The 72,089-nt window shown below is 35.3% G+C and overlaps 1 protein-coding gene across 1 annotated transcript; it reads left to right on the top strand.

Annotated features, from left to right (window-relative positions):
- The first annotated feature begins 13,824 nt into the window (after positions 1-13,824).
- On the top strand, positions 13,825-71,002 carry LIPI (lipase I). Its single transcript, XM_079922281.1, has 9 exons — positions 13,825-14,439; positions 16,659-16,767; positions 18,612-18,713; positions 29,227-29,316; positions 30,269-30,436; positions 32,125-32,229; positions 38,228-38,339; positions 48,751-48,927; positions 70,907-71,002. The coding sequence occupies exons 1-9, from the start codon at positions 14,128-14,130 to the stop codon at positions 70,992-70,994; spliced, it is 1,263 nt and encodes a 420-aa protein (XP_079778407.1). The 5' UTR covers positions 13,825-14,127; the 3' UTR covers positions 70,995-71,002.
- The last annotated feature ends 1,087 nt before the right edge of the window (positions 71,003-72,089 follow it).

The following is a 72,089-nucleotide window of genomic DNA, read 5'->3' as shown; positions in this document are numbered from 1 at the left end:
CTACATAAAATTCCAACAGATCAAACAGGCCAAAATAATGATGACATCTCATCAGCGGTTACATTTTTCATGATTTTTAACTGAGTACCTCATTTTGTTTGTGGTTCCTCTGAAACACCTCCCCAGACCTCAGCATAGTTTCTACGGATTGATGTAAATTAAACAGGTCTGTTCTTAAAATATCTTTGGAAATTTACAGAGATTTGAATTTCCAAAATGCAAGTTTAGTTTTTGAACTTATAAGGCATGTACATAGAGAATAGCAATTCTGTATTTTGCTTGCCTACTAAAGTCCATTTCTAAGAAGGAAAATAAGGGAAAAATTAAGTAAACATGTGAAAAGAAATCCTGTAATACTTTTTAAATGTTTGTTATATTGAAAACAGAAATTTTTTTTTAAAATTGCAAATAGTAGATCTCAAGAGACAGGCTAGCATTTTGAATTTTAAAATAGCCACTGAGTTTGGGTTGCAAAATGACACAAATATAAAAGGGCCATATTTTATACTTGGCAGCTTGGTGGATATGGATTTTATTATTGATTTTATGGTGGATAAAGACAACTTAGTTTGTAATCAAAATGCACATAAACCACAACTTTTTCTGACTCTTTTCATTTCTAGCATTTTCTAACATTACATTTGCTTTAGGCTTTCAAGAAACATATTCTTCCCAACCACTTCTGAAATCCTGAGGCTTAGAGGAATAAAGAAAGATATTTTTAGCTTTTTCTTTCCCTTAAATTCAACTTGTGTAGTTGAATGTTTGTGACTTATTACAGTCTTTAACTTAAAAATCCTTCTCACAAGTACAAGCTAAATTGGAGAAAACAAACTGCCTCACCTTTTCAACAAACAGGGAGGAGCAAAGGCCAGGGGTATTTTACGTTAAAACCTACCAGACTGTGACAGTCCTACCAGAGAAACCTTAATGAATTTCAGAATTTCTTTTTCGGTGAACCTGAGTGCTTCTTTTACTTTTATCAGATTCCAAATGAGAGTATACATTTTTCTCTGTTTGATGTGCTGGGCAAGATCTGGTAAGAACTAATGCTTTGATTTATCTTTAAAAATTATGTATAAAATAATCAGTATGGTCTGTATTCTGGAATAAAGAATGATATGACATTATGGTATAAAAATATACTATGATTATGGGTACTAATTATATCAAACAGATTATTATGAAGAAAGTTCGTGTGTGTGTGTGTGTGTGTGTGTGTGTGTGTGTGTGTGCATGTATGTGAGCTTGGTAAATTGTATGTTCTGTATTTTATTTTACTTTCTAGATAATTAGTAACTAGACAATCTTTTACAAGGAGCTATAAATAGAGAACAAATACAAGTATTCAAGAGAAATTTAGAATAATTTAGTAATAGAGAAATTAATTCAGTATTTGGAAATCATGACTTAATAAACATCTTGTTTCAATTTCATTTGTTCAAATAACCCTGACTTTGAGGAAAATTTTTACATGGGTAAATTGTCAATTATAAAAGAAACAGTATAAACATACTCTACAACTTTTTTTTTGTCCTATTACACTAAACCAAAACAAGTTTACAGTAATAAAGTAGAACTTTATTGTCCTGGTTTACTGGCTTATGGTAATAAAGTTTACTAATTTTAGTAATATCATTTACTACTTTATGGTAATAAAGTAGAACTACTTGTTCTACTTTATGATAATAAGAAAAGTAGCAAATTTACAATTCACAATGAATAGTTTTTTTGTAGAGATTTTGCAAAAGCAGGCCATTTCCTTCATTTTAAATTTCTTTTAAAAAAATTCTTGAATGCGTACTAGAATAACCTTAAAATGTCAGCTAGAAATTCAAATTATTCCTTATTTCTTTTCAATTAAATTGTAATTTTCAATTGTATATTGAGCTAGAAGTACATTCTGGAAATATTTCAGTTTTACATTCAAATACAGAATCTAAATAGTAATAATATACAGTTTATTATTTATATTTTACTCACTTGGAATTCTCCTGATAGGCATGTTATGTTTTTGTAATGAATAGTAGTGGTGGCTAGTTCTGGTGGCTTGTTCTCCTAGGCCAAATCACTTAACCTCCTTGAACCTCAGTTCACTCATTTTTAAATGTAAGTAAAATTTATAATACTATCTCAGTGCATTGTAAAGCTCGAAAGAGATGACATAAATGAGTGATTTGGTCAATTGTAAAGCAATATAAATTAGGTTAGAATAATCCACTGTGTTTTCTTCCACATGCATTTTCTCTGTATTTCTCTCAGAGTAATTTCCAGGTGTAGGGCTTCACACTGTATCTACCTGTGTACAGTTATGTTAGACCTGTATGTATATCAGAATTCCCTGAGTTATGCATTTAAAAGTGTAGGTGTACCTACCAGATCAGAATCTCTGGGGATGGCCCGGAAAACTAACAATACATTTGAATAAACTTTCCCGGTCAGTTTTTACACCCATTTTTAAACCCATGCTTGGGAATTTCTGGTCTAAAGACTTATCAGTCACCTACTTTATTTTGCTTGTGTAGTCAGCTGCATTTTCAACAGCTTTCCAAACATTTGCATAGTTGAAAAAGTTACTGATTGAATATCTTGATTTCTTGTGACATGTTAAATAAATGTATGTTTTCAAAATGTGCTTTGATTGCTTCAGAATCAGAAAATTAAACGTACTGGATCACTTTCTGTCACAAGCGTTCAGGGATTTTAAACTTCTACCTACAGTTTTTTGTCTCAACTGGCTCTATGGCCATGCAAACCTCTGTCTTCAATTCAGTTAATTGTCTTATAGTATCAAATCGGTCAGCCGTTTGTTATCTGGAATTCTGCTGGCCCCAGAAGGTCTTCATTCTTCTTATTACACATGAATAAATAATCGAGTTAGTGAACTTCTGATAGAGTCTTATTTATGTTGCTCAACTGTTTGCATAATAACTTGTGCCATAAATAAACTCATGCTTTTCAGATCTCACCCACAAATGTTCTGTTGCTTCTGTGTGACCTTCCACAGGTCATTTAACTTTATCTATTTATTTAATTTATTTATTTTTGGCTGCATTGGGTGTTTGTTACTGCGCGTGGGCTTTCTCTAGTTGTGCTGAGCGGGGGCTACTCTGCATTGTGGTGCGTGGGCTTCTCATTGTGGTGGCTTCTCTTATTGCGGAGCCCGGGCTCTAGGCACGTGGGCTTCAGTAGTTGTGGCTTGTGGGCTCTAGAGCACAGGCTCAGTAGTTGTGGCACACGGGCTTAGTTGCTCCGCGGCATCTGGGATCTTCCCAGAACCAGGGCTTGAACCCGTGTCCCAAGCATTATCAGGCGGATTCTTAACCACTGCGCCACCAGGGAAACCCCATTTAATCTTTTTAAATTTCACTTTCTTCATACATAAAATGAGGGAAAGGATAGCAAATATAAAACAGTACAGTTCCTACATGGAGTGATTCCTAAATAAACATAAGCAATTATTAACATTATTGATGTTATTGTTATTGCTGTTAACAAATACATTTCGTTTTCAGAAATGGAGAAAGAGAAGGAGGGAGGTTTTCATGCAGGCTTTTGGGGATAAATGTGGATTTCAGAGGATTTTCAGAGGAAGGAAGAAGGGTTAAATCTTTCCAGGATGTGTTAGGATTGGTAAATTTTTATGACTGGGTTTTGAGGCCCCTCTGTTATTCATTTGGTCAATGCTGAAAGTTGCAAGACAGACTAACTTGTCTCAGCAGCTAACCGAGTGTACAAATGGGTTTGAAATCAAAGAATATTAGAATAACACAAGTCATAGGGGACCATTTGTTTCAACTCCTTCCATTTAAAGAAACTGAGGCTCAGAAGTAAGAGGAGAAAAAAATTTGCTCAGAGTCACAAGGGAGGTTTGAGAGAAGCTAGAGTCACCTGGGTCTCAGCTGCCCACGTCCAAGGTGCTGTCCACACCTCTGGACTCTGTCCATTTGATCACCTTGTCTTCCTCTTCACAGCCATTGCAACTATAATGGAAATATATTTCAGAGATAGAGCTGAACAACCTAGAATCATTGTTCCTAACTTCATATGTCTTTGATATTTTAAAAAATTTTACTGCTTCTATAATTTGAAACCTAAGAAGATTTTCAGAATTCTTTCTGTGTACTGCTCTGTTGAGATTACTGCTAGAGTCATCATCTTTCTACATATTTGGCAATGAAATCCAATACTGTGCCCCTGCTACTAAATTTCTAATCACAGTAGCATTACTTAATCTAGTCCCCAGAACCTCAATTTGTTCAAGTTTCAAACAAAATCAGTGCTTATTTTTCTGTTCTAAGTACCTTTATCTTTTTGCTGGTAACATTACTTGTTATCAGTTTTTAATTAACTGAAGTCTATTTAAACCATATTTCCTCATAACACTAACAAAGAGTATGTCAGATCTAGAATACTCAGAAAAGATTAAAATACAGGAGAGAGAAAACACACAGAAAAATACATAAAAAATTACCATCATCACAAACTACAATTAAGGTATTGGTTTATTTCCTACCAGTTCTATTACAATAAATATGTTTGTACGTGCACAAATGTGCATTTAGAGTGCCCTGTATATACACTATGTATTACAGCTAAAATTAGGACTATATGTGTGTATTTATGGACTATATAGATTTCTTAATTCCTGCATTATCATGGATACATCATAATTTATTTTTATAGACTTGCAATGCCATATATTTAGTTGTTTTCCTAAATAACTACTTTTTTTTTTTTGGATGTTGGGGGTAGGAGTTTTTATTAATTAATTAATTTATTTTTGCTGTGTTGGGTCTTCGTTTCCGTGCGAGGGCTTTCTCTAGTTGTGGCAAGTGGGGGCCACTCTTCACCGCGGTGCACGGGCTTCTCACTATCGTGGCCTCTCTTGTTGCAGAGCACAGGCTCCAGACACGCGGGCTCAGTAGTTGTGGCTCACGGGCCTAGCTGCCCCGCGGCATGTGGGATCCTCCCAGACCAGGGCTCGAACCCGTGTCCCCTGCCTTAGCAGGCAGATTCTCAACCACTGCGCCACCAGGGAAGCCCCCTAAATAACTAGTTTTAAAAATTCTGTGATATACATTGGTGTTAATGGTCATGGGTATAATGGTAAAAATGATATGTCATTATTTTAATTAATTTTTATCAGATTTTAAGAAGATTGAACACATTTTGATACATTTATGAGCTGCTTGAATATTTAATTTTGTAAAATGTATGTTTATATTCTTCACTTGGTGTTCAATTGGGGTGTTCTTTTTCTTCATTAATAGCTCTTTATATATATAAATTCCTTTTCTACTTTACACTGAAAATACTTCCCTAAGTTTTTTTTTTTTGTCATTCGGCTAGTTTATAGTGTTTATGTTACAGAAGTTTTAAATTCATGTGCTGTGAAATCTATTGGTCATACTTTATGGTTGGTTTCTTCCTTGGTTTTTATGCTAAAAAGTCATTCCTCAATCTGAGATCATGTACATATTAACTGTATTCTTCTTCTAGTTCACATAATTTTACTTTTACATGGAATGCTTTTTATATAACTAGAATCAAATAATTATCACAACCATTATTTATTTTAAAATAGGTATCCTTAGGTATCATGGATAATAGAGTGTATTTCTGGGTGTTCCATTCTTTTTCATTAATCTATCTGTCACTTCTTGATTCAGTTTCATAGGCCTCTTTTTACTTGACTTATAATATAAATATAATTTTAATCGTGCCATCTTATTATCTGTAAAGTTCATTCATTTTTCTTGTGCAATTTTCCCCTTCCCCAAGACATCTCCTCAATCAAGATACAAAACATTTCTTGCGTCCAAAAATGTAGCTTCTAGCAGTTAATCTGCTCCCTACCTCTGGCTCCGTACAACCCTGATCTGCTTTCTGACACTCTAGATTAGATATTATCCCTTTTCTAGAATTTTGTATACATGGAATTAAACAACACGTCCTTTTTCTGTTGTTATTTTATTATTTATTTATTTAATTTATTTTTTTTATTGGGGTATAGTTGTTTTACAATGTTGTGTTAGTTTCTACTGTACAGTGAAGTGGAGTCCCCTGTGCTATACAGCAGGTTCTTATTATTTATCTATTTTATACATATTAATGTATATATGTCAATCCCAATCTCCCAATTCATCCCACCCCCCGCCGCCCGCTTTCCCCCCTTGGTGTCCATTTGTTTGTTCTCTACATCTGTGTCTCTATATCTGCCCTGCAAACCAGTTCATTTTTCTAGGTTCCACATATATGCGTTAATATACGATATTTGTTTTTCTCTTTCTGACTTATTTCACTCTGTATGACAGTCTCTAGATTCACTTCACTCTGTATGACAGTCTCTAGATTCATCCATGTCTCTACCAATGACCCAATTTCGTTCTTTTTTATGGCTGAGTAATATTCCATTGTATATACGTACCACATCATCTTTATCCATTCGTCTGTTGATGGGCATTTAGGTTGCTTCCATGTCCTGGCTATTGTAAATAGTGCTGCAGTGAACACTGGGGTGCATGTGTCTTTTTGAATTATGGTTTTCTCTGGGTATATGCCCAGTAGTGGGATTGCTGGGTCATGTGGTAATTCTATTTTTAGTTTTTTAAGGAACCTCCATGCTGTTCTCCATAGTGGCTGTATCAATTTACATTCCCACCAACAGTGCAAGAGGGAATATGTCCTTTTTTGTTTCTGGAGTCTTTTGCTCAGGGTGATGTTTTTGAGATTCATCAAAGTTTTTGCATGTGTAATCAGCTTATTCCTTTTTATTGCTGGGTAGTATTACATCATGTAGATAACCCATAATTTGTTTATCCGGATTCCTCTTGATTGACATGTAGCTTTTTTCCAATTTGGGGTTTTTATGAAAAAAAACTGCTATGAACTTGTTATACACACTGTGGAAAATGTTTTCATTTCTTATGTGTAAACACCTAGAAGTGAATGTTTGGGGTCATGTAAGTGTATATTTAACATTAGAAAAAATCTACCAACTCTTTTCCAAAGTATTGTATCATTTTGTCATTTTCCTCAGCACTGTAGGATGCTTCAAGTTGCTCTGTATCCTTCCAAATAGTTGGTTTTGTCAGTCTTTAAATTGTAGCCATTCTAGTGATTGTGTAGCAGTACATTGTTTTGGTTTAATTTACATTTTCTTGATAACTGATCATGTTGAACATTTTTGAGCCTAGTGGCCATTAGACCATCTCTTGTGAAGTATCTTCAATTCTTTTGTCATTTTTTAAAAATCACATTTTCCTATTTTACATATTTGTGTGTGTATACACACACATACAACATAACACACATATATTCTGGATACAGGTACTTTTTCAGGTGTATATTTTGCAAGCCTGCATATTCGCATTCTTAACAGTGTCCTTTTAGGAGCAGACATCCTTCACTATGACAATTTCCAATTTATCACTTTTATGTTGCGTGCTTACTCTATCGTATCTGAAAAATCTTTGCTTACGTCAAGATTGTTAATATTTTCTCTCAGTATTTCACACACAAGGCCTGTTGCCTGCCAGAGAATGAAGCCAAATCAAAGCAAGCAGAGCTGAGAGAATGAGAAGGAGAGAGACTGGGTCTAAGTTCTCTTTTACTCTAGAACTAGTTTAGCTCCGTTGTAACTAAGTCTGACCCTTCTGGGGTCCCCACTGAATGTCCCTGATGTTCATTAAGGTTTTTCTACTCTGGCTGGTCAGAACTTCAGTGTCTTCTAGCCTGATGTGACCTTTGGAATTGTTCAGCTTACAGCTCTTTGTGGAGTTTCACCCTATGCAGGCATAGGTTTGTTTCCAGCAACAGATTCAAGAGGACTCCTCTACAGGGTTTAGAGCTCTGCCTCTGCATGGCTCCCTCCTTTGTGGCACACTGTGATACAAATCCTAGTTGCTTCAACTTCTTCAAACTCCCGTCTTTCTCCTCAACTTGGCAAAACCGCCATGCTTTGTTGGGTTCAACCTTCCTGCACTGACGTCTGGAAACTGCCTCCAGGTAGAAAGGTATTAGGTATATGGTTTAAATCATTTGTTTACCTTTTTTTAGATATTATAGTCCTGTGGTTCTTGTTGTCCAGTGTCTAAACTTTTTTTTTTCATATATTTTATCGAGTGTTCTAGTTGTTTACAGAAGTAAAGCATGTCTGGAATAGTATCTATAATGACAGGAATTGGATTCTGTAAGATTTTTTGTTTGTTTGTTTTGTTTTAATTGTGGTAAAACATATATTAAAAATGACCATTTTCACCGTTTTTAAGTGTACAGTTCAGTGGCATTAAGTACATTCACACTGTTGTGCAACCATCCCCACCCTCCATCTCCAGAACATCTTCAGCTTCCCAAACTGAAAATCTGTACCCCTTGAACTCCCCATTTTCCACTTTTCCCCAGCCCTTGGCAACCGCTATTCTACATTATGTTTTTATAAATTTGACTTCTTTAGGTACCTCATTTCAGTGGAATCATACAGCATTTGTATTTTTGTGACTGACATTTCGCTTAATATAACATATTCAAAGTTATTCCACGTTGTAACATGTGTAAGAACTTCCTTCCTTTTAAAGGCTGAATAATATTCCATTGGGTGTATATACCAGGTGTTATTTATCCATCCATCCTTTGATGGATATTGGGGTTGCTTCTACCTTTTGGCTATTGTGAATAATGTTGCTATGAACATGCGTGTATAAAAATCTCTTTGAATCTCTGCTTTCAATTCTTTTGGATATATACCCAGAAGTGGAGTTTCTGGATTATGTAGTAATTCTATTTTTAATTGTTTGAGGCACCACCGTAACATTTCCACAGCAGCTGCAACCTTTCAGCAATGCACAAGGGTTCTATTTCTCCACATTCTTGCCAAGAGTTGTTTCCTGGTTTTTTGTTTGTTTGTTTTTAATAGTAGCCATCCTAATGTGTTTGAAGTGAGTGTTATCTCTTTTCTTCATTGTTTTTAATTGATTTTTTGTTCTGACACATTTTGATCTCCATCTCATTTTCTTTTGTGTATATTCTATAGATTATTTTGTTTGTGTTTATCATGGGGATTACATATAACATCTAAAGTTATGACAATTTATCTTAAATTGATACTAACTTAACTCCAATTAAGACAATAAAGACTTCAGTAAAAACTTAACTTTCACATAAAATAGTTGTTTTGCCGAAAGCCTGCTTTCGGTTTTAAGGTTCGTTGGATTCACTGGCAAAATAACCACTCGTTTCTCACAAATAAACAGCTTTAATCAACGATTTAATGAAAGGTGATTTAACTTAATTTTTTTTTTTTTTTTTTTTTGCGGTATGTGGGCCTCTCACTGTTGTGGCCTCTCCTGTTGCAGAGCACCGGCTCCAGACGCGCAGGCTCAGCAGCCATGGCTTACGGGCCCAGCCGCTCCGCGGCATGTGGGATCTTCCCGGACCAGGGCACGAACCCGTGTCCCCTGCATCGGCAGGCGGACTCTCAACCACTGCGCCACCAGGGAAGCCCTCTCTCTCATATTTGAAGAACAGTTTTGCTGGATATAGAATTCTAGGTTGAAAGTTCTCCTCTTTAACCACTCTAAATATATTATCTTACTGCTTCTGGCTTGCAAACTTTCTGCTGAGAAATCCACTGATAATCTTATTGGGGATTCCTGTAAGTGTCTGATGCCTAGAACTTTATTTTTCTTTCTGTTCCTATAATCTACCTGAATTGAGTCAGTTCGATGTTCTTTAAGAGTTTTACAGTACACTAGTTTAACTTTTTTGTATCATTGGAAAAGTTTTGTTTTTATTTTCTTTACCTAATATTAATATTGCTGATGAAATTGATTATATGATGTCACAATAAAGCTAAACAAAACAAAACAAAATAAAAACCCAGATCCTCAGTGGCATTTGAGGTAATGCAGTTATTACTCACATTTATCACATTTATGGAGTCAGGTGGGAATTGGGTCGGCACTGCTTTTCTTTGTTGGGTTTGCTGGCAGGTTTGGCTGTTGACTCGCTGTCAATCAGCTGGGGAGACTAACACAACTTAGTTCTTTTACACCTGTCCTTACTTTTCTAGCAGGCCAGACCTGGGGTATTTTCACGGTGATGGCAGAAGTGTGGGAGGCCCAGCCCTAACGTGCAAGCCCAGTTCAGCGTCTGCTTGCATTACGTCTACCAACGTCCTATTTTCCAGGGCAAGCTCTACTATTTGCACCCACATCAGGAAGCGGGGCAAATCACCCCGCTTATCATGGGAATACCTCAAAGTTACAAGACAAATGGCATGGACTCAGGAAAGAGTGATGAATTGGAGCCATCACTGCAATCTAGTATATCAACCTAGTTTCCTTTTATTTTATTTGTGTAGACTATACCTACCTCTCCATTAAAATTTCCCATGTACTTCTTTAAATAATTTATAGATGTTTCTTTTTTTATGAAAGCTGATTTTATTTTGGTTTTTAATAGGAAGGCTTTATTACAGTTACATAACTTTATATATCATATATATCTTTTTCTCTTGTGTAATTTTATCATTTTGTTTTATGCTTTCTACTTTCATTTTTCATTTTCTTTGTGTCTTGTATATATACACTGTTGCTATACTTATATATTATTTAGTGTGTAGAAATTTATGTGTACTGTTTTATATAGTGTAATGGTTAACAGTTAAGTTTTCAATATGTTTTAAATCCCACACTTATCTATTTATTAAAATTTTTTTAATTGACATATTTTGAATCCCCCAGTTAAGGAATTTTTGTACCACACTTACTTTCTCTATACCCCTTTTAACCTACATTCCCATTTTATTAGCATATTGACTTATACTAAATATTCTTATTAAACATTTGAACAAGAATAACTTCTGATATTGCATATTTTTTTACTCAGTTTTATGCTGTTTACACTTATATTAGTGTCTAACTTGTTTCTGTGCTCACTTTCATTCTTTTTATACTGTGAGTTTTTATCGATCTTGTCTTCAATAAATCTATCATTTATTTAACAGTGATGTCAGGAACTGTACTTAGTCAATTATGGGTGGTATACTTTAGGAAGAATATAAAATTATTAGGCCACAAACTTTTGCACTTATAATCTTCATTTATTATACTTTCATCTGTCTGATGTGTTGTTTTGGAAGACAAATCTGACGTCACCATAACTTCATTCTTCTATTTGTACCTGGATTTTCTGCTTTGATATTTTTAGGATATTTTTTCTTTCATTGAAACCAAAACTGGGTTCTAGGAGGTCTCTTGGTGAGTCTGATGAACTGATTTTCTCTAGGTCATGCTGAGCCTTTTTCAGTTTGCACACCCTGGTATGCAATTATTTCCTTAGTTGTTTTAACCGCTACCCTCTCTCTCCCCAATTCCTCCCCCACCCGCCAGGGGAACATTGATGATTTTTAACTTGATTCATTATTTCCTATCCCATATCTGTGTTTACCTTCATAATTTAAATGTCTTTCTTCCTTCATTTTCTTACTATAAGGTGAGATTTCCAGGTTTTAGCATTTATAAAGTGAATTTTTATTCAGCAGTTGCATTTTTACTTTTCCTGAAGTGGAGTATCTTTTTATTCCATTTTGTCAATTTTTTTTTTTGGCTGCACCACACGCGGGATTTTAGTTCCCTGACCAGGGATCAAACCTGTGACCTCTGCAGCGGAACACAGAGTCCTAACCACTGGACTGCCAGGGAATTTCCTCGTTATTCCATTTTAAATTTAACCTATTGTTTTTCGCCTCAGTAAATTTTCTCTTAGTGGCCTCCTGTTTTTGAGATGTGGTTTTTCTTGCATTCTAATGAGGGTGCTAAAGAGTTTTCTGCTATTACTTCTGGATCCTGGTAATAGGCCATAGACTTTTCTGTTGACTGTTTTAAGGGATTTCTTTCCCTTATTTTATCACAGAGATTCCATTGTTTATTCCTCATTACTCATTCCAGGACCAGGTAAAATCTACCTTGGCTTGGAGTGGACCAGCAGTTTGGATGTATCAGTTGCATTTAGACTTCTCAGAGTTCCAGCTGGTAGGAAGGTGGATAAGCACAATTCCCTACACAATTTGTACTGTGTAGTAAGCACTGATATTGCACTGAGGTTTATTTCTCATCTCCACTTCCTCATTCCTTTGTATTTAGAACAAATGAAGTATCAAAGTTTTTCACTTGTCCAAGTAGCTCTCAGCTGTTAATCTAAGAATTGAATGCAGGTCTTGCTTCTTCTTCACTGTCTTCGTCCTTTATTTTCTTCTAAATGATTGTGACAATGTCACATATATAATTTCCAAACTAGATTGATGGCAACTAGTGCATATTATTATGGATTTACCAAATATATCTACATATAAAATATATATGTGTAGTTTTAAATATATGTTTATATATGTTAAAATAAACATTTAAATGTATATATGTAGTGGCTTAAGCACATCATTATTTCTGGGCATTTAAATCACTTCTATTTCTCCAGTATTAAAATAATGTATATTCATTTTTTACATGTGTTCAGACTATTTTCTTGGGATAAATTCTTAGAAGTGTAATTACTGGCATAAACATTACTAATATTTTTGTGCATTTTTGATATATATTGACAAATTGTTTTCCCAAATCTTCTTACCAAGTTAAATTTCCAGAAGCAGTACGAGCATATGTTCTCATTAAAATTTTTTTTGAGATTATTTGCTTATTTTGGAAAAAAAAATACAATTCTTAAAAACTATGAAAAGAAAATAAAAAGCAGCCATGTTTCACTGCCTAGTAATGACTATTGCTGTTGGTTTGGCTTAGTTATTTCATTTTCTGCTCTACTTTCTAGGATGGATGGATGGATAGATACGTAGGTATGTAGGTAGATAGACAAATAGGATGCACACATTGATGAAATTCTGTATGACGATAATTAAGGCGTTTTAAATTTTTGTGTGATTATGCATAACCCTCTGATTAATGTCTTTATATTTTTTAGAAGTTTTTTTTTGTATTGGAGGATAGTTGATTTAATGTCTTTATATTTAATACAAATTATTTATTTCATTAATGTAAATCCTAGGAAGAAAATCAGGAAGAGTAAATATTTTTAAGATTATGTCTGTGTAGTATACACTTAGACACATATAAAATTTCAAAAGGATGTGTCAACTTATGCTCTCAGCATCCATGTATATGAATATTTGTTACAAATTTACCCTTGTAAGTATTATGTATTTAAAGGATTTTTTCATTTTGTTTAATTTGATAGGAAGAAAATGATATATTTTTTGGTTTTGATTTGTGTTTATTTGATTACTAGGCAGGTAAAATATATTTTTTCTAATGGTTATTATCCATACCTAAATATTCTTCTGTAAATTTATTTTTTAATTTTGGGCTGCAATGGGTCTTCATTGCTGTGCATGGGCTTTCTCTAGTTGCAGCAAGCAGGGGCTACTCTACGTTGCGGTGCGTGCCTTTCTCATTGCAGTGCCTTCTCTTGCTGTGGAGCATGGGCTCTACACACGTGAGCTTCAGTAGTTGTGGCTCGAGGGCTCTAGAGCGCAGGCTCAGTAATTGTGGTGCATGGGCTTAGCTGTTCCCTGGCATGTGGGATCTTCCGAGACCAGGGCTCGAACCCATGTCCCCTGCATTGGCGGGTGGATTCTTAACCACTGCGCCACCAGGGAAGTCCCTGTAAAATTTATGTTAAAGTTCATAGTCAATTTATGGACTTTTATTGGTGTGTATAACAATTTCCTTATTAATGTTAACGATTTTAATCACACGGTTGCTATTTTGTACAGATAAAAATTAATTCTTAATTTTTAGCCAACCACATTTATTTCTATATTTCGTTGTAAATTTTGAGTACATCTAGTTCAAAAAGTCTATTTAAGTAATCAGCGAATTACTTAAAACATTGTAGTTGCTCAGAAAATTATGTTAAAAGGCTAATAAAGTGAAAACCTCCCCACCCTCCAAGTTCAATTTTTTTCTTTGCAACAGCAACAGGAATCGAATCAAATACTATCCCAATACTCAGCTTGACTGACTTCTTTTTTTTATTTCAGAGAGTAAAGGACCATGCCTTACATTCTCTCACCTAAGTTTAAAGGATTCCTTCAGAGATCTGTTTAATCCCAAAATGGAGATATTTTTGATATTGTATACAAGGAACAACCCGAGCTGTGCTGAGTCACTGTTTGAGCAGGATAACTCACTTAATGTTAATTTCAACACAAGAAAGAAAACAGTCTGGCTTATTCATGGATACAGACCAACGGGCTCCACTCCACCATGGCTTCAGAACTTTGTGAGAATTTTGTTGGACCAAGACGATATAAATATAATTGTAGTAGACTGGAACCGAGGTGCTACAACTTTTCTTTACAGTAGAGCGGTTAAAAATACCAGAAAAGTTGCTGTGAGTCTGAGTAGGTACATTCAGAATCTTTTGGTAAGTCTGGAATTTTATGTGTTATATATGTTATACAATATACAGTATGTTATGTAATACTGCAAAGTGGTAATAAAATACCATTTTCCTGTAGCATTTAGAATTACTGCATTGATGCTAATGTATGCAGCCATCTTTTCTTTGTGTAAGGATAATTCTATACCTAGACGTGACCTTAGTTTTTAAAAATTATCTTAAAGACTCAATTATTGTGTTTTATCTTAAAATCTTTTAAGATTTTTGTTTTTTTAACTCTACCTATACTTCAGGATAATGTAGTGATTCTATGTACACAGAGGGGATAAACTATAAAATCATTAGATTTTTTTTAGATATATTTTCTAAGGTACGTCTAAAATGTTTCAAATTAATCAAGTGTGCGTTGGTAAAAGTGAGGGGAAAACAGCTTGAAAAGTAGCATACTTTTGCCAACCGTGGAGGCAGGTCTCAGTTCCATTTACGTTTATCCAGCATTTAGGTCCAGGGTTGGGATGAGTCAAATAAATTCAGGCCAGTTCTAGATCATCTATAGTTTGACTGATCTTTGACTGCTAAGTCAATACATATGAAGATCCATGTCTGTTCTGGAGGGAGGTGGTAGTGATGGCACTCGAGAGAAGGAAGGGTGATATATGATTTGGGGACATTCTTGAGCTTGAAATCGCCTTTGAGTTGTGTTGTGCTAACTTCCAAGCCTCTGCTGAAATCGAGCAAGCGTCAAAGATCCAAGAAGCAGTTGCACACAGTGGTTAGGAGTCAGACTGGAGGGGTTCAAAGACCACCAAATCCATATCATCTGTGTGAGTTGGAGCAATTGCTTAACTATTCTGCCTCATTTCCTTGTCTATACATTTGGGATATCAAAACTTTCTAACAATATTTTATTTAGTATTAAATGAAATTAATTCTTAACCAGCACTTGGCATATAATAACCATTGAATAAAATCAGCTATCATTGTTATTTTTACATCCTCAAATTTGGACAAAACCAAACTATGCCTCTGGAGACAGAAGAAGTAATTGATTCACCTGTTCTTACTGATAGTCTATAAATTGCATAATTGATTTTTCCTTTTAGCGGTGGTCTTTGCTCTAATTCATAAATATGTACCTCAAAGTGTGGAACATGTGAATGTTAAGTAGAGAAATTTAGGAAAATTGTAGTATTAGATTTCTAACAGTGCTTTTGCTTGCAAAGTCTCCGTATTAAGGAGAAGGGATGAAAAGTTCAGTAGCACTGAAGTTGAGAGTGATACTCCCTGGAGGTTCCAGGCATTGGTCTGAGAAATTTGTTGAAGAAAATTATCATTCTGTGCCTGGAAAACCTGAATCTAGTTTCTCATTAGAGTAAATTTTCCACATCTTTCTGTAAGCCATTGGATGTGTCACTGTGTAGAATGGACCATGACCTGCTTCCTGAGAGTGTGGTAGAAGAAATTCTTCCTCATTTAAGTTCCTAATGCCCCCCTCCCCCTCCCCTGGGCTGAGACTCTAGAAGGTGTTCAAAACTTGGGCTTGGAAGATCAGACTCCATTACTCTCCAGATTGTGCTGGGGGAAATCACTTAAAATCTCTGAGTCTCATTTTATCATCTCCAAAGTAAGGATAATTTTTCACACGGTTCAGTCTTCCTAAAGTTTTTGACACAATCTACAGATAAAAAAGGGAGGTAGATTAGTTTATATTTTGGAGTTGAACAGACCTGGATTTCAAGTCTTTTTCCCTTATAGTAATAAGTATATGAGACTTTGGGCAACTCATTATCAAACGGTATTTATTCAGCATTTAATAGATGCTGGGGAAAGTTTTAGGCAATAGGATAAAAATATGTAACTCATAGGACTATTGTGAATATTACATATGAGATTTAAAAAACACATACCAAGGTAGCTAGCACAAAGTTAGTTTTGTTATTATTATTACAAAATGCTTTATTAATTAAATGTATTATTTTGCATATGCTATTCTAGATAAAAATGACAATGTTTTCTAAATTTTTAAATAAAAATTTAATGGTATTAAAACTGTACAGAAAAATCAGATATTTTATGGAAAAAGTTGAACAAAGATATAGTTATTTGAAATTATAAAATCCCATTCCCTGTCTCCCAGAAATGGATTAAACCAGAAAAAATAATGAATTTTAGAATATTGATGCAACAGGCATAATTTGTGATTTTCTGAAATGAAAATTGTAACATTGTATTTTGAATTGCAGGGGCATGGAGCATCTCTTGATAATTTTCATTTCATAGGTGTGAGCTTAGGGGCTCATATTAGTGGATTTGTTGGAAAGATATTTCATGGTCAAGTTGGAAGAATAACAGGTAAAATATTTTTGACAAAATTAATATTTAATATACTTTTAGCATCAGAAGTTATTACTTTATTTAACATTTAACAGGGGCAATATTTAAGGAAAGGAAATGATGCACAAACTTTTTTTTTTCTATATCATATTCAGATGCTGGTCTTTGTTTGGTTAGACTCTTAAGTCTTACTTATTTCTTCACCGAACTTAAATTACCCATATAGAAATGAGAGGAAAATGATTAATTTCTGCAGTCCCATATGAATTTTAAGGACACATTATTGTATCAATCCTAAGGAAAGTTTGGCCCATTAAATGTAAAACTTTTTTCATGTATTAACTAAGAAGATAACCTATTACCATGTACTTAAATTTTAGAAACTTTAATGTATTTTAATTCTTTTAACAATTTTACTTGAACACTAGAAGGGAGGATCAGGAGTTGATATCCATGCCTGAGGGATTCCGGACCCCAGTTCTCCTTGTATTTCCTTAACAAGGTTACTGCATCCACAAAGCTTAGTAACCAAATAATGCTGACATGGATGTTCAGGCTTCCCTTTAGGAATGGTGGTGATTTAAAAACTATCCTTCCCCAGTTAATTTAGCTTTTTAGAATTATTGAGATCTATTCCCAAAGATGATTTGTAATAATTTCAAATGTTAATACTAGAGTCTTAAGTTAACAAAGAGGGAGGGTAGAGGTGAATAACTTGTTTAGATATTTAGGATCTTTACAAACCTTAAGTATACCTTACTTACTTTGATCAGTTTTAACTTGATTCTCATTATATGGATGTGAAAGTTGAGGTTAACTGAATGAATGCAGGAGCGTCAAAAAGTTAGTAACAGCTAAGCCAGGATTTATACAAAGGCCTCTAGCATCCAAAGTCCATTCTCTTTCAACCACCATACTAGCTCAATTTGATCTGCTGGTAATCCTACTTTATTTTAAGGTGTGTTGATTCACATATTAGTCTAGTTTGAATGGTTCCACATGGCAAGCAATCATCAGGGTTTAAAAAGCCAGCAAATGCAGTGATTCTACATCAGAACAATTTATAGGAAGAGAGAAGTTTCTGTCTCATTCAGTCATGTGGGCCAAATAAACTAGGGCTAACAGAAGGTACTGAGATAAAGCAATATTATATTTTACTTCTTAAGATGATTGTTGCCCTATTGCATAGATGTTCTCAAGGCATTGCATTTCATGTCCTCCCCACCTTTTTTGACACACTGCAGTACGTCATGAGCTTCAAATTTTTATTGAGAATTTCAAGTATACCAGAAATAATATCTATATTTTATGAAACTTTTAATATATTTTTCTTATGTGTATGCGGGAAACTTTTGTGAGAAATGAATGATAAGCTAATAATAAATATGTTTTATTCCAAGCTCAAATTGCACTTAACATTTTAGACCTATAGAGAGATCCAGGATGAGCTGGTGCCGAATGAGGCTCAAGACAGGACCAGGATAGTATTTATTATTTCCCCTCCTCAGCAGTAGTAGTAGTTACTTTCTATTACATAGAGATTTACTATCAGTGTATTCCTAATTACTTCTTAAGTAAAAATGCTAAAAAAAACCCACAATATTTTGTCTAGGCATCTGTAGCGTGGCTTAACACTACATCACTGATGAACTCTGAAGACTGGAAACAAGATTATTCAAATAAAGAAGATACTTGCTATTCGTCTAATTTCATTTATTGTTAGATTTGTTTTTGGACAGGTTTAAGCTAAAACTGTATAGGCTCATTATGTTTATAATGTAATAATAATGCAAGCATATGACCTACTGGACTCTGTAGTATGACTTGATTAATAGATTAATAGCTTCTTTCTTGAATTTCAGGTCTTGACCCTGCTGGACCGCAATTCTCTGGAAAACCATCAAATGGCAAATTAGATTACACTGATGCACATATTGTGGATGTCATACACACTGATACCAATGGTAACAACGTAGGATTTATTGCTTCATTATTTGAAAATAGAAAAGGAGATGTAGACACTGGGGAACAGGAAAACTTAATAAGAGAGAGTAGTGGATGAAGTGATAAGACTGTAATTATATAGTGATTATATTTCCCACAAGCAACATTTCTTGGAGTTAGTGAAAACCTGTGGTGTCCAATGGAACTCTTTGCCTTCAGCTTTCCTCCTTCAGGTTTCAAGAAATGTCATGTCATCCTAAAAAAACTGAAATTTGATAAAAAAATATACTTCATCCTTTTCATGTTATTAACATTTTATTGATTTGATTACAACAACATGCTTAATGTTCCTGATGCATTTAGATTACCATTCTCGCTTATCATTTTATCACTTTGTTGTATGTCAACTCAAACTCAGCACAGATCTTCAGGCACAGAGAGAGTACTTTTCCCTAAAGATTTTTAATTATTTTCCTCAAAATGTCTAACCGACTATTGATCGTTTTAACCAGAGTGCGTTGGACAGACACTTTCAGGTAATATTTTAGATGGCCCAGATCCCCTTCCTGAGTTGAAACTGATGGTACTAATATTTATTGAGTACTTCCTATATACGAGGCACTTCAAGTTCTTTATGTGAATTAATTATGGAATTCTCCTAAGTCCCCATGAGTAAGTAAACGTTATCATCCCCCTTTTACAAATGGAGAAGAGGCTCAGGTCAAGGTGACAAGGCCAATAGGAGGCAGAGTCAGAATTTGAAATAGAATCTTCTGATTCCAAAATCTGCACTTCACCAGTATGCTGCTCAAATTAACTGGAAATTTACATGTGTTTGGTTGGGGTGCATGGGGAGGATATAGTGCTAAGGCAGAGACAGGAGGAAGTGACCCAAAGACTGCTCCCAACTCCCTGTTTCCTCAGGTTTATTTTCTCTTTGGTCCAGGTAATTTATTTTCCCCCATATTATTCTGAATTTACCCTGTGGTGATCCATACCAATGATTCTGTGAGATATATAAATACCATTAATGCCATAGATGACAATTTTTCAAATTCTGTGTCTATATGCCCATGGGCTGAGCCTATAATCAGAACAATTATGCTCTTTATTTGGAATCTAAGTTCATCTACATCATACAGAGAGTCAGTGCCTAAAGTCTCATAGTTCTGATACCCTCAACCTTTCACGTTTTCCTTCTCTAGCCCTGTATATCAGCTTAACATTCCCACACACAGCATACCTAGTGCCAATTACTCTGCAATTTTGAACTCTTCTTTTTGAAATTCCAACTTCAATTCTGCTTATGGCCTTTTGAATTGGCTCTTCATACTTTTTATTGTTTTTGTTTGCATTTTTGACTTTTCCTAATAAACTGTTTGGATTGTCTTATATTCTGAATATCTTTTGATGACTCAGCTTATCAAATCTAACTTTCCACTAGATGCCACATAGTTGGCACCTTTAACTGATCTTTTTATGACTATCACAAATGAGGAACACAGATTTTTGATACTGCATATTCACCTGTCTCAAGGAATCTCTGAATGAGATACTGCCCTTTCCTTAAATACTAACCTATGAGTGCATTTTCTACTTGCCAGTAATTCTTGTCCTTTTTCAGTTGTGTATGTTAAGGAAGCTATGTTGCCTTTCATAATTGTTGATTAGGTAATTTGAACAAACATTCCTGCTGGGATATCAGGAAAAAATTACCAGTCTAATATCCAGAAGACAGAAAAATTCCAGGGAGGTGAACTGGTAATTTGGAGTCATTTTTCTCTGGTGTAGAGAATATGGGAAGTGTTTTTGAAACCCTCATATGAGGCTTGTAAAACATCTTATACTACTTTTTGGGACCCCAAAGGGTAGCACTATAGGAATAAATGTAAACTTGAAATAAACCAGCCTTTTTATAATCTCTAGAAAAGCTTTTAATAATCTGAAGTTGCCAGAAAAATCTCATTTATTGTGTTTTGTTTAAGGAGCTCTTGGACTGTTGGATCTGCTAGGTACCTGATAGAAGCCAATAATAGTCCTTTTTTGTAGGAAGATCACATCATCCTTGATCTCAAATTATTTTTATAAATATATATATATATATTTATTATTATTTTTTTTTGCGGTACACGGGCCTCTCACTGTTGTGGCCCCTCCCATTGCGGAGCACAGCCTCCGGACGCGCAGGCTCAGCAGCCATGGCTCATGGGCCCAGCCGCTCTGCGGCATGTAGGATCTTCCTGCACCGGGGCACGAACCCGCGTCCCCTGCATCGGCAGGCAGACTCTCAACCACTGCGCCACCAGGGAAGCCCTATAAATATATTTTTAAATGTCCAGCATCCAAATAAAGATAGCCAGGTACACTTGAAGCAAGAAACGTGTATGAGAACCAACAGAAACAATAATCAGCAGAAACAGACCCATAGGCCTGCAACTATTGGAATTATTATACACTGGCTAAAACGTGCTTAATATTTTCAAAGAGATAAGACCGCAAATATCAGCAGAGAATGACATTTAAATATAAATATGACCTATTATATTTGATAAAAATAAAAAAATGTTTTTAACTTAAAAAATAAAATAATTGACAATTATTGAATGGGTTGAACAGAAATTTTGAATCAGGTAAAAAGAGAAAGCGAGTGACTTGGAAAATAGGTGAGAAGTCTGTTTCTAGAACAAAGTAAAAGGGTACAATACGGAGCAAAAATCAGAGAGCAGACAATACAGAGAGGTAAGAGGTACATAGGATAAATAGTGAGAAGGTCAATCATGTTTCATTCAAATTCAAAATAAAAAGAGAAAAATAGGACAGAAATGATATCTAAAGATAATATCTCAGAATTTCTAAAAACTGAGGAATTAAAATCAATAAAAAAATTGGAATGCAGTTAATTCCAATGTGAATAGACGTCCTCATTGAGACACATGATAGTAAAGTTACAGAAAAGACCACAACCAAGCATACAGCATAAAATTAAATGAATAAAAAATGACCCAAATTATAACTAGTTTCTCAACAGAAACAGTGGAAGCTAGGAAAGAATAGAGTTATATTTCCAATATGGTGAAAGAAAATAAATGCCTAGTATCCCAATCTATTTCAGGAAAAAAAAAAGGAAACTATATAGTTTCAGACAAGTATACACTGAGAGAAATTGTCATCAAAAGAAGGAAAATTATCCTTTGATGGCTATTCAGGAAGGAAGAGTATTGAAAATGGTAAAATACAGTTCAATCTAAATGGCTGTTGATGGCATAAAACACATTGTTCTATGGAATTTGGAATATATAGAGAGAATTAAAATATATTACAAAAATAGCATATTTGGGGGGCTGTTAACTGAAGTTCAAGCATTTTTTGTTCCTTTAATTGTATGGAAGAAAGGTTAAAAGTAATTGTCAACAGTTGGTATTTATAAATCAAGGCTTTCTGTTAAATCTCTAGGTATCCAAAAAGAAAAGAGTAAAAGAGTATATAACTTCCAAAGCAACGGAGGACAAAAGGGAATAATTTTTTTTAAGTCCAAAAGAAGGCAAGAAAGGAGAGAAAGAATCATAAAGATCAGACGAAGTAAATAGAAGTAAATAATATGATGGTAAAATTAAACCCAGCTATACCATTAAATGTAAATAGCCTAAATGAAATTTAGCCTATTAGATTCAATTAAAATATGGTGTCACACTTAGCTAAAAAGACAAAAATTCAATTATGTGTTATTTATTAAAGACATATATAACAGTAAGGAAGCAGAATATGTAAAAGTAGAACATTGATATGCAAATATTATCCACCAAAAGGTGGTGAATCTACATACATTAACTTAGACTAAAATAATTTTATCTCAAAATTAGTAGAAACATAGAAAGGCTTAAAATTATAAAACTTTCAACTCATCAGGAAGATAGTTTGTGTATACCTAATAACATGGCTTAAAATTACATAAAGCAAACTTTACACTATCCCATTGCAGAAAGAAAAGCAACTGCGCAATCATAGTGGGAGATTTTAATTAGAAAAATTGATCTAATGGACATTTATAAAACATTATACCCAACAACTGGAGAATATACATTCTTCTAAAGCACCGTGGATATTTTAGAGAAACATTATACACTGGGCCTTAAAAATATTCTCAAAATTTTCATAGAGGGGGAAGCATAAAAGGTAGTATTCTCTATATTCAAAGCAATTAAACTATAAATAAATAAGAAAAATATAAGTAGAAAATCCATATATTTTTAGAAGAAACATATTTTTAGATAACTAATGAGGGAAGAATAAATAATAATGGAAATATAAAATATTTTGATTCAATAGTATTAAAGTTACTACATATTAAAATTTGTTGGAGTCAGCAAAAGCCATGACTAGAAATAAATGTCCAGTTACAGGTATCTTAAAAGGCTGAAAATCAATAATCTAAGCATCTATCTTGGGAAATTAAGAATTAAACATAAAACATACACATAGATATTAAGAAGTTGATGATAAACGTACAAAAATGGAATAAAAATATCAATTAGAAGTGATATAAAAAGCCAAAAATTTGCACTTTAAAAAGACAACATTAATTATTTAAAACTATGTCATTTTTACTTTCTGTCAATAAAATGAAAGGAACATAGAATGCTTGAACTTTATATATCACCCTCCAGAGTAATAAGTCCTTGGAGAGAAGAAAACAGAAAGGACAAGGAGAGAAAACACAACTAATATCAATAATAATAAAGGAGATAGTGTTACAGATACTATAGGTATTAAAATCATCACAAAGCAATGTAATGAACAATATTTTGCAAATAAATATGAAAATATATGACCATATGGTATGATATATGAAATATAAAAATTCTTATGAAAAGCAAAAGCATTTACCAAACTGACAAATGAAAAGGGAAAGTTTGAAGAGTTTTTTTAACTATTGATAAAATAGAAACTGTAATTTAAAGCCTTCCATCAGAGTAAATTCCCAGGCAAGTTTTTGTTCTCTACCAAACAATTAAGTGATAAATAAGACCACTGTTTCACAAACACCTTCAGATAATAACAAATAAATAGGAAATGGTTTGCAACCTTTTTAGAAAGCCATCACAAACTTAATGTCAAAAGTTGAGAAAGACATTGCAGAAAAGACAGTTTGCTGGACATTCTCTGTAATAATCATAGATGCAAAAATTCTGCATAAAATATAAAATTAGTAAGCCAGCAGCATATAAAATTGGTACTGAATCACATCCATTTGGATTTATTATCAAAAAGCAAATTTAGTTTAACATTCAAAAATCAGTTTCTTAATTCATCTTAGCAAAAGAATAAGGGAGAAAATTCATTTAATAATCTCAATCAAATGAAGAAAAAGCTTTAGGGAGAATTTATGTATGGCAAAAACTGGAAAATTGGGAAAAGAAGTAAAATTCCACAATCTGTTAAAATATATCTATTCAAAAATCTGTAGAAAATGTCACGTTGATGATGGAATTTGGAAGACTTTCTTTTTGAGACTGGGAACTGGAAAAGGATGCCTAGTCTAGTCATTCTGAAGCAACATTTTACTGGATGTCTTAAGTGCAGTAAGGGGAGAAAAGTATTAAAAGATATAAAAATATAAAATCATTTTCAGATGATATGTTTGCATACATAGATAACCCCAAAGAATCTCCAGATAATTAGAATTCACAGGAAAATTTAGCAAGGTTGTTGAATATAAGCTATATATACAAAATTCAATTCTTTCTAGAAACCAGCAATAAGAGTTAGCAAATAAAACTTTAGAATTATACCATTTTAATAAGATAAAATCTAGAAATAACTCTTAAGAAAATTGTGCAAGTGCTCTACGCAGAAAACCACAAAACATTGCAGACCAAAATAAAAAGGAACTAAACCACACATATGAATGTGAGTGTTGTATACATGTCAATTTTTGCAAGTTGACCTACAGATTCAATGCAATCTTTGTCAAAAGCCAATATTTTTTAAATAACCTCACAAGCTAATTATAAAATTAATATGGAAATGCAAAGGGTCAAGTATTGTTATTCTTTTTTTTTTAATTAATTTATTTGTTCATTTTTGGCTGTGTTGGGTCTTTGTTGCTGCGTGCGGGCTTCCTCTACTTGTGGCGAGTGGGGGCTTCTCTTGTTGCGGAGCACGGGCTCTAGGCACACAGGCTTCAGTCGTTGTGGCTAGCGGGCTCTAGAGCGCAGGCTCAGTAGTTCTGGTGCACGGGCTTAGCTGCTCTGCAGCATGTGGGATCTTCCCGGACCAGGGTTCGAACCCATGTCCCCTTCATTGGCAGGTGGATTCTTAACCACTGTGCCACCAGGGAAGCCCCTGTTAAAGTGTTCTTGAAGAAGAAAAAAGTGCAAAGACATGTGCTTCCGGATATCAAGTCTTATGAAATGGTAATAGTGAAGACAGTGTCATTAGTGTAAGGGTGACAAAAAAGTCAGTAAAAAAAAAACCCCAAAACAGGGATTCCCTGGTGGCGCAGTGGTTGAGAGTCCGCCTGCCGATGCAGGGGATGCGGGTTTGTGCCCCGGTCTGGGAGGATCCCACATGCCGCGGAGCGGCTGGGCCCGTGAGCCATGGCCGCTGGGCCTGCGTGTCCGGAGCCTGTGCTCCGCAATGGGAGAGGCCACAGCAGTGACAGGCCAGCGTACCACAAAAAAAAACCAAAAAAACCAGAGTTATGGAACTTATTACATTTATTATGAGTTTGGTACTGCTGGATGGTGTGAAAATGATTTTTTTTTCCTGGGTTTCATTTTTTTAATTGAAGAATAGTTGATTTACAATATTGTGTTAGTTTCAGGTATACAGGATAGTGTTTCTTTTTTTTTTTTTTTACAGATTATATTCCACTATAAGTTATTACAAGATATTGGGTATAATTCCCTGTGCTATACAGTAAACCCTGTTGCTTATCTGTTTGATGTATTAATCCCATACTCCTAATTTGTCCCTCCTCCTGCTCTCTCCCCTTTGGTAACCATAAATTTGTTTTCTATGTCTGTGTGTCTGTTTCTGTTTTGTATATACATTTATTTGTATTATATTTTAGATTCCACTTATAAGTAATATCGTATTTGTTTTTCTTTGTCTGACTTATTTCACTATGCATAATATTCTTTAGATCCATCCACGTTGCTGCAAATGTCAATATTTCATTTTTTATGGCTAAATAATATTCCATTCACATCTTCTTAATCCAGTTGTTGATGGGCACTTGGGTTGCTTCCATGTCATGGCTGTTGTACATAGTACTGCTTTGAACACTGGAGAGCATGTAACTTTTCAAATTGGTGTTTTCATTTATTCCAGATATACACCCAGGAGTGGAATTGCTGGATCATATGGTAGTTCTATTTTTAGTTTTTTAAGGAACCTCCGTACTGTTTTCCATAGTGTCTGCACAAATTTACATTCCCGCCAACAATGTACGAGGGTTCCCTTTTCTTAACATTTGTTATTTGTAGACTTTCTGATAAGTGGTTCTGTGTCAGTCAACTGAAAACTCAAAATGAAATAAAAAGGTCTCTAACTCCCATAAAACACAAAAATTATTTTTCTATGGTGTGTAGAAATGTGAAAGGAAAAGCAATAAACACATTACAAGATATTATTTAAAAAATCTTCATAACATAACATTTTTCTTCAGTGTGCATGAAAAAGCATAAGCCAAATTCAAACATTAAGATGTCTGATTATATTAAAATTGAGAACTTCATTAAAGAAACAGCAAGGCAAAACAGAAAAAGAGATAAGTAAGCACTATACATCAGTAATAAAGAAAAATACAACTTAATTAAAAAAAATCAAGACTTGAACAGACATTTTACAAAAGAGAAGTTCCAACTAGGCAATGGAAAGTTCTTAAAATCTTCAGTGAGCAGAAACATGTAAATTAAAACCCCAGTGAAACAGACATGCCTACCAGAATGACTAAAATTAGAAAGCCTTACAAGACCATTTATTGGAGAGGATGTAGAATAACAGAAATGCTCACATGTTGTTGGTAGGGCGTAAATTGGTACAACCTCTTTGGCAAATTATTTAGGATTATTTATTAAAATTGAAGATATTCATATTCTGTAACACAGCAATTCTACTCCTAGGTATAAAACCAACAGATATTCCTTCACATATGCATTGATGTGTGTGTTCAAGAATGTTCATAGTATTAACACATATTAACCCCAAATTTGAAACAACATATGTCCACCAACAGGAGAATGGATAAATAAGTTGTATTATGTTCATTCAATAAAATACTATATAGCAATGAATGATTACAAATGAATGACTACATTTACACCTGACAATGTGGTTTAATATCACAAATATACTGATAATTGAAAGAAGCCAGATACAAATATGAATACAAATATATTTCCAAAACGAGCTAATCTAAAATATATTGTTTTAGAGGCATCCGTGGAAGGTAAAGAATAGCAATAGCAAAAAAGAAAAAAAAATTAAAAGTAAACATAGTTCTTAGTTTTATAGAAAAGTAAGAAGCTAGTTACTGGGTTAAGGTCACACTGGGAGTTTCTAGGTTCTATTTCCTGACATGAGTGTGGTAGCTAAGTGGCTATTTGCTTTATATTCATTAATTAATCTTTAGTTTTATGTTCTTTTCTGCATGTAGGTTTTATATTTTACAATAAAAAGAAAATTAGAAAGCCATATCTGCTCTCCCCACCCTTCTTGAAATCAAAAGAATGAATGGCCTAAGCAGACCAAGCTGCCCTGCCCCTTCCATCTGATAAAAGGGAAATGACATGCCTGAATCAAGGGCTGCTTGTAATAATAAATATCTTTTGCTTCTTCCTGATTCCTGAGCAGTCTTCTTGGTTTGATTTTACTTCAGAAGCAGATTGGAGAAAATGATGGCTCTAAACCTGAAACACCCTAGTCTTGGAACTCTATGTTGAGTTCAGATAGGAGGAAATTGTAAAGATCTCCAAAATTACTGGACTTTTTTTGGGTTATATTTAGAAGACTGTCCTTCCTTACTAAAATTCCACAAGCTAAGTGGATAATGGAATGTAGAGGAATTGGTTAGCATACATTCACCACTGTCACAATCAAATCATACATATGCTTCCCTGGATTCCAGGGAGTTCTAAGGAAGTCATGTAAGGTGTCCTTTGTCTTTCCTTATATGCTGTATCCCCTCCCCTGTAATGTACCTGCCCAGTGTCCTCATGCCCTGCTAACACCTCACTAGCTGTTATCGTGTTCCGATACATACTAGAACTAAATCAACTAACTGCAACTTAATCCGTACCGTCAGACCCAAGTATTTATCTTCATTGTACTGAATCTATTGCTGATCTCTCTCAAGAATTCATTATGTTGTAGGAAATTTCTTGTACCCCAACCCAAAGCATTGCAATCTTACTTGGCAGCAAGATTTTATATCTAACTGCAGTCCTGAATATTCTGAGCTTGCTAACCTCTTTCCTTCCTATGGCTCCCCTGGGTTATAGACCCCATAGTGGTAATGCACCCAGAACTTGCATCTTCCCTGGTGCCCCAAGGCTCTACAGATACAGTTGGCCGTCCGTATCTGCGGATGTGGAACTCTTGGGCACAGAGGGACGACTGTGATGCGCCATTTTATATATGGGACTTGAGCATCCTCAGATTTTGGTGTCCGTGTGGGAGGGCGGGAGATTGGGGAGGGGGGGAGTCTTGGAACCAATATCCCATGGATATCAATGGACAAGTGTATACAGAAACTCTTAAATCATAGCTACATGTTTCATGTCACTCTGGCACAACTTGTTCCAGCAGAAGCAGCGTTCGATTTTTCCAGTTAGTGAGTCTAGCACCAAATCCTACACATTATTATCCAGAATGAGAGCGAAAGATCACACTCACCTAAAAGATCCTAAATGACTTGGTTTCATTTCCTCCAATGCTCTTTCTCACACAATGCACCAGCTAACCTGGATTCTTTGAATACTCCATGTGCACACAGATACCTTCTTGACTCACTGCGTTGCTCACATCCTTCACATCTCTGCTCAATTCTCACCTCCTCAGTGGGAAATTCCCCAACCAAACTACTTAAAAGTGCAACCTAACACACTCACTAGGCATTCACTGTTCCTTATTCTACTTAATTTTTCTCTACAGCACTTATTATTATCTGACATACTGTATTTTTACTTGTTTATTATGTCTTTCTCCCATTAGGATGTAATTTCCACTATGATAAGGATTTTTGCTCTATTTTCCTTTTTCACTTATATATTCATAGCACAAAGAACTGTGATGGACCCATAATAAACTGATCACATGTAAATGTGTTAAATTAATGAAACATAATTTGCATGAGGAATTAATTGAGGAATTAATACCAGAAAAACTCATCTTTTAAAAAATAGCATTTATCTTATTTTCAATTCAAATTTTGAGTCACTTTCAAAGGATTTTATAGGAGATTTTGTTTTACATAAGTGTTGCTGACCTGATTATATTTACTTTGTGATTCTTGGGTGCTTTTCTTCTCAGGTTTAGGCATTAAAGAACCCTTGGGACATATAGATTTCTATCCAAATGGAGGGAAAAAGCAACCTGGCTGTCCTAAATCAATTTTTTCAGGTATACCAATAGTATTTTAGAATAAATTGTGCATGAGTCAAAATAATGAAAGAAAATCAGTTTACTTTTTTCCCTTATTAATCTGGGGGCAAGATTTTTTTTATCACCATTGCTCATGATTCAGGAGTTATTGGTGGAAAATGGTTTAATGTGATCCTTCTCGGTTCATAAATGTTACCAGTAGACATCCCATTTGGTTATGGGTGAAACCTATTACATTATAGTCTCAACAGTTTATCATTTTAAACATTAGGAGAAGTTATAAGTCAATGAAGAAGCATGCATAGCAAAGTTATATAACACAAGTTTGGGTTCAGGATTTAATTTTTACCATTACCATAGATTTATGAACACAGATTTATGAACTTCTGCACTTGGTTATTCTGTACATAAATAGCTGAGCAACATCTCCAGGTGTGGAATTTGGCTCACTTCAGAGCTATGGCAAAAAAATGTTCTGAGGTCTACAGTGGCAACCAGTCACGTACCACATCATTAAAGGCCACTGCAACTAGAGAAGTTTGGTTAAAGGGATAGGGATGTGAGAAGTTAGGAAAGGGAAGAGACATGATAAAGTTTTAATGTCACCTTGTTTCACATTCATCTACGACACTGAATAGAAATGTTAAGCGTGAGAGTTTAGAAGGGGGATATGTGTACGCTAGTTATTAAATATGGTAGCACTGTGTGTAGAGTTTGTTGAATAATTGAAATTAAACATTATTGCTGTGTTATTACTTTAGAAAAATTTCTAATAAATCTCATGTAAAAGGCATATTACATATAAGTTTTAAATGGTAACATTTGTTTAGGTGCCTGAGATAAAACTGCATTGTAGTCAGCACTTTGATATTCATACAGTGCACAGCATTAGGTAGAACTTAATATTTTTTTTTCAAACTTACTTGAACTTGGCTTAATACATCTAACTGCTTGACTTTGAACACTTAAGGACTTGAATTTATTAAATGCGACCATCAGAGAGCAGTTTACTTATTCATGGCAGCTTTGGAAACAAGCTGCAATTTTATTTCATTTCCTTGTCATTCGTACAAAGATTACAAGACTGGTTCATGTGTGGATTGTGCCGACTTTAAGGAAAAATCGTGTCCTAAACTAGGTAAGAGAGATTATCATACTTACTATACTTCTTTGTGGAAAATGAACATGTAATTTTGTTAGTATTTTCTGCTGGAAGCTTTCATACTTACTTGTGAATATGCTATTAACATTTTATGGAAAAATTTTCTGTGGAACAGAGAAAATAGTTATTTCCTACTAAATATTTTTCAGATTCTTAGTGAGAGGAACTTGGTCAACCTCCTTTCTGTGTTCCATGTTGTGGGCGCATTTGGTCGTCTCATGATGATACTTGTTCTTGATTCACAAAAGGATCTCACTCTTTAGCATCCATCTATATTTCCACTAAAGAAAGAAACTTGTGCATTCTTAGTGGTACTGAGGGTTTTGTTTGTTTGTTAGTTTGTATTTTTAAGGGAATTCTTAACAAGTGAAGAGGTGTGAACCATGGTTAGCTTTTCATTTGCTATTAGCAAGTAGATATGAATCACGCATGGTTCACACCATCTAAATCAATAAACTTAAGAGCAGTTAAGTGTTGCAACTTTTGATAACTAAAGCCTGCCAGTGGGAAATTATAGAGAAAAAAAGAATCCATATAAAAAATAGAATGTTAGAGCTGGAAAGAATCTCAGAGGCTGTTTGTTCAGGGTTTGCCAAAGACAATACCAGACCCCAAGCGTGTCATGGGCATGTAGACATCTGATCAGTATCATGATAGGCTCTACCAGAAATGTTTCCAAAGCCAAGTAACCTCAATGAAATGGGTAGCAATTACAAAGGCTGAATTAAACAGCCTCCTGCGGTTTTCTTTCACAGGAGGTTTATACTAATATACTAGAGAATTGCTAGAAGAGGCAGGCAATATGCAGGCTTTGCATGACTTATTTCCTCATAGACCCCTTCTGTCCACAAAATATCTTGTGGGATTAGTTTTCTTCAGTCCTCATGTTGGGGATTGCTTTTCTGGTCCCGTTGCTTTTCCATATAAATGAGGAAATTGTGACCCCGTGTGAACATATGGATTGCTGAAGGGCACAAGTGAAAACGGGAGTTAAATCTCTGAATTTTCAATTCAGTATTCTTTCTACTGCATTCAAATTTCGAATTCGGAGGTAGCAGTGTGGAAACAGACACATACATGAAGTAGGAAGCATATTAAATATGTGTGTGTGTATATGTTATATATTCTGTATGTACAAATATTGTTTGTATCTGAAATATATATTATACATACAATATGTAGTGTACATAGATGCTATCTATAATATATACATTGTATATATAATGTATACATATGCGTACTGTATCTGTATGAATGTGTATATAGGATAATTGAAGGCTGTGCTCATGGAGCTAAATTCTGTGTTCAGGTTTTATCTAATCAATTTATTCTGCTGAATTAACTGAAAAGAGTTTCAAGTAAAATTCTGCATTTGTAATAGTAAAAACTTATACAAATGGACTTTAACTATATGGCATGTGCAAAGCTCTGATAAGGTTTCCAGGGAGTAGATTTATTTGTGAATCTTGAATTTAAGAGTTGTTACTGTAGTTGAAATAAATAGAATGTGAAATTATTTGAAAAATGATTTTTTAATTATAAAAATTCATAAATTATAATAATTATCATAATACATTGATCCTTTAGTTCTTTTAGTGATTTGATATTTTTGTATGCTATTTGATAAAAGTCCAATTACTAATATTCTATTTCTCAAATCTCAGGTTATCAAACTGAGCTATGGAAAGATGTTTTAAAAGAGAGAATAGAGAAGAGAACTCTCAGGACCACTGTGTTTTTGGATACTGTTGGCACAAATCCATTCTGTAGTAAGTTAACATTTTTAACAAATGAACAATTGATTAGTTTTATATAGTAATTCATATTTTTATTCAAAATTCAAATCTCAAAATGTACTTTCAAGGAACTTTAAATTTTGTTAGAGCCAGTTATACAAATTCAAATAAGGACTTAATTTTTGAATAAAATGAGCATATGCTTTGGGTAATATTCTTCCAAAAAAATCAAGGTCTTTTTTTTTTACCCCCAATTTCCATGATTCTTCTTCCCACATTTAGAGTTATGTCAGCTTACAGAGTTTAAGACATCTGTCTACACTATTACCACCCTTTCAGAAACTGAAACTAAATTATATAAATACAAAAATATGCAAGTAAATAATAATCTTCCCAATATATTTAGACAAGAGGAAAAAATTTGAAGAACAGAAGAGAATCTCAGAAATGTAATAACTAATTAGATTTAAGAGGAGCTATTTAAAAAAGTAAAATTATTCTGTTTGGAGAGCAAGATCTTAAAGTGCTTTATAAATAAAAGCAAATCCTATGATATGAAGAATCTTATGAAATAAGTTTCCAGTCACTGCCATTGATCTTGGTTACTGGGGAATAAATATTTAAAACAGACTCTTATTATTTTAAAATATTTTAGGTCAGTTATTGCAGATGTTTTGCAGTCAAAGTTATTATCAATTTTTAAGATACTCTTTAAACATTTGTGATGTGCCCTGTCATTCAGAATTGGGCTCATCCATTTTTTAATTTAAAATTTTTATTGAATTAAAATTTAGATTCACATGCAGATATAAGAAATAATGCAGAGGGATCCTGTGTACAATTTATTCAGTTTTCTTCAGTGGTAAAATTTTCTAGCACTATAGAATAAATGTAATATCATTACCACATGATACTGATATTGCTAGAATCCATCCATTTTATTTATATTTCCTCACTGGTGTGTGTGTGTGTGTGTGTGTGTGTGTGTGTGTGTGTGTGTGTGTGTGTGTGTGTGTGTTTAGCTCTGTACAACTTAATCATCATATAGGGCTCTGTATCTATCACCATAGTGAAGATATTGGACAGTTCCATCACTACCAGACCCTTTGGGTGGCACTTTTATAGCCATATATACCAGCTTCTTGTCCTGCTGTTTCTAATCCCTGACATCCATTAATACACTCCTAAAATTCTGTCATTTTGAAAATGTTATATAAAGGGAATCGTTCACTATGTGACCTTTTAATTGGCCTTTTTAAAGTCAGCATGATTCTCTGGAGGTTCATCCAGCATGTATCAATAATTCATTCCGTTTTATTGCTGAGTAGTATTCCACAGTACGTACGTACTGAAGTTTGTTTAATCACTCATCTCTTGTAGGACATTAGGCATGTGTTTAGATTTGGCTATTATGATTAAAGTTGCTGTGGATATTTGTATAAAAGTTTTTGTGTGAATTTAGGTTATCATTTCTCTGTTAGAAAGGCCCAGGAATACAAATGCTGGGTCAGAAGTTAATTGTACATTTAACCTTATAAGAAATTGAGAAAGTGTTTTTCAGTGTGGCTGACCATTTTACATTACCTGCAGCAAAGTATGAGTGATATAATGAGTGACTTCTTACTAGCATTTGGTGTTGTCATTATTTAAAAAAATTATCCCTCCTGATAGGTATATAGTGATGCCTTGTTGAGGTATTAATCTTTGTTGCCTTAATGGCTTATGAGATTGTGTATCTTCTCTGTATATCCTCTTTGGTGAAGTGTGTCTTTTGCTCATTTTCCAATTGGAGTTTTTTTAACTATTGAGTTTTGAGGATTCTTTATATATTTTTGATAGTAGTCCTTGTTTCCTTGTTGAAGATTTGGTTTGCAATTATTTTTTCCCAGTCTGAAACTTGACTGTCTTTTCATCTTCTTCACAAGGGCTTTCACAAGGGCAAAAGTGTTTACTTTTGATGAGGTCTAATTTATCATGTTTTCCTTTCATGGACTATGCTTTCAGTATCTAAGAATTCTTTGCTGAGCCCTAGGTCCTGAAGATTTTCACCCCCAATTTTTTTCTAACAGTTTTATAGTTCTGTTTGTTCCTTTAAACACAGACAACCTTGTTTTAAATTTATATTGAAAAGTACATACCCCAGAATATCTAAAATAATCATTGCCAAGAAGAATAAAGAAGAAATAATCAATTTGACCTTTCTTCTGTATCACATCTCTTTTTCTGATTCTCTTCTTCTGTCTTCCTCTTCTACCTTTAAGGGTTTGTGATTACAGTCTTTGGGACTGCATTGGGCCCACTTGGATAATTCAAGATAACCTCTTTATTTTAAGGGCAGCTGATTAGCAATCTTAATTCCATTTGAGATCTTAATTATCCTTTGCCATTTCAGGTAACATATTCACAGGTTCCAGAGATTAGGGCACGGACATATTTGGGGAGGTCTACCACAATTATAATATGCATATGTGATTTTTCACAGTTTACTGGTATCAACATTTACCACGTCAAGTGAAACATGGGAACTTCACTTCCATTTAGGTTATTTTACATTCTCCACTTTTATATATCATTGTCTTGAGTATCGGATCATGTGATAATTTTTACTTCAAGTATCAAATATGATGTATAAATTCACAAGGATAAGGATAATTTATTGTACGTACCCATATTTCTTCTCTTCCCATTATTACCTTTTTGTTTCTGATATTCCAAGATTATTTATTTCATCAATTCCTCTGTGTTCCTTCTTACAATATTTAAGAATGGGTCTGTTAAAGAGAAATCCTTTAAGTTTTTCTTTGTCTGAGAATGTCTTTATTTCTCCTTTATTCTCAAAGGATAGTTTTTCTGGGTATAAGATTTAGAGTTGAGTTCCTTCTTTTAGCACTTGAAAAATGCCGTGTCTCTTCCTTTTGGCTTCTGTGTTTTCACATGAGAAATCCATTGTAACTCAATTTGGTGTTCTCCTGTAGTTAACACATCATTTCTCTTTGGCTGCTTTCAAGAGATTTTTCTTTGTTTCTAGTTTTCTGAAGCTTAATTATAATTCTTTTGTTATACTCCCACAGGTCCCTGAGATTCTGTCCATTTTTTTTCTCAGTCTGTTTTCTCTCTGTTTTCAGGTGGAGTTTCAGGCAGATCGATCTGTTCTCCAGTTCACTGATTTCTATCCTCTTTCATTTCCACTCTGCTATTGAGGCTGTCCAGTGAGTTCTGTATCCATTATGGTATTTGTCATTTATGTAATGTCTACTTTTATTTTCTTTTATAGCTTCTATTTCTTGGCTGAGATTTTGCTATTCCTTCATTTTTTTTCAAGAGACTCTGACTTGGAAGGATTTTTATGACAGTTCCTTTAAAATCCTTGTCAGATAATCCCAGCCTCTGATTCATTTCAGTGCTGGCATTAGTCGATTGTCTTTTCTCACCAGAGTTGTGATTTTCTTTGTTCTTGGTATAATGGGTAATTTTCAGTCACATCTTGGACATTTTCTCTATGTGACAATTTGAGTCCTGTTTAAATCTTCCATTTTAGCAGGAGTTATATTGTTTAGGTTTTGGCTTTATGTATTCTGAGACTGTGAGTTTTAGCTACATAAAGCTTCAGGATTATCATATTCTCCTGGTGATTTGCTTTACTTTGCTCTTTTTTTGTGCTTCATAAATAAAAATGCATTTTTTTTTTGCCTCACAGACTATTTTATCAGATTTTATCACAACAACAATTTGTCTCATAGAGCCTTTGAACCTTGTGTCTTCTTTTCTATCCTCAGTATTATATTCAGTAGTATTTTATTTCACTTATTTAACAATAAATAATTATTATGAATATTATCATTAATCAAATGCTCACTTATATTTACCAATTTCAGTTTTCTACATTTTATCTTGTCCTTTTCTCCCTTCCCAACTCCTTCCTTTGGGACTTAATTTCTACCTTGCTAAAATAGATCCTTAATGACTTTTCACTAAGTAATGTTTCTCAGTTTGTTTGTTTGTTTCCTTGAAAATGTCCTTATCTTTTTCTTACTCTGGAATGTAAATTTAGTCCGGAATAGAATTCTACATTGAGAGTTTTTTCATTGAGTACTTTGAAGATATTAATTCTCTCATTTTAAGATAATTTTCTTATCATTTATTAGTAGTCTAATTGTCCCCTGCAGATAATCTATATTTTTCTTCTGGTTAAACTTATGTATGTATATATGTATTTATTTATCCATCTATTAATTTATGCATGATTTGTTGTTATTTTCTAGTCTCAGTGGTCAGTTCAAGTCTCTATTAAAGAAAAAAATATTTGTGTTATTTCAAAATAAAGATTCATGTCACATTTTAACAGAAAACTCTCATCAGTCTGCTCTTCTTGAAAATTCTCCCTTCAGGAACAAGTTGGATTTTGTTTTTTCCAGAATTTAGTTACCATAATACTAGAGGATTTTTCATGTAAATTTTTGGAGGTCCTTAACCAATGGGGACTTGTAAATTTAAATTCTGTGTTACCTGGAGTTTTATTTAGTCTTAAGGAATTTATTTTTCCACTTAAGACCCATACACAACCAGTAGGAAGAATTTTTCAAGTTTCTCTTTCAATGACAAAGCAGAGAGCTAAGGTCCCTGACTGTGCAATGTTTTTCATTGTAGCTCCATCACTTAGTGTTGTCTCCTGCTGTACCATGGAAATTGACACTTCATCCTTTGTCTCCATGCTACACCCAGTTCTCAAGTCCCATACAGATCCAGGGCTTCAGTTCTTCTTAAGCCTTGCCTTTAATTTCTCTTCATTGCTGTCTCCTGATATTTTCTCTTCCTTCATCTGAGCTTTGTCGTGTTTTCAATTTACACCCAGAATGTCTATACACTTGTAGCAGGAGGCAGGCTTATTATGTAACATCTCAATATATTATACTGCCAGGAATCATCTGAGCAAGTATGAGCACCCACTTTTTTGGGTGAGGGAACCAAAGTATTTTATCTAAAGCTGGGCAGTCACTTCAAAGTAAGAAGTGTTCCTTTATGTCTTTTGTGTTAGCAATTGATGAGGGTCAATTATAAATCCATTACCTTATTTGAGGTAGTACTAAGCATCTGGCATAGGCAAGAAGTTACTCTGGGCTGTTGAGTAGCAACATTTAATGGCTAGCATGCACAATTTTAGTACATATGTATTTCACAAGAAAAGTTCATCTATCCCATGTTCTGTTTATATACATTGTCTTCCAAGAGTTTTGCACAATACTGGGAAAATTCACGGAGAGTAAGAAATTTCTGTGTACACCAGACAATATCGGGTATAGGGATGAGTTCAGCATCTTTGCCTCTGAAACATATATCAATTTTTTTGTACGGGAATTTTGAAAAAGAACTACTGTGAGCTCACTCTGTATAGGACTGTCTAATTTTACAGTCATTCCAAAACAACCAGTGAAATCGGGAATTATATTTGTCAAGCAAATTTAGCTAGGACTATTAATCAGATAATTAAGGAACCTTATCATATTTACCTTAGATGTGCTATTGATAGAGAAAAATTGTTTAATTGACCTAAATACTGATATTTTTCGATTTGCAGACAAGTTAGTATTTACTAATTATTTGACCAACTTTTCACCATACCCATGACTGTCTGGCAAGCTTTTATTCCTCATTTTCAAGACCAGTTAAAAATTAACAAGAGGGAATTTCCCTGGTAGTCCAGTGGCTAAGACTACGTGCTCCCAATGCAGGGGGCCTGGTTTGATCCCTGGTCAAGGAACTAAGAGTTCTCAACTAAGAGTTCGCATACCACAACTAAAGATCCTGCAGGCCACATGCCACAACCAAGACCCGGCACAGCCGAATAAATAAATGTTAAAAAAAGATTAACAATAGGTAAAATATATTACATATGTACCAAATGAGTGCCTCTCAATATTATTTGCAGATATTATATATGCCTAGATTACATAAATATATATTTACATGCATATCTCCACCAAACCAAAGTTAAAAAATAACATGAATTGCATTCCATATTTTTGTTTTGTAGCCTATTATTTTGTTCTCAGTATAATTGTTCTGGATAAAACAATGAAGGATGGCTGTATTACATTTAAATTATTAAACCAACTTGGAATGGTTGAAGAGCCAAGGCTCTTTGAGTAAGTAGAATTTAGTATCTTTTTGTTTTGTAAAATATGTTTTCTTGAGCTTTTGGAGGATAATCTAAATAGTATAAATTTTCTATGCAGTGAGTCTTAAACTGTTAAATATTAAATGGATCTCTGGTGTCATATTCTAATTCATTCATTCTATGGAGGGAGATGCCGAATATGAAAGAAACTAAATAACTTGTTCATGTGATACATCTAGCTACTACAAGAGTTAGAAGAAGAGAAGAAACTTTCCACCTAATTTTGAACACTGATAGAATGCGTTGTAATAACTAATAATATCACCCCATAATATTTTATTACTTTAAATTGCTTAGAATTGTGTATATATGTATATACCCATGCACACATATACGTATGATTCATCACTTATTCTTATCAGACACATGGTGATCAGACACATGGTGATCCAAACTGAAATAGCAATGTTACCGTGCTCAAGGAGGTCACAGAATCCTGGAGGAGACTAATGCATAATTACAGCTCTGAGTAATAAGTTTTATAGTAGCAGAACACTTATGTGCTATGGGAGTACAGAGGAAGAAGCAAGGAAGCATTTGAAAGGGTGGTATTGCAGTCAGGGAATGGGAGATGGTGCTTTCAAAGGCATGGATAGGTAAGTACGTGAGTTCATTAATAGCACAGATTGCAGTCCTAGAGCAGTTGTTTCAAACTTGTTCAGAAGGCAAACTGTGAGTCTTGCTTTCCTTTACAAGAATCATGTTCTATGCAGAACACCATGAAATACTGATGCATTTTTATTCAAACACTTGATTATTGCATTTTTCATGAACAATGTAAAATATAAAACCCATATGCATGGTAAATCTATCCATCTAAGCCTGGCCAATGGCTTCTTGTTTTTCTATTAATAATTCTTTGCTCATAAATTTATACATGCTTTAGGATTTTAACCCTATTAGATGCCAGGGAAGTCAGAGACTTTTTTTTTTTTTTTCTGGTACGCGGGCCTCTCACCACCGCGGCCTCTCCCGTTGCGGAGCACAGGCTCCGGACGCACAGACTCCGGACGCACAGACTCAGCAGCCATGGCTCACGGGCCCAGCCACTCCGCGGCATGTGGGATCCTCCCGACTGGGGCACGAACCTGTGTCCCCTGCATAGGCAGGCGGACTCCCAACCACTGTGCCACCAGGGAAGCCCAATCAGAGACTTTTAAATGATCTTTTATTTCCCTTTTAAAAATTAGAAAAGGAATTTTTTTTGCTGTAGAAAATGTGTTATACAGTAGAAAGTGAGAATAATCTATAATTACATTGTCCAGGGATATTCACATTTACTATTTGGTTTATAAACATTCCTCTTTTTCTTCCTCCCCCTCCTCTTCCGTCTCCTTCTCTTCCACTTTCATCTCTTCCTTTTCCTCCTCTTTGTTCTTCTTCTACATGCCCCTGAACATGCATACATTATTTTTTTACTTAGCAAAATTAGGATCATTTTGCAAATGTGTTCTGCATTCTGATTTTTATACTGAATGCTATAGTGTGATCATTTTTTCTGTGTCACTGAAAATCACTTACACATCATAATAGGATGCCAAATATATTAATATGGCAATATAGGATTTTAAACAGAGAGTGTCAATATTGTGTATTCAGGGTAGAATGACTCCCCAGATGGATGAGTAATGGGGAGATTAGTGTGGAACAAGTGCAGAGTGGTTGCTATTGTAATAATTTATAGGAAAGATAATGGAGGCTTGGATAGAGTCAGTGGAAGTGGGTTTTTAGGATTTAGAGTAGATTCGTTTCTGTGATTAATTAAACATGTGAAAGTGAAGGGAAAAAACCCCATCTGGAGTGACTTTGAGTTTTAAGCTTGGTGACTATTTGAATTATGGTGCCATTTACTGAGCTAGGAGATACATGGAGAGGAGCCAATTTAATCATTCAATAAAATTTCTTGAACTGTACTAGAAATTAAGGACAAAATTTAGGGAGAATTATAGATTTCTGTCCTTTCATAAGTTTTGTCTAGTAAGCAGTTTGCAAATACATAATACAAATAAAATGATGATGTTCATCATTCCTGTTTTCAAAACAATTTTTTTTTTTTTTTTTTTTTTGCGGTACATGGGCCTCCCACTGCTGTGGCCTCTCCCACTGTGGAGCACAGGCTCCGGACGTGCAGGCTCAGTGGCCATGGCTCACGGGCCCAGCTGCTCCGCGGCATGTGTGATCTTCCCGGACTGGGGCACGAACCCATGTCCCCTGCATCGGCAGGCGGACTCTCAACCACTGTGCCACGAGGGAAGCCCTCAAACAATTTTTAATGAATATCTATACTGAGCTAGGCACTGTACTAGGTGCTGAATATACTATGATGAGAAAAACAGACATGATCCTACCCTCATTAAATTTACAGTCTAATGAGGGATATAAAATAAATAATTATAAAAATATGTAAATAAAAATCTGTCTGTGAAAAATGTCTTGAGGCAAATTATAGTATGTACAGGAATACAGAATAGGAAATGTGAAATAGTTAGTGGGGTCACTAAACTTTCTCTAACGCCTTTTTATATCAGTTGAGACCAAAAGGAGGAGCAGGAGTTAGTCGCTCTGCTGCATTCTGGGCAGAGGGGCCAACAAAGGCAAAACTCCTGAAGCAGGAGAAAGTAGAGTCCATTTTGGGAGCTGAAGGAAGTTTATTATGTCTGAGAACAGAGGCAGGGAAAGGAAGAGAATGATGAGAGAGGTAGAAAACACTTATATTTTGTAGGAATTAGAACCTGTAGGACATGTTCAAGGATTTCTATTTTATTCACTTGGCAAGTGAAACCAATGAAGTGTTTGCGCTGGGGCAGTCTGGTTGGAGCCAGGACTGGATTATTATTTTGGAAAAACAATTTAACCACAGTGGATTGGAGAGGGAAAAGACAGGATGCTGTTGCAAGAATAAAGACCAGGAACAATGGTGCCCTGAGATAAAGTGTTTACAGTGGAAATGGAAAAATGAGAATGAGGATGGATTCAAAGCAGATTCAGGATATTTCATAGACGGTCAGCAGGCACATGGGATAGATTAGATGTAGGAGTTAAAGAGAGGATGGGGGGACCTTCAAGATGGCGGAGGAGTAAGATGTGGAGATCACCTTCCTCCCCACAAATACATCTACATGTGGAACAACTCCTACAAAACACCTACTGAACACTGGCAGAAGACCTTAGACTTCCCAAAAGGCAAGAAAAACCCCATGTACCTGGCCATGTGGCTGACAGGGTCCATGTGCCTGGCCATGTGGCTGACAGGGTCTTGGTGCTCCAGGGTGGTGTCAGACCTGAGCCTCTGAGGTGGGAGAGCCGAGTTCAGGACATTGGGCCACCAGAGACCTCCCGGCCCCACGTAATATCAATTGGTGAGACCTCTCCCAGAGATCTCCGACTTAATGCTAAGATCCAGCTCCACCCAACGATGAGCAAGGTGCAGTGCTGGAGGCCCCATGCCAAACAACTAGCAAGGCAAGAACACAACCCCACCCATTAGCAGAGAGCCTGCCTAAAATCATAATAAGTTCACAGACACCCCAAAACACACCAACAGACATGGCCCTGCTCACTAGAAAGACAAGATCCAGCCTCACCCACCAGAACACAAGCAGTTCCCTCTACCAGGAAGCCTACAAAAGCCACTGAACCAACCTCACCCATTGGGGACAGACACCAAAAACAACGGGAACTACAAACATGCAGCCTGCAAAAAGGAGACCTCAAACACAGTAAGTTAAACAAAATGGGAAGACAGAGAAATATGCAGCAGATGAAGGAGCAAGGTAAAAACCCATGAGACCAAACAAATGAAGAGGAAAGAGGCAGTCTACCTGAAAAAGAATTCAGAGTAATGATAGGAAACATGATCCAAAATCTTGGAAACAGAATGGAGAAAATACAAAAAACGTTTAACAAGGCCCTAGAAGAATGAAAGAGCAAACAAACAATGATAAACTGCACAATAAATGAAATTAAAAATTCTCTAGAAGGAATCAATAGCAGAATAACTGAGGCAGAAGAACGGATAAGTGACCTAGAAGATAAAATAGTGGAAATAACTACTGCAGAGCAGAATACAGAAAAAAAGAATGAAAAGGATTGAGGACAGTCTCAGAGACCTCTGGGACAACATTAAACTCACCAACATTCTAATTGCAGGGGTCCCAGAAAAGAAGAGAAAAAGAAAGGGTCTGAGAAAATATTTGAAGAGATTATAGTTAAAAATTTCCCTAACATGGGAAAGGAAAGAGTCAATCAAGTCCAGGAAGTGCAGAGAGTCCCATACAGGATAAATCCAAGGAGAAACACGCCAAGGCACATATTAATCAAACTATGAAAATTTAAATACAAAGAAAAAATTTAAAAGCAGCAAGGGGAAAGCAACAAATAACATACTAGGGAATCCCTATAAGGTTAACACCTGATCTTTCAGCAGACAGAATGGAGTGGCAGGACATATATAAAGTGATGAAAGGGAAAACCCTACAACCAAGATTACTCTACCCAACAAGGATCTCATTCAGATTCGATGGAGAAATTAAAACCTTTACAGACAAGCAAAAGCTAAGAGAATTCAAACCAGCTTTACAACAAATGCTAAAGGAACTTCTCTAGGCAGGAAACACAAGAGAAGGAAAAGACCTACAATAACAAACCCAAAACAATTAAGAAAATGGTAACAGGAACATACATATCGATAATTACCTTAAATGGAAATGGATTAAATGCTCCAACCAAAAGACATAGACTGGCTGAATGGATACAAAAACAAGACCCATATATATGCTGTGTACAAGAGACCCACTTCAGACCTAGGGACACATACAGACTGAAAGTGAGGGTATGGAAAAAGATATTCCATGCAAATGGAAATCAGAAGAAAGGTGGAGTAGCAATTCTCATATCAGACAAAACGGACTTTAAAATAAAGACTATTACAAGAGACAAAGAAGGACACTACATAACGATCAAGGGATCAATCCAAGAAGAAGGTATAACAATTGTAAATATGTATGCACCCAACATAGGAGGACCTCAATACATAAGGCAAATGCTAACAGCCATAAAAGGAGAAATGGATGGTAACACAATAACACTATGGGACTTTAACACCCCACTTTCATCAATGGACAGATCATGCAAGATGAAAATAAATAAGGAAACACAAGCTTTAAATGACACATTAGACAAGATGCACTTAATTGATATTTATAGCATATTCCATCCAAAAACAACAGAATACCCATTCTTCTCAAGTGCTCATGGAACATTCTCCAGAATAGATCATATCTTGGATCACAAATCAAGCCTTGGTAAATTTAAGAAAATTGAAACCGTATCAAGTATCTTTTCCAACCACAATGCTATGAGACTAGATATCAATTACAGGGAAAAAAATGTAAAAAATAGAAACACATGGAGGTTAAACAATATGCTATACTAAACAACCAAGAGATCACGGAAGAAATCAAAGAGGAAATCAAAAAATACCTAGAAACAAATAACAAAACACGACGACCCAAAACCTATGGGATGCAGCAAAAGCAGTTGTAAGAGGGAAGTTTATAGCAATGCAATCCTAGCTCAAGAAACAAGAAACATCTCAAATAAACAACCTAAACTTACACCTAAAGCAATTAGAGAAACAAGAACCAAAAAACCCCAAAGTTAGCAGAAGGAAAGAAATCATAAAGATCAGATCAGAAATAAATGAAAAAGAAATGAAGGAAAGAATACCAAAGCTAAATAAACCTAAAAGCTGGTTCTTTGAGAAGATAAACAAAATTGATCAACCATTAGCCAGACTCGTCAAGAAAAAAAGGGAGAAGACTCAAATCCACAGAATTAGAAATGAAAAAGGAGAAGTAACAACTGACACTGCAAAAATACAAAGGATCATGAGAGATTACTACAAGCAACTATATGCCAATAAAATGGGCAACCTGGAAGAAATGGACAAATTCTTAGAAAAGCACAATCTTCCGAGACTGAACCAGGAAGAAATAGAAAATATAAACAGACCAATCACAAGCACTGAAATAGAAACTGTGATTAAAAACCTTCCAAAAAACAAAAGCCCAGGACCAGCTGGCTTCACAGGCGAATTCTATCAAACATTTAGATACGAGCTAACACCTATCCTTCTCAAACTCTTCTAAAGTAGAGCAGAGGGAGGAACACTCCCAAACTCGTTCTACGAGGCCACCATCACCCTGATACCAAAACCAGACAAAGATGTCATTAAAAAAGAAAAGCACAGGCCAATATCACTGATGAACATAGATGCAAAAATCCTCAACAAAATACTAGCAAACAGAATCCAACAGCACACTAAAAGGATCATACACCATGATAAAGTAGGATTTACACCAGGAATGCAAGGATTCTTCAATATATGCAAATCAATCATTTTGATATACCATATTAATGAATTGAAGGATAAAAACCATATGATCATCTCAATAGACGCAGAAAGAGCTGACAAAAGTTAACACTCATTTATGATAAAAACTCTCCAGAAAGTAGACACAGAGGGAACCGACTTCAACATAAGAAAGGCCATATATGACAAACTCACAGTCAACATCATTCTCGATGAAAAACTGAAACCATTTCCACTAAGATCAGGAACAAGATAAGTTGCCCATTCTCACCACTGTTATTCAACATAGTTTTGGAAGTTTTAGCTACAGCAATCAGAGAAGAAAAAGAAATAAAAGGTATCCAAATCAGAAAAGAAGAAGTAAAACTGTCACTGTTTGCAAATTACATGATACTATACATAGAGAATCATAAAGATGCTACCAGAAAACTACTAGAGCTAATCAATAAATTTGGTAAAGTAGCATGATACAAAATCAATGCACAGAAATCTCTTGCATTCCTTACACTAATGACAAAAAATCTGAAAGAGAAGTTAAGGAAACACTCCCATTTACCACTGCAACAAAAAGAATAAAATACCTAGAGATAAACCTATCTAAGGTGACAAAAGACCTGTATGCAGAAAACTATAAGACACTGATGAAATAAATTAAAGACGATACAAATAGATGGAGAGATATACCACGTTCTTGGATTAGAAGAATCAACATTGTGAAAATGACTATACTACCCTAAGCAATCTACAGATTCAATGCAATCCCTATCAAACTACCAATGGCATTTTTCACAGAACTAGAAAAAAAAATCTTAAAATCTGTATGGAGACACAAAAGACCCCGAATAGCCAAAGCAATCTTGAGAAAGAAAAATGGAGCTGGAGCAAGCAGGCTCCCTGACTTCAGGCTAAACTACAAAGCTACAGTAAACAAGTCAGTATGGTACTGGCACAGAAACAGAAATATAGATCAATGGAACAGGATAGAAAGCTCAGAGATAAGCCCACGCACTTATGGTCACCTTATCTTTGATGAAGGAGGAAAGAATATACAATGGAGAAAAGACAGCCTCTTCAATGGGTGGTGCTGGGAAAACTGGACAGCTTAAAAGGGTGAAATTAGAACACTCCCTAACACCTTACACAAAAATAAACTCCAAATGGATTAAAGACCTCAATGTAAGTCCAGACACTATAAAACTCTTAGAGGAAATCATAGGCAGAACACTCTATGACATAAATCACAGCAAGATCCTTTTTGACCCAGATCCTAGAGAAATGGAAAACAAAAATAAACAAATGGGACCTAATGAAACTTCAAAGCTTTTGCACAGCAAAGGAAACCATAAACAGGGCGAAAATAGTACCCTCAGAATGGGAGAAAATATTTGCAAATGAAGCAACTGACAAAAAATTCATGTCCAAAATATACAAGTAGCTCATTCAGCTCAGTATCAAAAAACCAAATAACCCAATCCAAAAATGGGCAGGAGACCTAAATGGGCATTTCTCCAAAGAAGATATACAGATTGCCAAAAAACACATGAAAGGATGCTCATAATCATTAGAGAAATGCAAATCAAAACTCCAATGAGGTATCACCTCACACCAGTCAGAATAGCCATTATAAAAAACTCTACAAATAATAAATGCTGGAGAGGGTGTGAGAAAAGGGAACCCTCTTGCATTGTTGGTGGGAATGTAAATTGATACAGCCACTATGGAGAACAGTATGGAGGTTCCTTTAAAAACTATAAATAGAACCACCATATGACCCAGCAATCCCACTACTGGGCATATACCCTGAATAAACCATAAGTCAAAAAGAGTCATGTACCACAATATTCGTTGCAGCACTATTTACAACAGCCAGGACATGGAAGCAACCTAAATGGCCATTGACAGATGAATGGGTAAAGAAGATGTGGCACATATATACAATGGAATATTACTCAGCCATAATAAGAAACGAAATTGAGTTATTTGTAGTGAGGTGGATGGACCTAGAGTCTGTCATACAGAGTGAAGTAAGTCAGAAAGAGAGAAACAAATACCGTATGCTAACACATATATATGGAATCTAAAAAAAGAAGGTTCTGATGAACCTAGGAGCAGGACAGGAATAAATACACAGACATAGAGAATGGACTTGAGGACACGGGGTGGGGGAAGGGTAAGCTGGGATGAAGTGAGACAGTAGCATTGACAATATATACACTACCAAATGTAAAATAGATAGCTAGTGGGAAGCACCCGCATAGCACAGGAAGATCAGCTCGGTGCTTTGTGACCACCTAGAGGGGTGGGATAGGGAGGGTGGGAGGGAGACGCAAGAGGGAGGGGATATGGAGATATATGTATGCATATGGCTGATTCACTTAGTTACACAGCAGAAACTAACACAACATTGTAAAGCAACTATACTACAATAAAGATGCTAAAAAATTTTTTTTAATTAAAAAATAAAAAATAAAGAGAGGATGATCTCAAGGGCAAAGCCTAGTTGTCCGGCTTGGGCAATAGATAGTGGTGCCATTTAAAATTATAAGAAAATTTCTAAGTTTTAGGGCAGCAGTGTCCAACCTTTTGGGCACCAGGGACCGGTTTTGTGGAAAACACATTTTCCAAGGACTGCGGGGGCACGGGGGGAGTTCAGCTGGTAATGCTAGCGATGGTTCAGGTGGTAATGCGAGCGATGGGGAGCGGCAGATGAAGCTTCACTCGCTCGGCTGCCACTCACCTCCTGTGTGGCCCGGTTCCTAACAGGTCATGGACCAGCACTGGTCAGCAGCCCGGCGGTTGGGGACCCCTGTTTTAGGGGTTTTGTTTTTCTTTTTTGGTGAGAGTTGAGTGTTGGGGAAGATGTCATTAAATTTGAACTTAGTGAGCTTTAGGCATCCTTGAGATATCCAAGTAGATATGGTGAGTAACAGCGGGTATATGTGTCTGGGTCTCATCAGACAGGGCTCAGCTGGCGGCAGAGGCTTGGTGGAGCACACAGTTGGTATTTGGAACCGGTGGAGCAGATGTGAGTTTTGGGGGGAAGACAACATGTTTCCATCTGGATATGTTGACTCTGAAGTATCTCTGAGAAATCTAGATAAGCTCTTGGACAGAAATTAGAGATATGACCAATGACATTATATTCTATGAAAGAGGAGGTTGTCACTCTGCCGCAGGGAGGAGGGATGGGTTTTGAGGGGAGTGATAACAACCTTTTCTGGATCTAGAGGCTGTGGGAGAATCAAAAGTAGAAGAGAGCAGGGACAAATATAAGATGGCAGAAGTGCTGGGTGTCCCGCTAGTTGCTTTTCAGCTATTCTATGTGTGATAGTTGCCTTTGCTCAAGTCAGTCATTGTTGCCTCAAAGGAAGAAATTATTTCAACAGATTTTTTTTTCAGTTTCTTTTCCTCTTCTTTTTCTTTCCCTTTCCTTCTCTTCTCTCCTTCCTTCATCCCCTTCCTTCCTTCTTTCCTTTGTACCTTCCACCCATCCTCCATCCCTTCCCCCTTCCCTGTCTTTCCTCCTCCTCCTCTTTCTTACCTTTCTCCTCTTCATACTCCTTTTCTGTTTCCTTTGGAGTCAGGCAGACCCATGAAGTGATAAAGTGGCACAGAACAACAAAGCATCACTATCTGAGGGCTCCATCTATTCAAAGAACGGCAATAGTTGTTCAGGGGCCTATAAAAAGAAGTAAAATGTGACTTCTCTAATCTTAGTAATATGTACAATCTAGATACCAAGTCAGAAAGACAAGATGTCCCAGTTTTTCTCAGAAAAGTTTTCCCAAACTATTTGAGTGTGGGGATATATATATTATTATTATTTTATTTTGTTTTTAATTACTGTTTAAATTATTTTAATTAATACTTTACCACATATTTTATTGTTTGGCCTTTTCCCTATAATATCGGTATTTCTATCTAATGTTTATAAGATTGTATTGATTTTGAAGTTGTATTACATTTTGAATTACTAATATAATGAGATATGAAATTTTCTGTTTAGGAAGAACAGATTATTTTATAAACTTCAAGAATTCAAGATTCTTGCTCAGTTTTTAAATGATGTTGTAAATATTTCAGCCATTAGTTTGGCATATTTTCAGAGCTCAAATCAGCAATGTTCCACATGCAGATACACTATTCAGCGTCTCAAGTTAAAATCACTTACATATCCAGAAAGGTAAGAAAACTAAATTTTGATTTCAATGTTATCTTTTAAACTTGAAAATATTGCTTTGCTAAGGAGTGGTTTAAAAATTCATGTATTTGAATATCTGTTTATTGTATTTTAGATTGTATTTTATATAAATGTTGGAATATCTAAAAGATACAAAAATTTTTTTTGGCTTAGATGAGATTTATTTTGGAATCACATTACCCAAGCAAAGAAAAAACACAATAATTTCATGAGACACAATAAACATGAAAAAAGTGAGACAAATGTCTGCCTTAGAACTTTATCAGTCATTTCAATGGGTTTCTGGATTGCTAGAAATCTCTCTTCTTTGGTTGACTGCAACACTTTATCTTTATCTCTGTTTATGTTCCTGTATTTATATACTTGATTTCCCAATTACCTTTTTGTGAATGTCGAACACAGTAAATAAGAATTTCTGGAGAATAAAAATAATAAGTGGTAAGCATATGCATTTAGATGAGGTCTACTTCAACAAAGGAGAACTGGGAAAATTCTTTGAAGTATGTTATTTTGTAAACTTTTGGTATGAGAATATTTAGTCATTCAAAAGTCAATGAGTGGGGACTTCCCTGGTGGCACAGTGGTTAAGAGTCTGCCTGCCAATGCAGGGGACACAGGGTTCGAGCCCAGTCCGGGAGGATCCCACATACCACGGAGCAACTAAGCCCATGCACCACAGCTACTGAGCCCGAGCACCGCAACTACTGAAGCCCGAGGGCCTAGAGCCCGTGCTCCGTAACAAGAGAAGCCACCACAATGAGAAGCCTGCACACCACAACAAAGAGTAGACCCAGCTCGCCACAACCTAGAGAAAGCTCGCACACAGCAGCGAAGATCCAGCACAGCCAAAAAATAAAAAATAAATAAATAAATTTATTTTAAAAAAACAGTCAATGAGTGAAATGTCATTGTAACGGAGAGATAACTTGCACTATCATATTCCACTAGTCTCCTCCATTAATACCTGTCTGAGCCTCAGGATGCTGAGTATGAACAAAGAAGTGTAGTTGTTATAGTTTTACATGCTCTGTTTCTGGCACTTAAATGTAAAGGATTTATATTGTTCTGGAATATATTCTTCTCCCTGTATATCATAACTGGAAAGAGAAACAAAAGAGTTTCTTCCTCAGTCTAGAAGAAGCATATGCTGTAAGTCTTGGCCAGGCATTAGCTAGAATCTTTGTATATAAAACAGCACATGAGCTCACTATGAGAAAGAGAAATTTAGTTCCATACATCTGTACAGTAAAAGGAACCAAGGATAATGTATATATGGGCAAGTGCCAGAGCTGGATACTCATCTCTCATTGTTCAAGCAGAGGAGAACAGGAAAAACACAACAACAAAATGGTGCCTAATTCAGCATCAGCAACATGAGAAAGATCCAACAGTCAAGATTTAGAAATAAGGTTGACTTTTTAAAAGATTTATTACAGGAAATTTCACAAAGAATTGCTTGGTGTTCTCAATAATATTTAAGGAAACAGTAATCCGTGAAGGAACAAGTGAAGAGCAAGATGATCAAACAACTGACCGTGATTAAATGGAACTGAGACTTAAGAAACTAAGGTCAACATCAAATTTAGTGTCAACATTAAAAACAAGAAAGAGTAGAATTATAATGTAGAAAACTCATTTTTAATAACCTACAGAATAAGGTAATAGAGAAGACTGAGGAATAATTTTTTGGGGAAATAATTAAAATGAAAAAATGTAGATACCTAGTATTGCTGAAGAGGAGACACAACAGAAGAAGTAACTACAGATCTGATGAAAGGAATCTCTCCTCAACTGAAGAAGATACAGATCTCAAATTGATAGAATGAACTAAGAACCAGGAAACTAAAAGAGAGCAACATTTTGAGCCACTCATATATTTTATTTTTAAGATTGAGTGATAAGTATAGAATTCTGCAAGTATTCAAAACTTCTTCATGGAATGGAAGATTTAATGCTGTAGCAATGGCAATTCTTATTAAACTCACCTGTAAGTTTAACAGGACTCCCATCAAAATCTCCAGAAGAGATGGCTTAGCTCTTCCTAATTAACTTGGAATAACAAATTACTGAGATGAGCCAAGAAAATTTGAATAATGAGAGTCGTGTTTATAACTTTAACTATGAAACAGAAAAGCAAATTCCAAAACAGCAATAATTTAAAAAATTTGACACTGGCAGAAGAATATATATGCATTTAAGGGAGTAAAAGGAAAACTCCAAAACGTAATTTTGTAGATCATGTGAATAACCTTTCAAGTAATGACACAACAATAAATGACAACTGAAAAAGAGTTTAATGTCTTAATTATAACATACTCAAAATTAGTTATAGATATAGTAACATATTAAATATAAAACAGTAAGGAGAAAACATAGGCAAATGTTTATGTATGCAGAATAATGACAGCCAAGACAGAGAAACTAAATGGAAAATATTAATCAATTTGCCTCCATACAAATTAAAAAAATAAAATCTGTATGTCACAAACATTAACAAAAACAAAATAAGAAAACTTATAATGTGTGGGATACAGAATGGCTTTAAATTATTTATATATTAATACATTTTATAAAAATACAGAAAGACACATCTCAGTTAAAACATAGAGAAACATCTTTTTAGTTGCCTTAGTCAAAAAACCTGGGTTCAGCATAGACGTCTTTTTCTGTCACACTCCACATCCAATCATAAAATCTTTTGCCCCTACCTTCTAAACATATCCAGTATTCAACCACAGTCTCAATAAAAGCCAAAGCCCTCACGATGGTTTACAAATCCCACCTGACTCGGGGGCTACACATCCACTATCCCATACCTCTTTGACCTCAGCTCTTCCTTCACTGAACTGGCTCTTTAGATCCAGCATTGCAGGCCTCCTTGCTGTTCCTTGAACAGACCAGGCAGGATCTTTCTTAGAACCTTTGCACGGGCTGTTTCCTCTGCCTGAAAATTGCCTTCCCTAGAAGCCTAACTTTCTCTTCAAGATTTTGCTCAGATGTCATTTTTTCAATATAGCAATCCTACCACTCCTGATCTCCCTGACCTTGCTCAAGTTTTGTTTGTTTTGTTTTTCCTCAGAGGACTTATAGGTAGTATACTACATACTTATTTATTATGTTTGTTGTTTATTGGTTGTCTCTTCCCATGTAGAATTTAAGTTCCTTGAGGACATTGATTTTATCCATTTTGTTCACACAAGTACTTCAACTGTGCCTGGTACAAAATAGACACTAAGTGAATAGTTGAATGAAGAACCACAGAAATAAATTGACAAAGAGCAGTTTAAAAAATTAAAGGAATAAATGGCTAACAGTCATATTTTAAAATTTGTAACCCCAATAGTATTCAAATAAATTAAAATTAAGGCAATGAGATATATCTCTTCCCAAGATGGAAAAAGAAAAATATCTGTTGTTGCTGAAGTTATACAGAAATTTCCACTGTGTTTCACTGCCGGTAGGTGTGTAAACTTATAAGCACATTCTGGAAAGAATTTAGCAAAATATGTCAAGAATCCTCAAATGTTAATACTTCTAGCCTGTTATTTCTTCTTCTAGAATTTATACTTCAGAGACCAGGTAGCATAGGGTAATGTTCAGAGTGCCTGAGTTTTCACTTTAGTTCAGTTCCTTGCTAGTTCTGTGACCTTGTCAAATTGATTCATCTTTCTGTGTCTCAGTTTTTTAATCTGTAAAATGAGTGTAGTGATAATCAACTTCACTACTAAGGTTAAATACTGTAACATTTATAAAGGATATTGTCTGACATAGAATAAGGGTTACACAAATGTTTGTGAAATAGATACAATATCAGAAATACACATAAATATTTGTATAGAAGAGAACTCTTTCAACAGTCTGATTTATAGTGCTGAAAATTAGAAATAAATTAACTGCTCAACAATGAGGCACTTGATAAATTTATTATGGAGTATCCACAATATGAAATGTTAGGCAATCATTAAAATGGCAAAATTACCATAACATAATGGTTAATGACTCATTTTAATATAATAAAAATATATGTATGCCATAATTAGAAAAAACTTAATGAAATTATTTCCTCTTATAAAGGGACCTTGATAAATTAAATTTATACTGATACTAAATGAAGGACTTTCTTAAGAAGTTGTAATTTGCTGTATACTTTAACAATTATTGCTCTTCTTGGTTACTATGTAGAAAAATTAGCATATACTAAAAACTGTAGTGTTTACAAAAAGTGAAATTGTTTAATATTTTAATATTTAAATAAGAAATTGTTTTTGGATTTTGAAGTTGATGATGTGATTTTAAAATTATTTCCATATCTACCTCTTGAATTTTTAAAACTTATAGACTCCTTAAAAACAAAGAGGCAAATAATAGTTTGTGGTAATTATTAGAATTGAGATCTTTGGTTCCTCCAAAAAATCACTGAGGATTTTATATTTTATCTTCAATAAGTAGTTATCTGATTTATAGCTCAAAAAAGAATAGATAGTGACTTCCCTGGTGGCACAGTAGTTAAGAATTCGCCTGCCAATGCAGGGGACATAGGTTCAATCCTTGGTCCAGGAAGATCCCACATGCCATGGAGCAACTAAGCCCGTGTACCACAACTACCGAGCCTACGCTCTACAGCCCACAAACCACAACTACTGAGCCCATGTGCCACAACTACTGAAGCCTGCATGCCTAGAGCTCATGCTCTGCAACAAGAGAAGCCAGCACAATGAGAAGCCCGCACACTGCAATGAAAGCATTGCTGCAACTAGAGAAAGCCTGCGTGCAGCAACGAAGATGCAACACAGCCAAAAAAATAAATAAAATAAATAAATTAATAAAAAAGTAGATAGATTAAATATTGCCATTTGGGTTTTCTTCATTGTATGCCAGTTTAGGAATAAAATAGGTATCAGTAATCACTAGAGGAATGTAAGTCAAAACCACTTCACACCTATTAGAATGGCTATCATCAAAGAGACAAGAGATAAGTGTTGGCTAGGAAGTGGAGGAAAGGAAACACTTGTGAACCGTTGGTAGGAATGTAAATTGTTGCAGCCACTATGGAAAACAGTATGGAGGTTCCTCAAAAAATTAAAAATAGAAATACCATATGATTCAGCAATTCTACCTTCTGGGTATATATCCAAAGGAAATGAGAACAGGATATTGAAGATTGAAGAGCTATCTGTACTCCCATGTTTATTGCAGCATTATTCACAATAGCCAGGATATGGAAACCACCTAAGTATCCATCAAAGGATGAACGGATCAAGAAGATGTGGAGGAGCTTCAAGATGGCGGAAGAGTAAGACGCAGAGATCACCTTCCTCCCCACAAATACATCAGAAATACATCTACACGTGGAACAACTCCTATAGAACACCTACTGAACGCTGGCAGAAGACCTCAGACCTCCCAAAAGGCAAGAAAGGCCCCATGTACCTGAGTAGGGCAAAAGAAAAAAGAAAAAACAGAGACAAAAGAACAGGGACGGGTTCTGCACCAGCGGGAGGGAACTGTGAAGGAGGAAAGGTTTCCACACACTAGGAAGCCCCTTCGCGGGTGGAGACTGCGGGTGGCGGAGAGGGGAAGATTCGGAGCCGCGGAGGAGAGCACAGCAACAGGGGTGCGGAGGGCAAAGCAGAGAGACTCCCACATGGAGGATCGGGGCACCCGGCACACACCAGCCCGAGAGGCTTGTCTGCTCACCCGCTGGGGTGGGCGGGGCTGGGAGCTTAGGCTCGGGCTTTGGTCGGAGGCAGGGAGAGGACTGGGGTTGGCAGCGTGAACATAGCCTGAAGGGGCTAGTGCGCCACAGCTAGCCGGGAGGGAGCCCTGAAGAAAGTCTGGACCTGCCTAAGAGGCAAGAGACCATTGCTTTGGGGTGCGCCAGGAGAGGTGATTCAGAGCATCACATAAACGAGCTCCAGAGACGGGCGCAAGCTGCAGCTATCACCGCGGACCCCAAAGACAGGCATGAGACACTAAGGCTGCTGCTGCTGCCACCAAGAAGCCTGTGTGCAAGCACAGGTCACTCTCCACACCTCCCCTCCCAGGAGCCTGTGCAGCCCGTCACTGCCAGGTTCCCGTGATCCAGGGACAACTTCTCCGGGAGAACACACAGTGCGCCTCAGGCTGTTGTAATGTCACGTTGGCCTCTGCCTCTGCAGGCTCGCCCCGCACTCCATACCCCTCTCTCCCCCTGGCCTGAGTGAGCCAAAGACCCTAATTAGCTGCTCCTTCAATCCCATCCTGTCTGGGTGGGGAACAGACGCCTTCAGGCAACCTACACGCAAAGGTGGGGCCAAATCCAAAGCTGAACCCCAGGATCTGTGCGAACAAAGAAGAGAAAGGGAAATCTCTCCCATCAGCCTCAGAAGCAGCGGATTAAATCTCCACTATCAACAGACATAACCCTGCATCTGTGGAATACCTGAATAGACAACGAATCATCCCAACTTGAGGCGGTGGACTTTGGGAGCAACGAGATATATATATATATATATATATATATATATATATTTTTTTTTTTTTTTCCATTTCCTCTTTTTGTGCGTGTGTATGTGTATGCTTCTGTGTGTGATTTTGTCGTTATAGCTTTGCTTTTACCATTTGTCCTAGGGTTCTGTCCGTTTTTTTTTTTTTTTAGAAGAGTTTTTAGTGCTTGTTATCATTGGTGGATTTGTTTTTTGGTTTGGTTGCTCTCTTCCTTCTTTCCGTTTTTTATTTTTAATAATTATATTTTATTATAATAACTTTAGTCTATTTTTAAATTTTTTTCTTATTTTCTTTTTTCTCCCTTTTATTCTGAGCCATGGGGATGACAGGGTCTTGGTGCTCTGGCCGGGCGTCAGGCCTGTGCCTCTGAGGTGGGAGAGCTGAGTTCAGGACAATGGCCCACAAGAGAACTCCCAGCTCCACATAATATCAAATGGTGAAAAATCTCCCAGAGATCTCCATCTCAACACCAAGACCCAGCTCCACTCAATGACCAGCAAGCTACAATGCTGGACACCCTATGCCAAACAACTAGCAAGACAGAAACACAACCCCATCCATTAGCAGAGAGGCTGCCTAAAATCATAATAAGGTCACAGACACCCCAAAACACACCACCAGATGTGGACCTGCCCACCAGAAAGACAAGATCCAGCCTCATCCACCTGAACACAGGCACTAGTCCTCTCCACCAGGAAGCCTACACAACCTGCTGAACAAACCTTAGCCACTGGGGGCAGACACCAAAAACAACGGGAACTACTAACTAGAGCTTGCGAAAAGGAGACCCTAAACACAGTAAGTTAAGCAAAATGAGAAGACAGAGAAACACACAGCAGATGAAGGAGCAAGGTAAAAACCCAAAAGACCAAACAAATGAAGAGGAAACACGCAGTCTACCTGAAAAAGAATTCAGAATAATGATAGTAAACGTGATCCAAAATCTTGGAAATAAAATGGAGAAAATACAAGAAACGTTTAACAAGGACGCAGAAGTAATAAAGAGCAAACAAACAGTGATGAACAACACAATAAATGAAATTTAAAATTCTCTAGAAGAAATCAGTAGCAGAATAACTGAGGCAGAAGAATGGATAAGTGACCTGGAAGATAACATAGTGGAAATAACTACTGCAGAGCAGAATAAAGAAAAAAGAATGAAAAGAATTGAGGACAGTCTCAGAGACCTCTGGGACAACATTAAACTCACCAACATTCGAACTATAGGGGTCCCAGAAGAAGAAGAGAAAAAGAAAGGGTCTGAGAAAATATTTGAGAGATTATAGTTGAAAACTTACCTCATATGGGAAAGGAAATAGTTAATCAAGTCCAGGAAGTGCAGAGAGTCCCATACAGGATAAATCTAAAGAGAAACACACCAAGACACATATTAATCAAACTACCAAAAATTAAACACAAAGAACAAACATTAAAAGCAGCAAGGGAAAAGCAACAAATAACATACAAGGAAATCCCCATAAGGTTAACAGCTGATCTTTCAGCAGAAACTTTGAAAGCCAGAAGGGAGTGGCAGGACATATTTAAAGTGATGAAAGGGAGAAACCTACAACCAAGATTACTCTACCCAGCAAGGATCTCATTCAGATTCGATGGAGCAATTAAAACCTTTACAGATAAGCAAAAGCTAAGAGAATTCAGCACAACCAAACCAGCTTTACAACAAATGCTAAAGGAACTTCTCTAGCCAAGAAACACAAGAGAAGGAAAAGACCTACAATAACAAACCCAAAACAATTAAGAAAATGGTAATAGGAACATACATATCGATAATTACCTTAAATGGAAATGGATTAAATGCTCCAACCAAAAGACATAGACTGGCTGAATGGATACAAAAACAAGACCCGTATATATGCTGTCTACAAGAGACCCACTTCAGACCTAGGGACACATACAGACTGAAAGTGAGGGTATGGAAAAAGATATTCCATGCAAATGGAAATCAGAAGAAAGGTGGAGTAGCAATTCTCATATCAGACAAAACGGACTTTAAAATAAAGACTATTACAAGAGACAAAGAAGGACACTACATAACGCTCAAGGGATCAATCCAAGAAGAAAATATAATAATTGTAAATATTTATGCACCCAACATAGGAGGACCTCAATACATAAGGCAAATGCTAACAGCCATAAAAGGAGAAATGGATGGTAACACAATAATAGTATGGGACTTTAACACCCCACTTTCATCAATGGACAGATCATGCAAGATGAAAATAAATAAGGAAACACAAGCTTTAAATGACACATTAGACAAGATGCACTTAATTGATATTTATAGGACATTCCATCCAAAAACAACAGAATACACATTATTCTCAAGTGCTCAAGGAACATTCTCCAGAATAGATCATATCTTGGATCACAAATTAAGCCTTGGCAAATTTAAGAAAACTGAAATCGTATGAAGTATCTTTTCCAACCACAATGCTATGAGACTAGATATCAATTACAGGAACAATCTGTTAAACATACAAACACATGGAGGCTAAATAATACACGACTTAATAACCAAGAGGTCACTGAAGAAATCAAAGAGGAATCAAAATATACCTAGAAACAAATGCCAATGAAAACACGACGACCCAAAACCTATGGGATGCAGCAAAAGCAGTTGTAAGAGGGAAGTTTATAGCAATACAATCCTACCTTAAGAAACAAGAAACATCTCAAATAAACAACCTAACCTTACACCTAAAGGAATTAGAGAAACAAGAACCAAAAAACCCCAAAGTTAGCAGAAGGAAAGAAATCATAAAGATCAGATCAGAAATAAATGAAAAAGAAATGAAGGAAACAATATCAAAGTTCAATTAAAATAAAAGCTGGTTTTTTTGAGAAGATAAACAAAATTGATAAAGCATTAGCCAGACTCGTCAAGAAAAAAAGGGAAAAGACTCAAATCAACAGAATTAGAAATGAAAAAGGAGAAGTAACAACTGACACTGCAAAAATACAAAGGATCATGAGAGATTACTACAAGCAACTATATGCCAATAAAATGGACAACCTGAAAGAATTGGACAAATTCTTAGAAAAGCACAACCTTCCGAGACTGAACCAGGAAGAAATAGAAAATATAAACAGACCAATCACAAGCACTGAAATGGAAACTGTGATTAAAAACCTTCCAAAAAACAAAAGCCCAGGACCAGCTGGCTTCACAGGCGAATTCTATCAAACATTTAGATACGAGGTAACACCTATCCTTCTCAAACTCTTCTAAAGTATAGTAGAGGGAGGAACACTCCCAAACGCATTGTACGAGGCCACCATCACCCTGATACCAAAACCAGACAAAGATGTCACAAAGAACGAAAACTACAGGCCAATATCACTGATGAACATAGATGCAAAAATCCTCAACAAAATACTAGCAAACAGATTCTAACAGCACATTAAAAGGATCATACACCATGATCAAGTAGGATTTACCCCAGGAATGCAAGGATTCTTCAGTATATGCAAATCAATCACTGTGATATACCATATTAATGAAGGATAAAAACCATATGATATTCTCAATGGACGCAGAAAAAGCTAACAAAATTCAACACCCATTTATGATAAAAACTCTCCAGAAAGTAGGCATAGAGGGAACCAACCTCAACATAAGAAAAGCCATATATGACAAACCCACAGCCAACATCGTCCTCAATGGTGAAAAACTGAAACCATTTCCACTGAGATCAGGAACAAGACAAGGTTGCCCACTCTCACCACTATTATTCAGCTTTGTTTTGGAAGTTTTAGCCACAGCAATCAGAGAAGAAAAAGAAATAAAAGGAATTCAATTGGAAAAGAGGAAGTAAAGCCGTCATTCTTCGCAGATGACACGATACTATATGTAGAGAATCGTAAAAATGCTACCAGAAAACTACTAGAGCTAATCAATGAATTTGGCAGAGTAGCAGGATACAAAATTAATGCACAGAAATCTCTTGCATTCCTATACACTAATGATGAAAAATCTGAAAGTGAAATTAAGGAAACACTCCCATTTACCACTGAAACAAAAAGAATAAAATACCTAGGAATAAACCTACCTAAGGAGACAAAAGACCTGTATGCAGAAAACTATAAGACACTGATGAAAGTAATTAAAGACGATACAAATAGATGGAGAGATATACCATGTTCTTGGATTGGAAGAATCAACATTGTGAAAATGACTACACTACCCAAAGCAATCTACAGATTCAATGCAATCCCTATCAAACTACCACTGGCATTTTTCACAGAACTAGTACAAAAAATTTCTCAATTTGTATGGAAACAGAAAAGACCCCGAATAGCCAAAGCAATCTTGAGAAAGAGAAATGGAGCTACAGGAATCAGGCTCCCTGACTTCAGACAATACTACTCAGTTATAGTAGTCAAGACTGTATGGTACTGGCACAGAAACAGAAATATAGATCAATGGAATAGGATAGAAAGCCCAGAGATAAACCCACACACAGATGGTCACCTTATTTTTGATAAAGAAGGCAAGATTATACAATGGAGAAAAAACAGCGTCTTCAATAAGGTGTGCTGCGAAAACTGGAGAGCTACATATAAAAGAATGAAATTAGAACACTCCCTAACACCATATACAAAAACAAACTCAAAATAGATTAAAGACCTAAATGTAAGGCCAGACACTATAAAACTCCTAGAGGAAAACATAGGCAGAACACTGTATGACATAAATCACAGCAAGATCCTTTTTGACCCATCTCCTAGAGAAATGAAATCAAAACAGAAATAAACAAATGGGACCTAATGAAACTTAAAAGCTTTTGCACAGCAAAGGAAACCACAAACAAGATGAAAGACAACCCTCAGAATGGGAGAAAATATTTGCAAATGAAGCAACTGACAAAGGATTCATGTCCAAAATTTACAAGCAGCTCACGCAGCTCAATATGAAAAAAACAACCCAATCCCCAAACGCGCAGAAGACCTAAATTTCTCCAAAGACATTTCTCCAAAGAAGGTATACAGATTGCCAGCAAACACATGAAAGAATCCTCAACATCACTAATCATTAGAGAAATGCAAATCAAAACTACAATGAGATATCATCTCACACCAGTCAGAATGGCCATCATCAAAAAATCTACAAGCAATAAATGCTGGAGAGGGTGTGGAGAAAAGGGAACCCTCTTGCATTGTTGGTGGGAATGTAAATTGATACAGCCACTATGGAGAACACTATGGAGGTTCCTTAAAAAACTAAAAATAGAACTACCATACAACCCAGCAATCCCACTACTGGGCATATACCCTGAGAAAACCATAATTCAAAGAGTCATGTACCACATCGTGCATTGCAGCTCCATTTACATTAGCCAGGACATGGAGGCAACCTAAGTGTCCATCGACAGATGAATGGATAAAGAAGATGTGGCACATATATATATAATGTAATACTCAGCCATAAAACGAAACGAAATTGAGTTATTTGTAGTGACGTGGATGGACCTAGAGTCTGTCATACTGAGTGAAGTAAGTTAGAAAGAGAACAAATACCGTAGGCTAACACATATATATGGAATCTAAAAGAAAAAAATAATGGTCATGAAGAACCTAGGGGCATGACGGGAATAAAGACGCAGACCTACTAGAGAATGGACTTGAGGACACAGGGAGGGGGAAGGGTAAGCTAGGATGAAGTGAGAGCGTGGCATGGACATATATACACTACCAAATGTAAAACCAATAACTAGTGGGAAGCAGCTGCATAGCATAGGGAGATCAGCTCGGTGCTTTGTGACCACCTAGAGTGGTGGGATACGGAGGGTAGGAGGGAGGGAGATGCAAGAGGGAAGTGATATGGGGATATATGTATATGTATAGCTGATTCACTTTGTTATAAAGCAGAAACTAACAACACCATTGTAAAGCAATTATACTCCAATAAAGATGTTAAAAAAAAAAAAAAAAGATGTGGAAGGGGTGTGTGTGTGTGTGTGTGTGTGTGTGTGTGTGATGGAATATTATTCAGCCACAGGGAAGAAGACATCCAGCAGTTTGTGACAACATGGATGAATCTTGGGCACACTATGCTAAGTGATATGTCAGACAGAGAAAGAGAAATACTGTATGATATCACATGTGGAAGCTAAAAAAGCTGAAATTATAGACACAGAAACTAGAATGGTGGTTAACTAGAGCCTGGGAGGTGGAGGAAAAGAGATGTTGGTCAAAGAGTACAAGCTTCCAGTTATAAGATGAATAAGTTCTGGGGAACTAATGTACAGCCGAGTGATTATAGTTAACAGATATTGTATTATATACTTGAAAGTTGCTAATACAGTAGATCTTAAATGCTCTCACCACAAACTAAATGGTAATTATGTGATGTGATGTGATGTGATGCATGTGTTAGCTAACACTATCATGGTAATAGGTACTATGATAGGTAACTATCATACCTACCTGATTCCAAGTTCACACCCCTCAGGGGGAAAAAAAAAGTTTTAAGGTCCCCCTGCATCTTACCGATTTTGATTGGGCAAGTACATATCTTTGAACCTCACACTGTGCTTGGGGAATTATATTCTTCTCCTTGGCCAGGGAAATAAGTTCTTTCAGTGTTTTATGCTTAACTCTGAGACAAGATGGGATCAAGTTCATCCAAAGTTTATAGATTGAGAGTGGGGTAAAGAATGATGAGGGTAATATTACCCGAAAGGGATAGATGCTTGGTGGCAAAAATAACAGACCACTACAGAGAGACTGAAAATATTTTGATAAGTCAGCAAAACATTAATTAAACATTGATTGTCTGGCTTGTAATATATCTTACTAAAGTTAAATATTGATTTAACTAAAAAATATAATTCTGACTGGCCGACACAATTAACTTGTGAATGAAAGCAATAAATGAATAGCTAAGCTAGAGCACTCAAATTCAGATCTTTCAGGGTCTGGATACTTCAAACAATTTGGGGGTAAGTTAGGTTTTTTAAACAGCTATGTTTATAGTTCTGCATGACTATAATGTAATATTTTGACTGACAAGACAATGTGAGATTAAACATTGAAGTAACTCCTCAAATAATTTACTCCAGTATCATGAGGGTTTATGTATAAATTCAGACGTCTGTCCTTTTTCAAATTAATTAAACATTTAAATCTATAATTTTGTAGCTTTGGCCTCTATGCTTTACTTACTTCATGGTAACTTCTTTTGTTAATTTAGTATTTCATTTCATTAAATAGTTTCAATATTCTTTTGAAAATATTATACATGAAGCTTAGATTTAATGAGGGTAAGTATTTGGTTAAGAACAGCCAAAGAACTGTCTTTAGAGAGTAACCTCAGAAAACCAATTTACAGTTATACTATTTGTGCTGAAGTCATTAACACTTCATTTTTTGTCTTTTAAACTGCCTGGTTAAAAGGCCAAAGGTACTTTGGGAGAATGTGGGGATTGGAACGCTAGAATTGTGAAGGGCGTTTAAAGGTAACAATTTTGGCAAAACTGTTTCACATTTTTACAAAGTTTGTTCACTCATTCTGAAGCCTGTCCCGCATCTTCACTCTCCACAGCCCATTTTCTCGAGGGTCCTCAAATGGTGCTCTAGGTCTGTATAATGTTGAGAGGTGACACAGATAAAGAATTCCAAAAAATGTCAGCAGTGTGAATAGCCACTGTGTGTTTCTATATGTAATGTAAACTATGCCTCATATAAGAATAAGGTTTTAGGATGACTGGAGATGAGCTTCTTTTGTATACCATTAGAGTATTGAACAAAGAGGTTACTATACCTAAATATTTTTAGAAATTCAATATTTTATTTACCATATATAGGGACAAGATACTTTATTCATATTCTACTTCTAAAATTATCTTAGATTAAAATTTTGTTGCAGTTATATATATTTTTAAAAAATATTTGATAATTAAGATAAGTGATTATCTTTTTTTTTTTTTTTTTTTTTTTGCGGTACGCGGACCTCTCACTGTTGTGGCCTCTCCCGTTGTGGAGCACAGGCTCCAGATGCGCAGGCTCAGCGGCCATGGCTCACGGGCCCAGCCGCTCTGCGGCATGTGGGATCTTCCCCGACCGGGGCACGAACCCGTGTCCCCTGCATCGTCAGGCGGACTCTCAACCATTGCGCCACCAGGGAAGCCCAGTGATTATCTTTTTAATTTGCCTAAAGTTATGACATAACTTTAAATGGTAATTGTATAATTGGACATTGTAAGCAAGAAATTTCAGGTTATAATCCTAAAAACTACAGCACATATATTTTCACTAACTATGCTGTAAGATACAATTATAGTTATATAACTACCCAATAATTGATACAAATCTTAATAAAATTTGATTAAAAGTACATTACATAAATATATAAATATAAATGCATTTTACAGTCAACCTGCGTTCACAAAATAGTTGCTTGTCTTTCTGTATTTGCCTTGCAATATGTTCCATATGTTTTCAGTGACATTATATATGTGAAGTATACATTCGGCTCATAGCAGATACTCAGTTAGACTTCTTTTTTCTTTTTTTTTTTTTTTTTTTTTTGCGGTACGTGGGCCTCTCACTGTTGTGGCCTCTCCCGTTGCGGAGCGCAGGCTCCGGATGCGCAGGCTCAGCGGCCATGGCTCACGGGCCCAGCCGCTCTGCGGCATGTGGGATCTTCCCGGACCGGGGCACGAACCCGTGTCCCCTGCATCGGCAGGTGGACTCTCAACCACTGCACCACCAAGGAAGCCCCCAGATGCTCAGTTAGTAGCAATCCTTTCGTTTCATTTTTATTCCCTTCTTTTGTTTGTCCCCAATTTAACTCTTCTTATACCTCCTTTTATCTATAAATACACAGCTCAAGCAATAGACTGGCCCAGCCCATAATTATATGAAAAATATCGGCCTGTTTTGCTGAGGTAATTCATCAATAAAACGCTTTATTCCCAATAAGTCTGTGAAACTATGTCACATTCTCCAACCATAAAAACACTTCTACCTTTTTGTAAAAGTTCCATTCATTAATACTTTGTAAACTTCTTATCCAAACTCTCTATTCACTTCTACCACACTTCCCACTCTTATAATGTAGTGATCAGAATCCTCACCCATCAGAGTTTTGGGGGTATAGGAAGACTCTCAGCAGAGTTAAGAACTTCAGAAAAAGAAATCTGCATTGATTGCAAATTTATCTCATAAAGTGGAATTTATCTTGTGAGTTATTTGCCCTAAACTCAATTTAACCTTCTCCTTTAGGGAACTAGTATATAAGAAGGAGGATTTTTAGTTTTTTTCCAAGTTGCATGTTTTGGATGATGCATGTGATTTAAGGAAACATTATTGTGTACAAAGGATTGATTACTTCTTTGAAAGGATATCCCAGAGAAGTTTGTTTTAATATTAGTGAACTTCTTTCAAGATGAATTATAGTGGTTAAATTTATTTAGTATCTACTACATCCCAAATACTATTTTTACAATTTTTGCAACAACTCCATGAGTTAAGTATTTTCTTTGTTTTACTGGTAAGGGAACAGAAACTCAGAGGCTTTATAACATGTCTAAGGTTTCTCAGCTGAGAAGTGCCTTTGCAATGACTCGAAGCCAAACTTTTCTTGGCTTTTTTCATTTGTTGTTTTCTTTGCTTTTAGTTGCTGCTCTTTTTATAGGAATAACAGTTTTTCACTAATTAATATAGTCAATTATTCCCATTGTGGAACATTTGGAAAATTTAATTCATATATAATCCTACAACTAAGAGATAACGCTTAATATTTTGTCATACTTACTTATAGTCACACATGCTACAGTTGAATCGTGAATTTAACTATTTACATTGAATTATAAGCAGGCTTTTTGTGTAGAATCATGCAGCTTATTCACTACAATAATAGCTTCAAGGGTCACTGTTCACACAGATAATAATGTGACCACATTGGACTTGGAGCTGTGCAACATCATGTACCTGGTTATAAGCAATTTTTCTCTTTTTAACTGTAAGTTAATGACTCAATATATTTCATCTTTTGTAGAATATTCAACTTAGATTTTCCTTTATGTTGAATACTTTTTCCCCAATTTTTGTTTTTCATAAACACTATCCATGTATAGACAACTATCTGCACTTTAAACAAGTGCCTTTTTTATATTCATAGAAAGAACATTTTCAAATCTTTTACCTCACCACATGATGTTCACACCTTGACACAGAATGTCGGTGACCCAACAGTCATAGGTTGCTCCATTTATTTCTCTTTTTCAAGTCACTTATGAGAGGAAAAGAAAGTGTAAAGGCAGACAGGTATGTCCACTATTATATCTGATTCACTGTCTCCTTAATCGTGTTTTACACAGACAAATGTTATATACAACTCCTTCATTGGTTAAGTAAGAAATGCGGTAAAGTCATTGGGATAGGCCACAGAGAAAAAAAATAAGCATGCATGTCATTTTAATTTTTATGTAAAATCTAAACAGTGGATAGCCTATGAAAATCTACTAAATTTACAAAATTTAGATGCAATTACTTCTACTCAGGGGAAAAAAACCCTAAAATACATTTTGTGGGTGGTTGACAAAACTCTTAACATTCCCTGTTGGCTGTGGGTGCTAACAGATGCTTGGATGAAATATGTGCTTTAAAGTTTAATTACCTAGATAATTGCAGTAACCATTTAGTTGCTTTTCCCATTTAGATCTGTCCATACAGATAATGTGCAATTAATGAGAATTAGCACTGCCAAATCATTGGGAATGTGAGTTATAAAAATATGATGCCTTATGGTCCAGACTAAATTGTATATCTACTCAATCAGTAATTAGCTATCTGTAACAAACTATAATAGAGACTACACAAACAACACAGTTCTTCTGAGCTTTTCCAGTGGACTAGGCTTTCAAACTTAGGGACTGAGAGGAATATTCAAGTGGAGGTACCTGGATGACTTCCTGAGAAAAGGTGAACTAAATCTACTTTTAAAAACTTTACTTAATAAGTAAAATGTACTCTTTTGGGTATACAGTTCTATGAGTTTTAATAAGTGCATAGAGTCATATAACCACCACCACAATTAAGATACAGAACATTTCCATCAATCATAAAAACTGCCTTGTGCTGCCCCTTTATTTTCAACTCCCCATGCCCACTCTCTGACAACCTCTGCACCTAGATTTGCCCTTTCCAGAACATTATATAAATGGAATCATATAGTATATTGCCCTATAAGTGTGGCTTCTTTCACTTAGCTTTAGACATTTAAAATTCATCCATGTTGTTGCCTCTATCAGTGGAATGTTATTGCTGAATAGTATTTTATTGTATGGATATACCACAGTTCCTTTATCCATTCACCAGTTGGAGGAAATATAATTTGTTCATAATTTTTGATATCTGTCCATGACCAAAGCCAACATAAATATTTGCCTGCAGGTTTTTATGTGAACATACGTTTTCGTTTCTCTTAGATAAACACCTAGAAGAGAGACTGTGGGGTCATATTGTGAGTGTATGTTTAACTTTATAAGAAACTGACAGACTTTTCCAAGGTGACTGTACATTTTGTATTCCCACTGGCGCTTATCAGAGTTCTACTGCTCTCTTACACCAAAACTGCACCTTCAACAGTTTTTTTGTTGTTTGTTTTTTATTTTTGCTGTTCTAATACTTGTGTAGAGGTAGCTCACTGTGTTTTTAATTTGCATTTCTCAAATGACAAATGATGTTGATGACTTCTGCCATTTAATTGAGGGTATCTGCATCTTTAAATTTAATGTAATTGTAGATATATTTGGTTTAAATCTATCATCTTGCTATTTTGTTTTCTGTTTGTCCCATCTGTTCTTTGTTCCTAATTTCTCATTGTCTGCCTTCTTTTGGTAAATTGAGGAGTCTTATGATTACATTTGATCTTCTTTGTGGGTTTATTATCTATAACTGTTTGATTATTTTAGTGGTTTCTTTGGGGTTTATATTATAATCTTTATTTTATCATAGTGTACCTTCAAGTGAATTTTACTACTTTACATATAACATGAGAGCCTTACAGTAGTATACTTCCATTTCTCTCTTGTGCTGTTATTGGCATACATTTTAATTATACATATGCTAAGATTTCTATAATACAGTGCATCACTTTTCTTCAAAGAGTTATGTCCATTAAAGATACATAAATCATTAGGAAAAGTCTTATATATTTTTTCCATATCGTTACCATTCCTGGTGCACTTCTAACCCTTATGTAGATGCGTATTTCCATCTGGTATAATTTATCTTATAACAAAAGGAGTTCCTTTAAGATTTTTTTGTAGGATCTGATAGTTGTGAATTCTTTCAACTTTTGTGTGTCTGAAAAAGTCTTTATCACGTCTTTATTTTGAAAGATAATTTCTCTGTGTATAGAATTCTAGTTTGATGGTTGTTGTTTTACTTTCAGTATGTTAAGAATGTTGCTGTACAGTCTTAGACCATGCATTGATCTTAATGAGAAATATACTACTATCATTCCTTTGTTCCTATGAGGAAAATAAGCCTCTTTTCTCTGGCTGGTTTTAAGATTTTCTCCTTATCACTGATTTTAAGCAGTTTGATTCGATGTGGCTTTTTGGAATTATTTTTCATATCTCTTGTGTTTACTGTTTGACCTTATTGGATCCATGGGTTTACGGATTTCATCAGATTTTATGTAAATTTTTAACTCTTTTTGAAATATCTTTTTCTATGCCCCTACTCTCTCCTCTCCCTTTGGGGACTCTAATTTCAAGTTTATTAGGCTGCTTGAAGTTGTCCTACAGTTCATTGATACTCTGTGAAGTTCTAAATTTCATTTACTCCCTACATTTCATTTTGAATAGTTTCTGTTGTTGTGTCTTCAAGTTCACTATTCTTTTCTTCTGCAGTGTCTAAGTTGATATTTATCCTATCCGGGGTATTTTTCAACTCAGATATTATAGTTTTCACCTATGGAAGTTTGATTTGACTCTCTTAAAATCTCTTATGTCTCTACCTAGCTATTTGAACATATGAAATACAGTTATAATAACTCTTTGAATACCTTTGTCTGCTGATTCTCACATCTATGCTAGTTCTCGGGTGGTTTCAGTTGGTTGACCCTCATATGTTCCATTTTCCTGCTTCTTTGCATGCTTGGTAATTCTTGATGAGACACCAGACATTGTGTATTTCATCATGTTAGGTGCTCCATATTTTTGTATTCTTATAAATATTCTTCAGGTTAATTCTCAAGATGCTGTTAAGTTACTTTTAAACAGGTTGATTCTTTGAGGTCCTGCCTTCAAGGTGTTTTAGGCAGGACTGGAGTAGTGCTAAGTTTAGGGTTAATTACCCTCACTACTGAGGCAAGACCATTCTATTCTTTTTACCTGATCATCTGGCAGGTAGGAACAGACACCTTTGTTAATTATGGGAACCTTATCCTAAGTAAGTTTTAAAAATACTAGATGCATAGATGTGGTGATATGTTGTACAAAAGCCCTAGGGAGCTTTTTTAAATAAAGAAGCATGTCTATTCCCTGTAATTTGGTAGAATATATATGGATTAAAATTAAAAGCTAATTGTATTTGAATTTTAGAGAGATTTTTTAACACTTGGATTTCTTCTATTATTTTTTATTAAAGTTTATACTTTATCAATGTACTGTGCTCATTTCTGCTAATTTGTGGTAAACAAAGCATTAGAAATGCAATAATCAGTGCTCTTTTTTTAAATTAAAAAAATCCACTAAATAGTCTTCTTTCTATGATAGTTCAACATATATCACATAGTTTTTTCTAAATTATAGAGTTTAAAAATTTTGATTCGGGGAGAAGGAACTATTAATAACATAGGATAAATGATCTCAAAATCAGAGTCCTGGCAGTAGAACCAGATAGGCTTTTCACAATGTAAAAACAAAGAAAATTAATTTTTCTCATATGTTTTGGTAAAATTTCACTTTGGTAGGCGTAATGAACCTGACTAAACTGTTTTGTAATGCTTGCAGAAGCTTTGTAAAATGTGGAATATTTAATAAAAATATACATTTACTATATTGAACATATTTCAATGGTAACAGGGTTATGAGCTTTTGTTTTTTTGTAGAAAATAAGAGCACACTTGCCATAATATTGTATTATGAATATGTGAATAGAACAATTACTTAATGACTGAGGTAATTTATTAATAAGTCTAGTAACACCCTTGTCCTATGATGACAACTTAAAAATTAGGTGGATCAGGGATATCCATAACACTGAAGGCTCACTCACTGAATAAAGGCTGTAGCAGGCTAGATTAAAAATTGACATAAGTATATATGTATTTGTTGGGGGAAGTGGTAAAGTCATTCTTCCACTTATTTCTTAATAATGGAGAAAGGATTATATCTGATTTTTCGATTATGTTCTGAACTCCGACAATTTAACAAAAAGCTACTTTTGCTAATATCTAAGAATCAGAATCTTATCAAATTGAGGTACTGTCATTTCATATTTACTTCTATACTATTAAAATTAAAATTCCTAGATGCATTTATTATTTCAAGTGGAAAATATTGTAGTATTCTATATCAGCTTTTAAAATTAAAGATGAATATGTTCATATTTTACTACTTTTCAAATATTAGCAGATACAGGAAATTGATTTAAAATGGAAGAATTTAACCTAACAACACTGTTGATATTTTTAAAACATGTTCAACGGTGTCTTAATCAAGCTAGAAGGAGACAGACAGCAATATATCTCTTGAACTAGAGCAGTGCATATGTCAAATAAAGGCGAACTACCAGCACCTGTGCAGTTGAATTGCTCCCTTTTCCTTGACTAAGTTAGTATGGCTGATACAGGAAATTTCCATTTATTACACCACTTTTTCCTTTAGCTCCTTTCCTGAATTTTGACCAATCTTTGCTTATTCTAGTTGATTGCTTTTTTGAAGTTTTCAAGACATTAACAGGAAGATAAATCATGAGACAAGATGCCTGATTCACCACAGTGACGTGACTTCTCAGAAACCTTCAAATACTAAATACACAATTTCTCCAAGATATAGAATATTTTAAATGTTATTATTTCCATTTTAGCAGGTGGCAGAGGATTGATTAAAATATTTGGCAAAATTGTCTATGCAATTCAGCCCAACTCTTCCATGGTGGCTTTCATGGTAGAAGAAGTGGCCCAGCTACTAAGAGTTGAGTTCAGTTTTCAGCTATTTCAGTATCCAAAAATATTTCCCATTCAATGTAAGTTTTCCAGTGAAGCAGCAAAGAGAGAAGATGTTGAAGCACAGAGAATTTTTTCTTTCTCACAAATACTGTGTCTATTCATCGACAAATTAGATGGAGTAGAAATGATCCCAGAGGTTTATCTCAACTCCCTGCATTTAGAGAACTAGTTAATCACAGGCATAGGGTATTCCAATATTTATGAGAAGAAAATAAATTTGCTGTTTTACTAATAGTTATTTTTTCTCTCTGTTTTTCTCTTTCACAGACCACCACTATGCACTTATAATTTTGTACTTAAAGAAAATGAGGAAATATTTCTCAGTCCAAATACATGCACACCAGATGAAATATAAAATGCCTTCTTCTATCAAATGTAACAACTTGTTTGTGAATTAAAGAACTTGTAAATGGAAACAACACAATTAGTATTTCTTTCAGAATGCATTGTTCAATCTGAAATTCAGATATTTCTACTTCTTGAATAAATTTTTAAGAATCAAAAATATAGAATATTTTTAAATGCATATGCTAAAGCATTCTGAATATATTTTAAAAGCTATTTATTTCTGTTTACCTTAATCAAATGTTTCTCATTGAATGTTTCCCTTAATTACTTAGTATTAATAGATAATATGTCTTTAGAAAAAGAGAGAAGCTTATTGCTTCAACACACTGTCTAAATGCAGTAGACAGTGTCAGAATGACACTGTCAGAATGCAGTAATAAATGAATTTTTTAAAAATTTGTAAATTTATCATTTTGAGAAGTCATTTGGATTAATGTAAATCTTGTAAACATAAATACACCTTCTGTTTAGTGAGCTATTTGGCATTTTGTAATGCTTTGTAAATAAAGGCTTTGTTTCTGTGGAGCACGATAATCTATGGGCCTGAAATCCTTAATGTCAGATCTGGGGTCTACCATTTACTAATGGTGTGATCTTGAGTAACAAAATTTACCTCACCATGTTGCAGTTACCTAAGAATCTTTGTGAAGATTGATTCAACACTTTGACTAGTGTCTGCCCATAGTGATAATAATAATAAAAATAATAACAGCTAACGCTTACATACATCACTGTATTCTTGGCATAATTTGATACTTTATATACATCAATTCATTTAATCCCTACAAAAGCCCTATGAGATTGGCCTTGTTATCTCCACTGATGAAGAAACAGAGGCACAGAAATGTTAACTAATTTACCCAGGATTGGGTAGTTGTGTCCTTATACGATTATGGCCCACTCTAACGGACTCATTTTAATTTAATCACCTCTTTAAAGACCCTGTCTCTAAATATATTCACATTCTGAGGTACTGGGAGTTAGGGATTTAACATATGAATTTTGGGGGTAAAAAGTTCATCTCATAATACCTTCTATCACTCATTAGCTCCACAATGATGACCTTTGTGTAATGACATTTGAAGGTGAATTGGGACCATTA

Source organism: Stenella coeruleoalba (assembly GCF_951394435.1).
Source record: "Stenella coeruleoalba genome assembly, chromosome: 5".
Lineage (NCBI taxonomy): Eukaryota > Metazoa > Chordata > Mammalia > Artiodactyla > Delphinidae > Stenella > Stenella coeruleoalba.
The sequence above is the reverse complement of the archived record's forward strand: the minus strand, read 5'-3'. Positions and strand labels throughout refer to the sequence as shown.

Bases quoted from the DNA above. Each gene is read 5' to 3' on its own strand.
- LIPI (XM_079922281.1), top strand. From the start codon at position 14,128: ATGGAGATATTTTTGATATTGTATACAAGGAACAACCCGAGCTGTGCT. The intron at 38,340-48,750 runs GTAAGTAGAATT...TTTTCTGTTTAG, and splicing joins GAAGAGCCAAGGCTCTTTGA to GAAGAACAGATTATTTTATA. The intron at 48,928-70,906 runs GTAAGAAAACTA...TCTCTTTCACAG, and splicing joins TCACTTACATATCCAGAAAG to ACCACCACTATGCACTTATA.